The sequence below is a fragment of the Sturnira hondurensis genome, unplaced genomic scaffold (assembly GCF_014824575.4).
Source record: "Sturnira hondurensis isolate 20B ecotype Veracruz unplaced genomic scaffold, ASM1482457v3 Scaffold0003693, whole genome shotgun sequence".
Classification (NCBI taxonomy): domain Eukaryota; kingdom Metazoa; phylum Chordata; class Mammalia; order Chiroptera; family Phyllostomidae; genus Sturnira; species Sturnira hondurensis.
Window position 1 is genome coordinate 8462488 of NW_028076324.1, and position 69749 is coordinate 8532236.

Genomic DNA, 69749 nt, shown 5'->3' on the forward strand with positions numbered 1-69749 from the left:
TATTAGTCAGGGTCTCCAGAAGGGGGAAAAAACTAACAGGGGAGATGGGTAGATAATAGATTTATTTTCAGGAATTGGTTCATGTGGTCATGGGGGCTGGCAAGGCTGAAGTCTTGGCTGAAGTCAAAGCCTGCAGGGCAGGCCAGCAGGCTGGAGACCCCAAAAGAGCTGATGTTGCCCCCCGAGTCTGGATTCAGAATTCTTTCTTCTTTGCAGGGACCTCGGACTTTTTGCTTAAAGCCTTCAACGGATTAGTGGCAGCCCACCCACATTAGAGAGACTAATCTGCTCTACTCAAAGTCGACTGATGTAAATGTTAATTTCAACTAAAAACACCTTTCTGGCAACCTCTACACTGGTGTTTGACAAAAATACCTGGATAACGTAACCTAGCCAAGCGAACATATAAAATTAACTACCACAGTGCATTTGCATTCTCTTTAAGAAAGTTTTGCCTGCTGCAAATTATACTTTATATCTTCTCACAGCATTTTCACGATTTTACCTTTCACAGATTCCATTTGTATACACTTCAAAAACAGGTAAAACTAACACATGACATTGAAGGCTGCAGCAGTGTTACCCTTCAAGGTGGCAATGACTGGGTGCTGGTGACATCAGCGTGCTCCCTTTGTGGAAATGCATCAAGCTATTTCTTATAATGTGTGTACTTTCGTGCATGCATGTTACACTTTGCTAAGTTCAAGAAGCACAATAATAAAAGAGAAAATGCAGAACAGACTCCCCCTGTCTAGCAGAGCTTACAAAGACCTGGGCAGGTTTGTACTCTGCACCCTCACCTCTGAAAGGATTCGTATTTGACTCTGCATCAGGCAACTCAGGATGGTGGCCTCATGACAGCATAGAGCCTAACTTATACTCCTGAAAGAAAAACCAGCCCTAAAATCACAATGTCACTCTCTAGAACCGAGTCCTTTCTAGGCCCAAACCTAGGTAGTTTCATGATTACACGCAACATTTTACTTTCTGGTCCTGAAGCTGTGTGCTCTGCCAGAGGCTGTGGTGCTGGAGCGCCACCTGGTGGCCTCAACTTCCTATGCAGGAGGGCCACGTTCAGAGAGCGCCATTCGTTTCTTAAAAAATTGTATTTATACGAGGGAAAGGAGGGAGAGAGGGAAACATCAATGTGTGGTTGCCTCTTGCACGCCCCCTACTGAGGATCTAGCTAGCAACCCAGGTATATGCCCTGACTGGGAACTGAACTGACAATCCTTTGGTAGCAGGCTGGAACTCAATCCACTGAGCTACACGAGCCACGGCAAGAGAACTCCAGCTTGGCTTCAACTTTGAAATCATCATTTGCAAAAAGGAGGAGTGGGGCAGGGAAGCTAAGTGCGCTTTGGGTTTTCCTGCTGGAGTGAAATACTCGCTGTGAAGATAAAAGAGCACAGCAGAGCCGGTGAACAAACCACTACCGGGGCTGGTGCAAAGTGGTCTGGGGTATTTGTTTTGACACAATTATCTAGGGCCTGTGTCTTGGGGCTGCTGGCCCGGGGGCTGGGTCATCTCTGTGGGGGCCATCGTGGGCCCTGTGGGGTGCTAAGCAGCATCCCTAGCCCCTATCCACTTGAACTCAGGACCACCCTAGTTATGACATCCACAGACGTCCCCAGACATGGCCTAATCAGCAAAACTGCCCTGGAGAGCAATATTGCTCCCAGTTGAGAACCCTGCTTCTGTGAGACACACTTTGGTTTTTTCCTCCTCTGGTTTCTGGGGACTTAATCTGCGTGGGGGCTGCCGACTAGGCCACAGAAATGACATGCTCAGTGGGTACAGGTGAGAAAGGATGGAGCCTTCATTACTCTGAGGCAGCAGCCCCGGCCTTACATCTTAGTCTCAACCTCTCCCTGGAGGCATTTTCCAAGTCACGACTTGTGTTAAATCCGTATTTAATTGCCTTTTTCCCTCCTTAGTGCACCTCTGACAGAATATTCAGAAATGTCCTATTTCTAACTCATGTGGGATGGAGCAGTAATTATCATGACACACTTTTCAAGTCACACAGAAGCCCCTGGCTTCTGGGATGAGATGTCAGTTCATTCTTTTTCCTTCACCACCCAGCTAGTGGTCCCAAACGATAAAGTTTCTGGGTCTTTCCTGAATAGGTAGGCTGAGCTGGGGGTAAATTTGGAAGTGGGGGTGCAGGGCCTCTGAGTGATAGACATGGGCGAGGGAAGCAACAAAGATCATCTGGGAAGATCTAAGGCTCATGCAGATGCTTCTAGAATGTATGGCTCATTTTCAAGTTCCCACCAGTGTTTCTCAAAGTGGGGTTCTCCAAACACGTGGGTCAGAATCACCCAAGCTGCCTGTTTGAAGTGCGAGCCCGAAGGGGACTAGCTGAGCAAATTCAGAACGCACAGCCTCACCCAGCAGTTCTTGAACATTGGTGGGCATTGGCTCCATCTGGAGGGTTCGTTTAAGTACAGATGACTGGGACCTACTCCCAGTTTCCGATCCAGTAGGTCTGGGGGTGGGAGACAAAAATTGGCATTTCTATCAAGATCCCAGCTTTTTAAAAAATATTTGTATTTTTAGAGAGAAAGGAAAGAGGAGACTCAGATGCAAGAGAAAAACATTGATCAGCTGCCTTTTGCAACCGTCTTGACTGGGAACCTAAACTGCAACCCAGGCACGTCCTGACCGGGAATTGAACTGGTGACCTTTCACCTTGCAGGACGATGCTCAAGCAACTTAGCCGCAATGGTCAGGGCCAAGCCCCCAACTTCTGATATTGCTGAGCTTGCGGTATAGGTGGGTGGGTGGATACAGGGGATGGGGAATCACACATTGATACATATAGCCCTAGTGCGGAGTCTCCTCCTCAGCACTGTAGATGTTGAGGCCAAAAAATTCTGTGGGGGACTGTCCAGGAACTGCAGGGTGTCAAGCAGCATCCCTGGCCTCCACCCACTGGATGCCAGGGCCCCTCCCGTTGGCAACCATGGTTCTTCAAAGAATCATGCCCAGGGGACTTGGTGAGACAGGCACAGGCCTCACTCCCTCCCCCTCCCTGGTCCGTACCAGGCTGGGTGCTTCCTGTAGCTGCTGACCCCCAGCCCATATCTTGGAATTTTTTTTCACTTGTGGGAGGACAGACAACTGCTGAGCCCGATGATGATCTCGCTTCAGCTGTGGTCGGAGCAGGCAGCCCTCACGCAGAGGCGGGGTCCTCAGTCAGCCACTCCCCACAGAGGCCCCACACCAGGTTTGCCATTCAAGGGCTGGGGGAACTCCAGTTGAAGCTGCTTTTTCTCCTGTGAAATGGGTTACACTGGTACTTGCCATGGAAAGTTGTAAGTAGGAACTGAGCACCCACCCAAGAGTTCCACGATGATAGTGGAGCACTTTGTTACATGCCTACAAATAGTTTGGGGACAGAACCTGTTTCCTGGGCTCCTTCCTGTCTAGGACAATGTCTCTCCCCTGTTAAAAATTATAGGAAGGAGGGAGGGTATTTGGGTTATGGAATGTAGATTTTACATATCATAACTACATACCAGGAAAGCAGCGCACAATAACCTTGCTGCGAACCTGTAGTCCAGCTTGATCCCTGTGGTCACCCTTTACATGGGGGATGTGTGACTAAGGTCAAAGGCAAAGCAACACAAAACAGTCTGGAGGTTTGCTATTTCCGGAACCATCTGTGACCTCTGGCACAAGAGCTTGCAGTCATGTGGTGTCAGGCAGTGAAATTATTCAATGTGCCCAGGGAAATTTGGAAACCTCAGGCTGCGGGGGGGGGTTCTGGAAACTTGGAGGAGGGCAGGGGTGGCACCAAGAGGTTAATACAGAGACAGGCAGAGGTCACAATGTCTATTTATTCCCCACATGTTACTCTCATTACCATGGCTAGTACTCAGAGTTAGGGCCACCTTGCCAGCCATGTGATGACTGCAGGTGGCTGGCAGTGGCCCTTCTTCCTACTAGTTTCCTATAACGCACGTCACTGGTCGACCTTGCAGACCACCTGGGAGCCTCCAACATTGCTGCCAGCACAGGGGAGCTCAGCAGATCTCCCCCCAACTCCCTGCCCAAGCAGAAATCAGGGACATCCATGGTGACCTTGTGTTGTAGGCAGGCTGCCCAGCCCTGGCTTGTGGGTTTGCCCTCCTTGGAGGCGGCTCTTGCCTGGTGGTAATTGCAGGCTGAGCAGGGTGGCCCCAGAACAGGAGGTGGAGCCCTCTGGGAGTCCATGGGCCCAGATGCACAGGCAGGACAGGACTGCTCAGGCCAGGCTGGAAGGTCATGACCACGCCCCTCGTGGTCTGTTGGGTGTCAGTACTGGGGAAGGATCAAAGGGAGTGAAAAGCGCATCTATCAAAATGCTTGATTGTCCCAGAAGCTGGCCCTGGGCACCCCAAGACGGTCCCACTCCCGATGGGCAATGAAATGTCTTTAGGAATCTGCAACTAGAGTTCCTCATGCAAAAACCTGTGGTCCAAAGGCCTGGTGGACACTGGTGCCCAGACCACGGCTGGCAGTGAGCTAGTCTGAGCAGCCAAAGTTGACTCAGAAAGAGGCTTCTTGTGAAGACAGACCGAGGGAGCAGGACCCCAGAGTGGGCTTCTGACGTGGCTGGAAGTAAAGCTGACAGCTTCTTGGAGAGCGGCCTGAGGACAGTCCTCACTCCGGAATATTCTAGGATACACTTTAGTGACTGGGTTTTTGAAGGTTGGTGCTGGTCTGTGTTCGAAGCTTGCTGGCTCTGTTTTGAAAAGGGTCTGGGAGCCATGAGGGAGTACAAAAAGAAAGGGGAGGGTGAAGGGAAAGAAATAGAAGCATAAAAATGTATCACATGCAGGTCCAACTTCTTTTTCCCTCTTGGGCAATCCAATAGAAGAAAACATGTGGGGGCTCCACGCAGCTCGGAAGAACCCGACGGTGCTGGAACGGCTGGAAGGACGAGACAGGCAGGTGGTCAGACAGGTGGGCGCCCGGATCCGAGAGGACACTACCGCGGCTGCTGAAATCTCAGTCCAGTGCACCTCTGTGCGGCCCGTGGCTGCCGTGGAAGCGCAGAAAGAGCACAGCCATCACTACAGTTGATTCTGGGGCCCAGACATGAGAATGCTAGGGATGGTATTTTGGGGGCAAGGTTCCAATGAATAATGAATACAAAAATGCCCCAAACTACGCTTCCCCCCTTTAAATTTAAGGCCCCAAAAAGGTGCCTCAAATATTAATATTAGTTGCTCTGCACGGAAAGATTCAAGTTGTTTTTTCCTGCCTTTTTTGTGTATTTGTTAACATTTCTCATAAAAAATCATGGGTGAAAGCGTGAGAACAACGACAAATGAAAAGGTGACACTACAGCAGCACAGGAGCATCTCAGAAAAGAAGTCCCCAGGGAGCAGAGTCACCAGAGACAGATGGGTTAGAGGTCAGAGGCCTGGGGGCAGCTAACCAAGCCAGCAGAGGCTGCTGGGGACCCTCTGAGTGTATTTTTAAGCAACCGTGTATGTAACATCTGCTCACGGCAAAAACAAAATAAACAAAAACCCAAATCACAGCACCCAGTCAGAAAGCCTGGGCATGAAGAAGAGGCCAGTCCAGGCAACCCCGTTTCTCATACACTGGGGCCCCCTGGCCATGTGTTATGTGCACGCAGAGAGAAGCACTGTGTCGTCATTTTCTGTACGCTTGTCGTCTGTAGACACGCAGGCACCAGCCCTTCCAGGAACTGTGGGGTTTCAGCCAGTATCTCTCCATGGGAATTGGGACGGGAAGGAGCAAAATTCGGTGGAAACCCCTGGACGGGGGCCTGCACCACTCCCCACCCCAGCAGCCCAAAGGGACTCACGTAGGTGGTCATTCCTGCTGGTCATCATTGCTGGCACTGGGCGTCCGACTTCGGATCTGACTTCGAAGCTGCTCAATCAACTCTGGGTTCTGCTGTTGCATCTGCTGCGCAAACTGCTGGCCCCTGGAAGAGAGGTGTCAGGCTCAGCTGAGCTGGGACACACCCAGCCACTGCCCCGATGACCACACAGAAATATCCCTCAGGCATCTGTCACGAGTCTACCATGTGTGGCCCGAGTAAAGGCAGTGTGCCCACTCACTGGAGGACACAGCGCTGCCACTTCCATTTCCCCATGTGGAGTGCCCCTGCCGGCCCACTGCCGCCCCACTGTGCAGGTCTACTCACGCCTGGATGAGGCTGGCCAGGTCGTTCTGTGACGGGCTGGTGCCGGCAGTCCCCAAGGGGTTGTGGTTGCCGGAAATCATCCCAGACATGCTGCAAGGAGAGAGCCTATGACACACACAGGACGGCCCGGCCCTCCCGCGCCAGAGTGGCTCCACTCAGCCCTTGGCTTCTACTGGTGGGAGACGATCTCTGCCACTATCTGGCAGGTCCCCTGGGCCCACCCTCCTCCCTTCCCCCTGACGCAGCCCCTGTGAATTCCACCAGCTTTCCCAGGAACAGCTTTTTGCCCTAAAGACACCGATTCTTAATGGGGCAATTCTGGCTCCTGAGTGGCACTGAGAAATACCTGACACAAAAGGTGACACTGTATGAGTGCATATGAGTGGCATGTCCAGGACAGACAAATTCAGAGACAGGAAGTAGGTTACCTGTTGCCAGGTGCTGGGGAGGGGGAATGGCTACAAGGAGGATGGGGTTTCTTCCGGGGGTGATGGAACGTTCTGGGACTAGATGGCGGTGAGAGCTGCACCACACTGTGCGTGCACTTAATGCCACCGAGTGGGAAACTAAATGGTTAAAACGGTACGTTTGACTGCAAGACGCAGGAGAGAAGGGCTGTCACTTACAGCTGCTGAACCTGGGGATTGTTCATCAGGTTCGACGCCTGCAGGAGAGAACCGGTGTCAGAGGACAGCTGCGGCCGTGTTCTGAGAACGCTCCCTCCCAAGCACGCCGGGCTCTCCTGCCCCAGCGCAGCAAGCGCGTCGCCCCGGTGCTTGCCCTCCCTACCTCTTCCCCGCTTCTGTTTCTGTCTCCGTGCGCTGAGACTCACGTTTCACCAGTTCCACCACTTTGGTCCCGCTTGGGACCCTTTGAGGAGACTCCAGGGCACCTCTCGTTTTTTTTGCTGACATCCCAGGTTTCACCAGGTGGATATATTTGAGGACTTTTTTGGGGTCACTGAACCCATCAGGAGAGCCAGGCAGTCCCCAGTTTGGCGGTCAGTAAACGCCACTGCACAGGGCACTCCCAGGCCTGCCTGCTCCATGGGGACACCCCCTTGGAGGCCAGGCCAGGGAGTGCGGCGTAGGAACCAAAGAGCCGCCTGCCAGCTCCACTGCTCACAGGCTGCCGAACTTTTTGTAAAGGGCCAGAGGTTAAGTGTTGTTGGCTTTCCAGGACAGCCTCTGCTCCAACCAGCCAGCTCTGCCAAAAGCCGCAGGGACACATAAACAAACGCACAGGCACGGCCGTGCCAGGGAAGGACACACACCAGCAGGGGCTGGGTACATGAGGTCAGAAGGAGCGACTACGGTTAGGCCGGCGCCCCCTCACCCCGCCCACCGACTCGCTGCTGCGTAGGCTGACAACGAGAAGCGCAGCCTCTGCCGAGTTGGGAGGTGAGGTGCTCCTCGATGTAGTGAGGCTGTTTCTCTGACTGCCGGCGGCTTCTGGATTTTTCTCTTCCTGACAGTTTAAGACCCTGAAGCCTAAGGCCCCATGAGCCAACAGTGCGGCCTCAGGGTGAGCAGGACTACCCAGAAACGAACATGTGAGTGCAGGGACCAGCCCCCAAAAGTCACATCTGGGAGTCTGCTCTCAAAAGACAGAAGTGCCTCTAGACTCCGGTCTTTGGCGGCACCACACCTAATGCTCTGGTGTCCCATCCGAACCTGCAGGTGTGGCCATATCGCTGTCATTGCCCCTCTCTGAGAACACTGCTGGGGCAGACAAGAGGTAGTCTGCCCAGGTTACTCAGCCGGGAGAGGCAGGGCTCAGTTTATCCTTTGTGCCCAACCCTGAGGGTCTCACTTGGGGCCATGCCACCCCAGGGAACACATGACAACCACAGAAACATCTGTGGTTGTTATGACTGGGGTTGCTCCTGGCAAGGAATGGGTGGGGCCAGGGATGCTGGTCAACACCCCCGGCGGGCGCCCACCCCGAGAATGACGCGGGCTGCTGTGCCCACAGTGCCATGCCAGTGGCCCCGGTGTATGGCAGGCCCCTGGTGGGCGAGGACGCTGCCGGGGGTATGAGGGCAGTTACCATGCTCATGAAGCCGGGGTTGTTCAGCAGGCCTGCGATGTCGAAGCTGCCGACCCCTCCTGTCTGTGGGGATGAGGAAAGCACCGGTTAAGGGCATCAGGACATAGGACTGTGACACTGGCCCCAAGAACCGAGAGATGAGACCCTGTGTGGGTCCATCTGGAGTTCTAAGAGGTGTTCAGCTCAGATGTGCACTCAGCCTGAGTGGGTGGCAAGGGGTGCTGCGTAAGAGGCACAAGCCCAGGTGGCCATCACTTGGGAAAAGCACTGTGTTAACTAACCACTTATTTCATTTTCTGATGCTCTGACATCTGGGGCCTGGTAGACCCTGGAGGGACAATGGGCCCTCTCAGGGGTGACAAATTCCTTACAGACATTCGATAAATCACCCAGGAGTGAACCTTTCAGATGCAAGTCGGTGAACCCAGACTCTACTCCCGCCCCCTCCTCTACAGGGCTCTCACACTTGGGCCACTATTCCCCGTCCGGTCACCTCGGAGCCCCCAGGAATTACTCAAACCCGCCAGTCCTAAGCCTACTTCCCCTGCGTCACCCCTTCCTTCCCGTGAAACCACAGTAAAACCTCTGGTCCACGCTTCCCCCTCCCTGTGCCTAGTGACCGACCCTGGTCGTTCTCTGCGTGGCCCTGGGGTGAGCTGTCTTCCGGGGACCTGGGAGAAGGAAACTGCCTTCCTTCCCAATGGGCACTTCTGCACGTGTGCCTCATACCCAAGTAAACAAAGACCAGGCCCCCAACAGCACAGACCTTCTCCGCACACAGGTCAAGCCCAGCCTCAGACGGTAAGCTGGGAGAGCATCTGCCCAGCCTGCCTGTCTGCCTCCCTGTCACACCCTTTGTTCCCAGGGGGACTTACCGGACTGGGGGTCTCCTTCAGCTTCAGTTCCGCTATCTTGAGGTTGGACTTATATGTTTCGTTGTCGGGGTCCAGCTCCAGGGCCTTCTTATAGTAGGCCACGGCCTCTGTGTGCTTGTTCAAACTGGACAGCGCCAGGCTGCGCGGAGAGGTGCTAGGAATGAGAGGGACCCAGGGGCTTCCGGCCCCTCCCTCGGCCCCCCACACCACAAAGTGTCTACGTGTTGATGTCGTCACGCCCTGTCCAATCTGGGCTCTGGTGGGGCAGACGAGAGCAGGGGCTAAGAGGATGGACGTATGACAACAATTCAAACGCACAGGTGGTTGTGTCCTACCGCTGGCACCCAACGCCAAGGGTTTTCAAGGCCCAAGGATGGAGGGGCAGGGGTGGTCAGATGAAGGTGGGATTTGGTCCCTGTCCCTGCTCCTGGCAGAGAACCCCTGAAATTTCCTGAGCCATAGGTGTGTCATTTCTTGTTCTTAAGGAACTCCCTTTAATCACACCTGAAGAGGGCAACTGCATCCATGTGCCAGAAGGGTGGTGCACCCCTAACCCCACAGGGACAAAGGCTCTGGCACCCAAAATGCAGGACCACGCTGGACCGAGCCCTGTGCACCTCTTTATCTGGCTGCCCCATCTGCACTCTCTCTGAGAGACTCGTCAACATAGGTAAAGCGTTTTCCTCAATTCTGTGAGCCATTCTAGAGAATTATCAATCCAGAGGGGAGAGTGGGAAACCCCCATTATAGCTGGCTGGTGAGAAACACAGGTGACAAGTGTTTGGTGCCTAAAGTGGGAATGGCCTTGTGGGGTGGAGCCCTGAACCCATAGAATCTGACCCCAGGTTTGTGGTGTCAGGACTGAACTGAGCGGCCCGACCAGTAGCTGGCATTGGGAGAGCTGGCTGCTGGGATGGAAAACCCTGCACATGTGGTGGGCGGGGGGGGGGGGGGGGGGCTAGGCCCAGGCAGAGACGGCCGGGTCCTCCTGCCCAGGCACTCACCCCATCCTCCCATATGCTTTGCTGTAGGACGGGTCTATGCAGATGGCCCGCTCACAGTCCTGCACGGCGCCTGCGTAATTCCCCAGTTTGCTGTAGGCTGCGGCTCTGGGGAAGCAAAGCAGGGTGGTCAAAGTTGTGTGCTCACTGGTCACCTAAAATGAGGCATTTGCGGGGGTACCCATCTGCCTGCTGGGCCCATGTTGGGGGCCTGTGGGAGGGCACTTCCCCGTGTACCAGGGGAAACTGAGGCCAAGAGCAGTAGAGGGGATACGGCTCAATGCTCACAGCAGATGGGCAGTGGCAGGCCGGGCTCCGCACCCAAAGCCACAGGGCACCGTCACGCAGGCTCTTCCTGTTGGGGGGCAGGGCACATGCCCATTTTATGTTGCCAAGTCAGTCTGCACCCCCTCTTCAACTTTTCTGTCTATCCAGAATTATATCCCCAATGAGTTTTTTAAAGAAATCGAAACAAAAGCTCTTCTACCCCAAAGGGGATGTGGACAACCTTCGGCACACGTGCTTCTGGTGGTTTCCACAGCTTCCACACTAGTTGTGCGATACTGCCTCCTGCCCTCCGCTCAGTCCCTCTCACAACACGACATTCTGTACAGTGAGGCTATGAAACGGCTAGCTGGGCTTTTCCTTTAAGAGCACAGGCTACGCTGCGAACCACACGATTGCAGTTCAATTCCCAGTCAGGGTACATGCCTGGGTTGCAGGCCAGTTCCCAGCAGGGGACACATGAGAAGCAACTGTACATTGATATTTCTCTCCCTCTCTCCTTCCCTTCCCCTCTAAAGATAAAGAAATAAAATCTTAAAAAAAAAAGAGCACAGGCTACAGGAGGGGCAAATAAAGAGATGGAAAGACCATCCTCTGGGTGGCGAGCACACAGAAGTCACGTTATGAAGTTGTACATCTTGAATTTGTATAGTGTTATTAACCAATGTTACCATGATAAACGTAATTTTTTAGAAAAAAGAAAAAGCTCAGGCCAGACGCACTTCCTGTTATCAATGCTGCCGTGAACCTGCGCAGGACATGTTATCCGAATTCTGGGTTATTTCCTTGGTTCCGCATCTGAGTAGAGACTGGTGCCTCCTAATTACCACTATCATCGACTCTGACAGCCACCGGTCACCCGACATTACGTGTGTTTGGGACTGTAGGGGCGCTCAGTAACCTACGGCCCCGCAGTCCGTCCCTTCCACCAGGGTGGGAGACTGGCTGGTGCGGCCCCCAAGCAGGCCTGGCGGTACCTGTTACAGAAATAGACGGCGTTTGCAGGGTTGAGCTCGATGGCTTTCCCATATAAGTGCACGGCGGCCTCAAAGTTCTCGACTTTCATCTGCTCATTTCCTAGAAAAAGGAAAGAAAAACTAAATGCAAACTGGCTGTCCATAAGAGACTTGGGGGTCCCAAGCAACATCCTCGGCCATCCCCAGCTCCAAACTAAAGGTCTGACGATGAAACACTCAGGCGCAGGCTGGAGGATGCGGTTTGCATCGAGGGTCTCGAAGGGGCTGGCCTGACTCAGCACTTGGTGCTGGTTGCTGTCACTGCTTTGGCTGTGGTGCTTGGGGACGTAAGTCTCGAGTACTGTCACTTTTACATCTTCTTTCAGAAATAGTCCAGTTTTAATAAGATGTAATTCACATACCACAAAACTCGCCCTTTAGAAGTGTACAATTGAGTGTTTTTTTTTAGTACATTCAGAGCTGTGCAGCTGTAACCGCCATCTCATTCTAGAACATCCCACACCCCAAAAAGCAAGACCGTCCTCATCAGTAGTCAACTGCCTCTCCCAGCCCAATAACCACGAACTCAGTCCTGTGTCTGTGGATGTGCCTGCTCTGGACACAACACATACATGGAATCACACACTGTGTGCGTGTCCTTTTGTGCCTGGCTCCTTTCACTGAGCACCATGTGTTCCAGTCCCTCCATGCTGCAGTGAGTGTCAGCATTTCAGTGCTTTTTGTGCTGAGTGATACTCCAGGGCATGGCCAGGCCACCTCGTTTGTATCCGTTCACCAGCAGATGGACATCTGTGTGGTTTACACTCCTGGCTACTAGGAATTGTGCTCTTCTGAGCATTTGTACACAAGTATCCTTATAGACGTGTGTTTGCATGTGTCCTGAGGACACACCCAGGAGTGGAACTGTAGGGCCATGTGATCACTACGCCATTTGGGAATCTGTCAGATCATTTTCTACAGCAGCTGCACCACTTACATTTCCACCTATTGTACACGAGGCCCTGATTTCTCCACATCATCACATCTGTGTTCTTAAAAGCCATCCCCACTTGGGCCTGTCTCCAAAAACTGGTTTACCACCCACTGCCCAACAGCATCTCTCCCTTGGCTTCAGAGCCAGGGACCAGCCTGCCTCACCCTCTTGCAGCCCCGGGAGGCCAGGTGGGTGAGGTGCTTAATGGGGATGGAGACCCCTTCTCTCACCTTCGGTTTTGAGGCGCTCTGCCTCCGCCAAGTCCTCCTCTGAAGGCGGGGTTTGCTCAGGGCTCCTCAGGTTCTGCGGCATCTCCTGGGCCCAGAGAGAAGGCGGCAGTCCTATTTCCCTCTACCCTTCCCAAACCCAGAACCTTGAGCCTCCCCCACCATCAGGGACCTGAGACAGAGAGGAGCTCAGGCCCAGTGCCCACAGTGCAGGCGCCCCGCTCCCTCACCCAGGAGGGGCGTGCTCTGGAGCCGTTGGCTATCCACGCTGTTCTCACTGTTCTGGGTGGGGACGGGGCAGCCCTGAGGCTCACCTTGCCTGCGGCGGCTTCAAATATTTCTGGAAGAGACTGAGGAAGTGCAAGGTCGCTGTCTTCTACCGTCACCCCGAAAGCAGTCTCCAGGCACTGGATTGCAACTGCAAGGGACAAAACGGTATTACCTTCTGACTGGACCCGAGTTTACAACCGAGGGGGCTCAGGGGCAGGGCTCGTGCTTAGCTTTCTTCAGGTGGGTTGGCAGAGACCTCGAGGCACACTGCGCAGTTAGTGCCCCTCGAGTCCTGGTCTGGATTTGGCCTGTAGTCGAGGGCCTTGGAAAATGCAGAATGGACGGTCATGCCTTTGAGCCCTGACAGCAAGGAGGTGTGGAGGAAGATGCTGTCCTTGCCCAGTGGGGCTCAGCTGGGTGATATCAGGGCTCTCTGTGGGGTCACAATGTGGGCCAGGTGGCTGCGAGCCTGCAGAGCTGAGCCTAGAGTGCCAGGTGGGGAGCCAGATGCCAGGGACATTCTGCTAGACCTCCCAGAACCTGGGCTTGAACCTGAAGCTTGAGATCAGACCACCCCCCACTCAAATCTTCATGACTGGGCTCCTTCCTGGGACTGCACAACTGCCTACAGGACAGACAGGCAGAGCCCTGCGGCCACCTGCGGGGGGCTGCCCCACCGACCCTCAGTTCCAGGATGCACACGCCTCCCTTTCCTTCCACAGAAGGCCTGGTCTAAAGCCGTGGCGGGGGGAGGCGGTGGGACCCTGTGGTGGGGGAAGGGCTCCGGACAGCCCAGTCCTGTACCTGCCTGGGGCTCAGCGGCAGCCTTGCCTGTGAAACAAGGACAGGACCAGTGTCCATGGCTGGGCAAGTGTGCTGGCCTGTCATATCCACTCTGTGGTGGTTCTAGGCACTGATGAAAGAAGGGAAGGTGGGGAAGAAGACAAACGGGGGGTGGGGGATGGTGGTGGGGGCCCACAAAGCTGGAGACAGGGGACTCTATCCCCAGGGCCAAAGGTCCATGCATACCTTCCAAGCTCTCCTGGGCATCAGATGAGAGCCCCCCATGCCGCAGCTGATCGTGCAGGAAGCGGATGATGGCGTAGGCCAGGCGCTTCTTGTTATCCATCTTGAGACGGGAAGAGATGGTGCCCAGGGATTTTCAGGACCTGCAGACCCTAGGCAAAAGCACGAGGACGGGGCGGCTCGCACAGGCGCTCTTCCACCCACAGGTCCTGCTCCAGGAAGGACTCCACAGGTGTGCCCCCACCCAGGCACACTGGCCACTTTTGTCTGTGAGGCAAAAAGTTAACAACCCCATTTCACAGATAAGACACCAAGGCAACCAGGCTCAGAGCCCCTGCTCTCGGGCAAGCAGGTGGGTAGAGCATCCCTCGAAGTCCCTCCCCCTTGTACTTGTAAGAGGGAAACATGGCTCTGGCAGTCCTCACCCTTTCACTGGCGGAATGGGGGGGCACCTGGGGCTCCTCAGGGACTCTGAGGGATGCCTTATATGAGCTGGAGCCCTGCTGGTCTATGAACCCCAAATTTCTAAGTCCTGACGCCCCTAAGAGATATAAGAGTAACACAGGCATCACAGGGTGGACAAAGCAGACTATGGTCTGCACTGCCAGGCCAGGGAACATTGGGTTGTGTCCAGAGTCATTAAGATTGTCATGACTGGGAGTGCTCCCAGTATCGAGTGGGTGGGGCCAGGGATGCTGCTCAACACCCCCTCCCAGTTCCCAAGATGGCCCCCCACAGATAGTGACCAGACCCTGCCGTCCCTGGTACTGAGGCGAAAATAAGAAATGTACAAGGAGCCTGCTACCCAAGTGGCTGTGATGCAGCTGGCACTTTGCATAGCACATCTCACTCCTGTCGTACACTGAGGTGCACCTTGCTCCCATGTAGAGGGGGCACAGGAGCGGGATAGGGACCTACATGCTGCCCAAGGCCCCTCGTATCCACATGGCTAGGAGCCACACTGTGAAGTGTCTTGGTCCCCTTGAAACATCTCCAGTGGGGTGAAGAGTCTGTGTCCCCTAGAAATCAAGGTGGTCTCCTGACTGTGTCATCATTAACCTATCACTGGACAGGGATCAGAAGAGCAAGTCACTAACCCCCAGGCTTTACAAGCTGCCTGACAGCATGCCTAAAATGTTCGGTGCAAGGGCAGTCAAGGCGTGTGATATTGACCTTGCTCTGGGCTGTCTCTGGTCCATGGAAAAATACATCCACCAATAAGTGTGTGTTAAGAAAAAGGAGAGGAGCCAGACACAGAAGGCCACACCGTGACTGATTTCATTTCAGTGACATGCCCACCAGAGGCAAATCCAGAGAAAGGAAGTGAGTTTGTGGTGGTCAGGGATGGGGGACTGACTGCAAATGGGGACTCAGTTTCTTTCGGGGGTGATGGAATGCTCTGGAATTCAGAGTGACGGTGGCGCAGCTCTGTGAATGTACTAAATTCTACTGGTTTTATGGTATGTGAATTATATCCCAATTTCTAAAAAGGGGAAAAACTTAAAATAGCTGTGTTTTGGAGAGTTGAACAGAAAGTTACAGCCACCCCTGGACAACATGAGGGGGACGGTGACGAGTCTTCCTCGTGTTTCTGCACACAACGAGCCTTTACCAAGCAAGTGCCTTTGGCCCAAGAGCATCCCTGGAACCAGGTCTGGGATCAAAACAGTCCAGAGCGCGGGGGACAAATGAGCAGTCCCAGACCCACAGTATCTTGGGAGTGATACACAGGGACCCATGGAAATCAACCACAACATGCTTGTCTCGAAGACAGTGAAGCCCCAAAAGGTGACTCATCCCAGCTGAAGGGTCCTGAGAACTAGCCGTCTGCCAGGCTCCAAACCCAAGGAGACAGACACACTGAGAGCATCAAAAATGTTTGTTTTGCACATATTTTGACCTAACAACATGATTCACAGTAGCCAAAAGGTGGTTATAACTCCAATGCCCATGGACACATGAGTGGGTCAACACAATGTGGTCCTTCTACACCGTGGAATATTACACAGCCTAAAAAAGGACACTCTGACACCTGCCACAGTGTGGGTGAACCTTGAGGACACTCTGCTGAGTAAAATCAGCCAGTCACAGAAGGACAAACACTATGTGATTCTACTCGTAGGAGTTCCTTAGGGGAGTCAAATTCAGAGACAAAGCAGATGGTGGGTGATGACGGGAGGGGGGAGTTACTGGAATTCCATTTGGGGAGATGAGAAGGTTCTGGAGACGGCTGGTGGTGGTGGTTGCACAACAGTGTGAACATGCTTATAGCCACTGAGCTGTTACTCAAAAAAATACTTAAAATGGTAAATTTTATGTTTTACTGTAATTTAAAATGTTTTCAAAGGTCCTCCCCTTAGGATACAAACCCCTGAGATCCCAGCACCTGGACCCTTCTGCACAGCCTGTTTCAAAACACAGGTCGGGTTTCACACCGGGGCAGCTGCCTGGCTGGCTGAGAATGGCTTCTGCATTCCTGTGTAGGTTAAGTGCCTACGTAGCATGCTTGATTTGCCTCGTGGCTCCCAAAGCTGACAGCATTTACCACTGGGGCCTTCCGGTTTGCTGACACTCTCCCACCCCAATCACTGTCAAGGTGAACTGGATGGAGCTGTGCCAGGGCCTTACAGAGCCGGTCACAAGTTCAGATGGAAGGTGAGGCAAGATCACACGACTGAGCAGCTGGACTCTGCCTGAGTGTCCTGGGCACCACTTCTAGCACAGCTTCCCTGCCGGTCCTCAGGAGCCAGCAACAGGACATGTGAGTGAGATCCACAGTGGGTGTGTGGGGGGATCTGCTCCCCTCCCGGGAAACTGGTGGGTCCTGATGGATGTTTGCTTAAGAGTAGGAAAAAAAAAAAAAAAAGAAATCTGATCTTTACCCTGTTTCACGCCCTCCTGAACTGAGCTGAGGCCAGATGAGGTGACTACCGAGGGGGTCACTGAGGGTTTAGGAAACGAAAAGACAAAACCAGTCATTTCTGTCATACCTTCAGTTCTCCCAATGCTCCTGGCCCTCTGCTCGTGTTGCCCCCAGCCCTCCTGCCTCCCCTTAATATAAGGCACTCTCTCTGCCTGCCTCTAGGCTTCTCCTGGTCTATTGATGTGATATCCCAAATGTCAGCCACCCCCCACCCCCTACAGTGTGACACACCAAGTGTCCACAGCCAGGGCCCCCTGGAGCCTGCCCTGGGTGAGTGTATGGACGATGGACCAGGGATATCCCGCTTCCCCGGAGGACAAGATCTGGAGTCACAATGCCTGAGGTCCAGCCATTTCTCCCCGAGGGCCACTGTCTGTCGCCTTTCCTGTCCCTGTGTCACATCTGATAGAGTCCCAGTTGATGTTCTTACTGCCCTCTTCTATAAACTGGGGTAAGGGAGGTGTCTTCACAGGTTGTTGTGGGAATTCAGCAACCCGATGCTCGGTTTCTCCCCTTAGGCACCACTGACTCTGGAGCCTTTTCTGTGTGAGGAACTCTCCTGACCAATGCAGGGTGTTTAACAGCATCCCTGGCATCTAACTGTTCCCTGGGAGCTGGAGGTAGGGGCAGGATCACCCCAGGTGAGAACCCCCTGGGTCAGGGGGTTCCACTGACCCCAGGAAACTGTGTTCCACAACCATCTGACTACTGAGGTCCTAGAAGGCTACAAACATTTAAATAAAAACAGCGAGTGGGGGAAGAGAGGAGGAGATTCACAGATGCTGGGTCACCCTGGTTTATACTGTCTGCCCATCGGGGATTTATACTGGTGCCCAGTGTGAGCAGTGATTAAAGACATTATTTCTCCAAATAATTAACAGAGTCCCTCTCTCTCAGCACCGCTGACATGGGGGCTGGGTTATTCTCTGTGGGGGTTCCCCTGGGCACTGGCAGGGGGCAACATCCCCGATCCCCACTCACTAGATTCCTGAAGAACCAACCTCCCAAGTGGTAACAATCGCAGATGTCCCTAGACATGGCCAAACCACCACCAGCTGAAAACCACTGACAGACGTTAAGTGGGAAAAATAAAGGCTCTACGACAGTACAAGTCAGATTTTCTGGCCACACGATTTTGCTGCAAACTTTAAGAAATCTTCTGTGTGCTGGGTATTTGGGTTTTGGAAGTACAGAAAAAGGCCTGTGGGCCAAGAGCAGAGGACTGGGCACAGGATTTGACCCAGATGGTCCCTAAAAACTGCTGCCTCTCCTCTCAGCTCCTCAAGTGGGGGGGGACCAGGAACACCTGACTTTAACATGTGACTTTAAGATGAACAAAGTTTCTGCTCCTCGGAGAGCACCCAGCCTGACACAGAGACAGCACTTTTGCCGATGGCTCCTAGGCACTGTGTGTCTCTAGAACAATCACAACTTGTAGGTCTTTGGCTGCTGGACAACATTCTCAAAGGCCTACTCTCTCCTAACAGTGAGGCCTGTATGCGCTCTCAGAAAGCACCACCAGGGTACAGGGTATAGGAATGAGCCTGGTGAGGGTGGGCAGGCACTGCCCCAGGGTACGGGAGGGGGCGTCCCAGAGGCAGTTCCTCTTTGGCACCTTCAGAATCCCTTCCAGATCTCAGTCCACTTTGTCATCTTATCATAAAACCCCCAAAACTTCCATTTCTTTTATTTCTCTGCCTAGGACTGATTGATCAAATGGAAAATTATGGCACACCTTACTAAAAGGAGTGACCTATCCCCCACACCCCAGGAAGAAGCACACCCACTTTTTGAAAGACAGCCCACCATTTCTGTGGGTGCTCCACCCACCCAACCTAGGACACCTCAGGTATCCAAGGTGACCCCAAAGCTAAAACTGGGGTTCATTCCCCAAAGCACAGCCCTGTTTTCTTCTAAAATGCCACCAAGTTGTCCCCCACAATTACAAATCCTCGAAAGGTCCCTGAAACGAAGTGTGCACACACAGCCCCTCAGCATTGACGTGTCACCTGCTGTGCTCCACTCACACCCACTACTCACTTTTCCTCTGATCCATTGGGAAAACACTCTCCTTTCAACACCAAGCTGCATGGTCACCTCCTCAGGCAGAGCTCTGCACCCTCTTTGTCCAGCAAAGACCAAGTGCTATTCCCACCTCTGGTGGGAATAAGTCTTCTAGTACCTGCTACAAGGCTCCTTCCTGGCCTGACTTCAGCCAGCAGACAGTGAGCCATCAGTCAGATCAGATCATCTTCCTCTGAACCCCAGCACTTGGTGACATTTGATCCATAAGGATTCAGGAATATGTGAAGTCACTGTCAAATTCAGAGCCACATGCCCAGATTTCTTGGGGAGGCCATTCTCTGAGACTTTGGGTCTCAATTTCCTCATTAGTAGATCTTTGGTCTTGCCTACCTACCCAAAATCTATTTTATTTTTTCAACCCTCACTGAGCACTTCCCACCTCGGCTGGAATTGGGTCTTGGGCCAAAAGAAAACATAGGATCAGGTAAGACTATAGCTCTTGACCTGGGGCAGAGCTTTGCCCTATTTACAGTTGCTCACCCTTCTAGGAAGATGAAATTATAAACCTCAGGTGAAATCCTTGGAATGCCAAGGACTTTGCAGGCACTGAGCTAAGTGCTGTATGTGTAACGGCCTATTTCAGAAATCAGGAAACATTTTCTGAAAAAGGCCAGAGCAAATTTCTTTAGCTTCACCAGCCATAGGGTCTCTGCAGTGACAACTCAAGGCAAAAGAAGCCACAGATGATGTGCACGCCATTGGGTGTGGCTGTATTTCCATAAAAGTCCATTCACAAAAACAGGTCTCAACTCGATTTGGCTCTCTGATTCAATCTGCGGAGACCCTGTATTGTTTTACCTACTCCCCATTCTACTGAAGAAAAACTGAAGCTTAGAAAGATAAAGGCACCACTCAAGACCATACAGCTAAGACACAACTCAGTTTTGAACCCAGGCCGTCTGCCCTGAGAATCTAAACTACAAAGCACCCTCTCCGCTCCCTACAAAACCGGGTGTGCACACAAAACCTTGCACATGATTTCTTAGGGTTCACTTTCCTCACCACCGCAGAGACCCTGCCCGTGAAGAATCGCTTGTTTAGAACAAGGTTTAACTACGAACATTTGGGGTGGATCATTCGCTGGGGAACCATCATGGGCGCTGTGGGGGGTTGAGCAGCATCCCTGAACCCCCAACCACTTGATGCCAGGAGCACCCCAGTTGTGACAACCAAAAATGTCCCCATCACCCAGTGCTACGGGGTGGGGACAAAATCACTGCCCTAGGGAAAGGAAACTAGACTAAACAAACAAGTAGACAAAAGAAACAGGATCATCACGCAGGGACACAGGCTGGTCACCATGTTCTGACACCTAATGACAAAACTAGTTATTCTCTAGTGAGTGCTTAACAAGTACCAGGAACCTGATCGAAGAATGTTCCCACACAGACTCCAGGAGGCATATAATTCTACAGTCTCCACTAAAGAAAAGAAGTGCTGCTCAGAGGGGGAAAGCAACTTGTCCAAGCTTACACAGCCAGAGAGGGGCGGTGCAGCTGGTTCTCAAGCCCGGATTTCTCCCGCCTCTAGCCAACATGCATTAGACCCTAAGTGTGAAGTAAGACTAATTGCTGGCCCCTTTGAGATGGGCCCTGTGGTTTTAACTCTCTCCAATTCCCCGCCCCCAAGGCAGGAGCTGGTACAATGCACGTTTTACAGAGGAGAAGACCGAGGCTGATAAGTCAAAAGGCTGGCCAAGGTCACCCACCTAGAGAACAGCGGCGCTGACGCAGGAGCCCCGACCTGAGCCCCACGAACAAGGGTCCCTCGATTTAAAAGGACCGTGCGCCAGACAGCAGCGGACACTCAGCAAGCGATCACTACGTGCGGGATAATTTTTACTTCTCCTTTTCTACCCACGGATGTGCGAACCACCATTTCCCAGTCCTGAGGTCCGGGGGCCGGCGAGAGCCAGTCAGACGACCTCCGGTAGACGCCCGGCCTCAGTTTCCCCTCCGCACCGCCCACTCACAGCACCCGGCGAACCGCGATGCGACCCCAGCCCCAGACGGACCTCCTTTACGGGCCCCGGAGCTCCGGAAACACCGAGCCGAGGAACCAAGGCCATTTCAGCTCAACGACAAGCCCCCAACTCACCTCTCAGGTGCCCCAACACCGACCCACCGACGGCTGCGCCTGCGCACCGCGGCGCCGCCAGGCCCCGCCTCCCAGTCGGAACGCCTGCGCGAAAGGAATGGGCCCCCCGTGTAGACCCTCATTCTGCGCAGGCGTGTCAATTGTGTAGGCCGGGGCGGGGGAAGTGACGCAATTTAGAGGCGGGAAGGAGCTGGTCGTTAGGGATGTAGGCCGGGGCGGGGGAAGTGACGCAATTTAGAGGCGGGAAGGAGCTGGTCGTTAGGGAAACTGACCTTTGCGACCGAAGGCAGGCCGGAAATTAGGGCTGACTTGTCCTCTAAATCTAGAGCGAAAATAGAACGGTGCATGGTGGGACAGTGACGGACTCCTGCGGGTAGGCGGAGACTGTCACGTGTGGCGAGCTGTCCACGTGGAGCAGCTGCGTTTGGGTCATTGGCATTATGTGAATACCAGCAACAGTTATTCACTATCTTTGTTCATTTATTCTCCCACTCACTCACCCACAAATGCATTCTTTCATTCATTCAATACATAAGACGTAAAGGAATACATAAATTGTTCTCGGCAGGTGCCTAGTAGTCAACAAGTGTTTATTGCAAGCTAACTATTAAGATCAGCGAAGTGTTATCATTTCCTTATATTGGGGTAGACGAATTATAAAATGCTAAACTATCATACAGTGCACATAACTCATGTGCTAACCAATCCTAAACTATCAAAGTGTGCATAAATACTGCATTTCACTGAATGGCAAGCGCTATGAAGAAAAAATGAGGTGTTATGGTTGTGATTGGGGAGGTAGGTTGTCTGGGGTGGTTAGGGAGAGTCTCTTTTTAAATGTGAATTTGGAAGGTAAGGAACAACACTCCAGGTACAGAGAAGTGTGAAAACTAAGACTAAAATAGAATTAAGCTCGGTGTGCTTAATAGAGTGAGTACGAGAAATTCCCTAGGATGACTCAAAACTCCCAACCACTAGTGTTCAAGTTGCCAAAAGTGCTATCTCGGTTCATTTTTATCTTATTTAAAACGCATGCACGTTTAACGCTTTGGAGTATTTTTCTCTTACAGAAATAAAAGGGTTTTTTTCGAGTTAAATTCTAGTACATTTTTCTTTCTGAGTGCCTTAGTTCAATATTTTGTTATTTTAACCGCCAACGGTAGATATATAGGTCAGGTTACTGCACTAAACCAAATACCTATTGCAATTTGAAATTCTGGATCCGTCGTTCATTGAAGCGTTCTCAATGATACTTGTTTTTTTTTTTTTTTCCTGTAAGGTAGAAAAGAGGCAGTTACCAATTAATACAGGGACTAGAAGCCCAGGCGAAGTACTGAGCAGAGAACATCTAGAGTCTTATATTTACAGGCTTAGAAGCGCCAGAGCGCACTGCGATGACTGTCTCTCGCTCGTTTCCAGCTGACAGCCAGTGACCACCAGGGAGGGCTGCGGAGCGCGTGCGCGGAGTGTGGTTGGCAGGGAACCGTGCCGCTGGGGCGCGCGTGCGCCCTACTTTCTGGCGTAAGCACCCTCCCAGCGTTCAGCGGGCGCGCGGGCGGCGGGCACCTTACTCTCTTACGCGGTGTACAGCGAACGGACCCAGGCGACTGGCCGAAGAGGCTGAGGCGGCCCGACGCGGACCAGGTGGAGAGAGAGACCGCAGGTGCACACCCTCCCGTCATGAAGACGCCTGCAGGTACTGGCAACCCCTCGGTGCGGTCCCGCTAGAGAGATCCGGGCGCCCCCTGCACCCTCGTGCCTTCGGGGGTCGCGACTTGGGCCTAAGAGCGGGACGAAGTGACCCTCGAGTGACCGGGTGTGTGGTATTCCTGGGGTGATATAGGCGAGCGCAGAACCTCGTCCAATCGGTGGCAGAATGAATGAACGAACCAATTTTTCCAGTGCTTCACTCATTCAGCCAATACCATGTCGCTTCTACTAAGGGCGGGTCGGAGCCTGGGGTGGATTTTGGGAGAAACACTGAGTTGTAGACGGAGTTCCAGAGCCGGAGACAGATATTCAGCAAGCGTAGAAAAAGCGAGGACTTTAGAGAACGGTCATTGCTGGGGCTGGTGGCGCTTTTATCAGAGACGGCAGTCCTGGAGGGCTTCTGGGAGGCGGTGGCATTTCAGCCTGGGCTAGATGGGGAGAAGCCGATGTCCTGGTAAGAATTCGGGGAGGAGCGGCCCAGTTGGCAGTAACCGTGAGGGCAAAAGCTGGGAGGCAAGAACACGGGTAAGGCGTCTAAAGAGTAATAACATCGTTTTGGCCAGATCACAGGTTTAAAGTGCAAATGGGCGTTATAGAAGGGTTTTCATTAGGGAAGCGATATAACCTTGTTAAGTGTATCTTAGAAAATCGCCCAGGTTGTTGTGTGGTGCCTCCTGGAATTTTCCCTTGGCTGAGTGTCCTTCCCAGTTCTTCAGCCCTTTGTGATGGTGATGATGATAATTTTATTAATGATAATGATTACAACTAAGGTTATGAAAGACTCAGGAAGGCAGAGAGTGTTGTCTGCCTTGTTTGCCGCAGGATTGATTGTTAGCTTGGGGACCTGGCACATAGGTGATAATCAGTAAATATTTATGGAATGAATGCATCTGCTCCGATTTTTCAAATCCTAGCTTCTCCAGGAGATTTTTCTGACACTTCCAGCTCAAGTGGATCTCCCACCTTTCCTGAGTTCTTGGAACCCTTCTTGACCACCGATTTTAATACAGTCCTACAGTCCCTTTTCCACAATTCTGAAATCAAAATCAGATTTTCCTTAAGTTTGCAGCAGTCTTTTGGCCATAAAGTCTGACCTGGGCTGATTTAAAAGCTTTTCATTTTCCCTCTTAGTGTATACCAGTGGTCCTCGACTGGGATGGTTGTGCCAGGGGATACTCCTGGAATAGAGTAGGTGAGGGGCCAGGGATGCTGATTAGAATCCTACAGTGCCCAGGATGCCCCTCCTCTCCATGACCTGCTGCCAGTGTTGACAGTGCTGTTCAAAAACCCTACTCCAGATACCAAACACAGGTCTGAGCCAGCAGCACCCCGCAGAGATTCCTAGCATTCACAAGAAGAAGAGTGTGGGACCACTTTGGCCCTGCTTAATTCCTGGCTGGCCAGAAGGCGGAAATGAGGCATAGCTAGGTGTTTCCTGGAGCAACCCCTTCTTGTTCATTACACATTCCATACCTACTCTGTTCTCTAACTCAACAAGAATTTGAAACAGGTATAGCCATTCTAGACATACAGGTCATATAGGAATGCTGTGGCGGGGCATCTCTGAGAGAGAAATGTGGAAAGAAGACTGGCCGGGACGGGGCTCAGGGCAGAGGACAACCTGCAGGAAGGCCAAGGAGACTGAAGAAGGCCAGCAGTTGGCAGAACCAGCTGATCAAACCTGCCGTAGAGGATCCAGGAGAATCCGGACAATGTAGATCAGGGTCAGCATTGACCCATCCTCTGTAAGGACGCACATGGTTTAGGCTTGGCTGCCAGACACCACTTCTCATATGAAGTCACTTTTAGCTCATGGGCTCTACAAAAACATGCAGGTGTAGATACTGATGAAAGTTTTGAACTTGAAACTGGGGTATAGGGTAGAGGCCTGGGAAGGGGACAGGAAGACCTGACAACCAGATGAGCAGATTAACAACGGTGCTGTGGGTACAGCAGTTCCCAGAATGGGAGGAGAATCGGACTGCGGGCGTGAACCCCACTTTCAACATTGGTTGGCTGTGGGATCATTGTGGCGGGAGACTCGAATTCTCCAGATCTCAGGATTCCCATCCACAAAACAGGCAAGTGGGATGCAAAGTACAGCACTGTGTGAGAATTCAGAGAGGGAAGAGCGCAAAGCATTGTACACTCTGAATCTCCCCCAGAGGGTGTCGAGTGACTGCTATTAGTATAGACCACAGTCTCTTATCCAAAAGATCTCAGGGCTAGTGATGTTTAAATAATCAGAATTTCCCCCCCATTGTAGAAAGATATTACAGTACAAATGGCACATGTTCATGCAGGGAGGTTGGGAGTTGTATCCTATAATCAAGTTATTTTTTATTGAAATGAATGTGTACACCAAATGTCCCCCTCCCCACTATTGACTGTTGGGGCCAAGTCACTCTCTGTGGAGTGCTATTCTGGGCACCCTGGGGTGTTGAGCAGCATTCCTGGTCCCCACCTACTAGATGCAGTGGCGTTACACCTCAGTCCTGATGACCACAAATGTCCCCAGACATCATTCTTTGTCACCTGGGGAGCAGAATTGCCTTCAGAGGACTGAGCAGCCTGTGCATCCCCACAAAGCCCTTGAACCTTGCTCATCTGCAGAGGCATACAGTGCCTCCCCTCTCCCTCTGCACCCCTCCCCCATCATTTACTCTGACCCTCATTCTGGACAGCAAGCAGACACTTGGTGTGGGTTTTGTCCTCTTTGCAGCCTGTGCAGGAGATGCCCTGGACACAGCAGCCCCCTGCTCCGTGGTGAACTACCTGAGATGGGACCTGAGCGCCCAACAAATAGTGGAGCTCACGGCGGAGCTCATGGAGCAGACCAAGCACGTGTATGACCAGGTGGGCTCCCAGAAGTTTGAGGACGTGTCCTATGAGAATACGCTCAAGGCGCTGGCTGACGTGGAGGTGTCCTACACAGGTAAGTCCAAGTCAGGATCTGGGCATGGAGTTCCTGAGCCCTGACCCCGAGGTGGCACCATGCATCCCCTGGGGTTGTGGTGGGTAAAGGCATCCAGCAGGTGTGGCCCGTTCCCTTGTGTGCCGTGCTCCACTTGGCCACTGGAGTGATAGGTCGTCACCTGGTTTCCGAGAGCCAGCTCAGGTGCCTGCTGTGAAACTGGAGCCCTTCTCACCCCTTTTTTAGTCCCAGGGGATATTTGTTTTCTCTCTGAGAACTGAACTTGGTCCCCTTGCTTTTCTGCCTCTGAGGCCTGCCCTGCACTTTGGGTAACCTGATGCCATTCCCTAGCTGGCTTCTTTTCTCCTCCTTGGGGTCTGTCTGCTTCCTTTGGGAGGAGTGAGTGTTCAGTTTAATAGATAACAACATCCACTTCCTGGAGCCCCCTCTGTATAGGGTGGCAGTGTGACGACAAGAGATCAGGGAGGTCTCAAAGTGGAGTGTCCTGAGCCAAGAAACTCCCTGACCCCATATCTCTAGCAGAAGTCGTTTCTTGGGAGCCATTGAGAATCCCTGCTGCGGGATTCTCACTTGTTCCTGAGGCCTCACCATGTGAGCTCTGCTGGCGTTGAAGGGTGGGCCTGAGCTGAAGGCCTGTAGGTTGGGCTCTGCGTCCTGTTTCTGTCTCCTGTTTCTTACTTTGGGCAGATAGGCCTCAGTTTACCCCTCTTCTTTCTCATAGGAGGCACTCGAAGGTCCTGGGATGCTAATTCCCACTTATCTGGCACCATTCCACCCCGCTCAGTAGCCTGGGTGATTTTAAGGAAAACTACAGTTGACTTTGTGGTGCTCCTCTGGGCCAGCCCTTCAGGGCCTTTTCACTGCTCTTGGGGTGCAGGCCAGAGTCCTGGATGTGGTCTTCAGTGCCCTGCACTGTCAGCCCTGCTCACCCTCCTAGGCTGTCTGCCTGGCCACATGGCCTTGCACTCCTCCTCTCTCGGCCTGGAGTTCATACCCTCTGCTTTGCGGCATGTCAGACTGCTCTGTGATCACAGGAGCCCCTTCCCTGGGCCCCTCTTCCTGCGCTAACTGCCCAGATTAATCCCTTACTTTGCACTGTTTTCATGTCATATTCGGTGCATGTCAGTCTGCAAATTCCAAACCTAGAGGCTGGTTCTGTCCTTCTCACTGCTCTCTTTTGGGCAGCTAGCATCTGACCCACCCAGAACCTCATTGTTTAACACCAGTCAACTGAGCAGGTCAGTCCTTGTGCCTCCTTCAGAGGCAGTACTCCGTGATGCAGCGAGCTGCACCCAGACCCGGGACGTTTCAAAGGCCCAGAGCCATGGAAATGACCAAGCTGTGGTTTGAATTTAGGCTCCCCAATGCAAAGTGCATGCTTTTTAAAACTGTTCTTTTGAGATATAATTTGCATACCATGTAATTCACCCAGTGGTTTTTAGTATATTTGCAGTGTTGTCCAACTTTCACCATTATCTAATTTTAGAATATTTTTGGCACCCCCCAAAAGAAGTCCTTTCCCCTTTCCTAGCAACTATAAATCCACTCTCTGTCTCTGGATGTGCCTGTTCTGGACATTTCACATAAATGGAGTCACACACACTGTGGCCTTTGGTGTCTGGTGTCCCTCACTGAGCATCATGTATTCAAGGCCCACCCATGTTGTAGCGTGTGTCGGTGCTTTGCTCCTTTTCGTGGATCAGTAACATTCCCCTGTGTGGATGGGCCTTGTTTGTGTATCCACCCATCTGTCAGTGGGCACTTGGGTTATTTCCACTATGCAGTTAGGACAGTCCTGCTGCTGGGAGCAGGTGTGCACAGCTTTCTGTGGGGCATGTGTTTTCATTCTTGTGGGTAGACACCCAGGCATGGAATTGCTGGGTCACGTGAGTCTCTGTTGATACTGTGCTCTTATAGCCACCCACTCATTCTTCCTCCATGTAACAAACTATGAGTGTGGCATGTAAATTACAAAATTGTTTGTGAATTTAAAATAGAGCCAGCAGCAGCCATCGAGTCCCTCCAGCCTCTCCTGGTCTTGTCATACTTCTCTGTTACAGTCTTCTTTGCCTTGGAGTGTCGTGAGCTGACTCTGGTTCTGTTTGGACTGTGACATCCCTGAGGGCATGAGTGATAGCACTCATATTTTTTCCTTGTGCCCACCCAGGGGCCTGGTGTGGAGAGTGCTTACTGAGCAAATCAAGAAACAGGGATGAGTTCTGTGCTCGGGGCCTGAGGTCAGTTTCCATCTGAGGCCCATTTTCATAGTTGTCCCCTTATCTCCCTGTTTCAGTTCAGCGGAATATCCTTGACTTCCCCCAGCACGTTTCTCCATCCAAGGACATTCGGACAGCCAGCACAGAGGCGGACAAGAAGCTGTCTGAGTTTGATGTGGAGATGAGTATGAGGCAGGACGTGTACCAGAGGATCGTCTGGCTGCAGGTGAGGGCACTACGAGGACCTGGAACTGGGCACATGGGCGGTAACAGCTGAGGGTGGGGCTGTCTCTCCAGGGGAGTTGGTGGGCTGACACCTTTTCCGACTGGACTGTTTTGCACCCAGACTTTGAAGGCAGAAAGCTGAAAATAGTTCTGGGGGTGGATGATGGGGATGGCGCATAGCAGTGTGAATGGACTTAACGCCACTGAGCTATGTACTCGAAAGTGGTTAAGGTGGTAAATTTTATGTTTATTTTACCACAATTTTTAAAAATCATTTTAAAAAATGACAAAAATAGCCTTGGCCAAGCAGCTGAGTTTGTTGGAGTGTCGTCCCATAGATCAAAATGTTGCAGGTTCAATTCCCCATCCTGGCGTATACCCAGCCAGGTTGCAGGTTTCATTCCCAGCTGGGTGTGTACGAGAAGGCGACTGATTGATATTTCTCTCTCACATTGATGCTTCAGTCTCTCCCTAAAAAATAAAAAAAGTCTTCTGGTGAGGATAAAAAAAGAAAAAAATGACAAAGACAAATGGAGAGGAACGAGAAAAACCAGTATGAAAAGCCTAGGACTCCTTACGCGTCCCCTGCATCCACCACGGCATTGCACTTGCCCGACCTTGTTAGATGCTACTCAGAAATAATGTCCTGTCTGCCTTGTGAGGTGAGCAGGGCCGAGTGACATGCTAGGTGACATAGCACAGAGTGGGTTCATCTCCAGTTGGTGCTCTTCTCAGCAGGAGGGGAGCCTTTGCTGCTGAAGATGGAGGGCTTGCAGGCGACTGTAAACACTCCTCCTGCTGCTTGGTCACTCCCTCCAATGTGCCAGCGTGTCGGCCTCAGGGGCAGGAAGATGCTCCGGTGCGCTTTGGTGCAAGCGCGGGCGTAGGCCTGGGGAAGCACAAGCCATGCTGTTTTTAGCATTGAAATTCTTGTTGAGACAATTGCAGGTTCACGTACAGTTTTGAGAAATGATTTAAAGAGGTCTCCTCTACACCTTGTCTGATTTCCCCCCAGGTAATGTTTTGCGGAACCAAAGTCAACCTCACAAGCAGGGCACTGCCCACATACCTTATTCCGGTGGAAGTGCTCATTTGCTCCAAACCCTCTGGGCAGCCTGTGCTGCGCCAGTAAGTGAGCATCTGGGTATGTGTTCTGTGTGGATCTAGGGCTTCATTCTCTGGGGTGAATGCCCAGGAGGGCAGCTGCTGAGTTGTAGGGTCATTAGATGTTTGTCTTTTCAAGAAACCACCACTTTGCAGAGTGGCTACACTGTCACCTTCCCTCAGCAGTGTCCAAGTGAGCGGGCCTCTCCGCTGCCTCCCAGCCTTTGGCACTGTCGTGGTTCTTCACTGTAAACAGAACTTTGATTTTCTTATTCCAGGAAAAAGTTCAGAAGGACTCTCTGAGGCCAGAGGCAGTGCGGTACCTGGAGCGACTGATCAAGCTAGGCCGGAGGAACGGGCTCCACCTGCCGGAGGAGACTCAGGAAGTGAGTGAGGGGCCTTGGGGATGGGGTAGCAGGCTTGTGCCTTCCTGTGCCTACCTGAGGACCCAGCCTTTGCCCTGAATTCATTTTTCTGCTGCCTGAACTCTGGTGGGAGTTTTGTCTGGAGCAGTTCTCTCTTTGAACCTGCTCTGCTCTCCAGGGGCATGTGGGGCTTCCCCAGGCCCATGGAGCTCCCTCATTGAAGGAGGGCATGCAGGCCTCTTTGGGCACCTTCCTGTGTTCAGTTGTCCCCATGACTTTGGTGCGATAGTATTAAGGAAAAACTCAACTCTCCTGTGTCTCTGCCCCTCTTAGTGCTGCACTACGTCACGGCTTCCCTTCTGAAACCAGACATCTGGGGATCCCACATGAAGGAACTTTTTTCTTTTTTTGAAGATTTTACTTATTTTTATTTTTAGAAAGAGGGAAGGGAGGGATAAAGAGAAGGAGAGAAACATCAGTGTGCAAAAGAAGCATTGACCAGTTGCCTCTTGCATGCCCCCAACTGATCCTTGGCCCTCACTGGGAATCGAACTGGCGACCTTTCAGTTTACAGGCTGGTGCTCAATCCACTGAGCCACACCAGCCAGAGCATGTGAAGGAGCTTTCTGACACTGGCCGGGTGTCCTGCACTTTAACTCCATTGTTCTGACACCATCTACCTAGAAAGGGCATCAGGTTCCCCACGTTCAGGGCTCAGCCCCACAGGATTGCCCCTACTTCAGACTCCAGTCTCAAGTCCAAGTTTGTTACTTATAAAGTTTGTTATAAATTGGAGTTTCCATGACCCCTTCCTAAGATTTGATTAATTTGTTAAAGCTACTTGCAGAAATCCAAGAAACATGTTACTAGATCACTGGTTTAGTGTGTTGAGTTGGCCAAAATGTTTGTTTGATTTTTTCCATATGATGGCTGTAGCAGTGCTTAGCTGGCTTTAACTTCATTTGAAACAATTTTATTAGATTGTATTGTGACAGCTGTCATAGCAGCGTGCATTAAAAAAAAACTGGTGAATTTTTGTGAAGCCATTTTAATATTGAAAAGGGGAGAAAATGAGCAACATTTTCAGTGTATTATTCTTTATTTTTTAAATATTTTTAAAGATTTTGCTTATTTATTTGTTTATTTGTTTATATAGAAAGGGTAAAGGAGAGAAACATCAATGTGTGGCTGCCTCTCGTGCCCCTCACTGGGGACGTGGCCTGCAACCCAGGCATGTGCCCTGACTGGGAATCGAACCAGCCTTGGTTCGCAGGCTCATGCTCAATCCGCTGGACCACCCCAGCCAGGGCTATTCTTTATTTCAAGAAAGGTAAAAACACAACTGAAACACAAAGATTTGTGCAGTGTCTGGAGAAGGTTTGTGACTGGTCAAACATGTCAGAAGTGGTTCATGAAGTTTCTTGGTACTATTGACATTTTGGCAAAATAATTATTTGCTTTGGGGCTGCCTTATGTATTGGAAGATGTTTAGCAGCACCCCTTGGCCTCTACCCACTAAAAGCCAATGGTGGGAGATAGCCGACATACTCAAAATGTCCAAATCAATAAAGTTATTGGTGAAATAAAAAATGTGTCTTATTTTATGGAAAAAACTAAATGGACTTTTTGGCCAACCCAATACAAGGCCTCAACTCAGGAACAGCAGCTGGAACAGATGCGTGGGCCAAGGTGCAGGCAGGGGCCGTGCAGCTCCCGTGCCCTCCCGAAGTGCTGTCCTGTCTCCACGTCGGCCTGTGTTTACCAGCCCTGGAAGCTTTCTGAGCCCGGCTCTTTTGTGAGGTTTCATTACAGAAGCTCAACTGATTAAATCACTGGCTCCTAGGATCTGATTTCCACCTCCAACCTTCAGCCCCTCTCCCCTCCCAAAAGGTGGAGAATGGGGTGGAACTAAAAGTTTGGCCCTGTGCTTCTGGGGCCCACTTTCTGAACGTGGGCTCACTGACGTAAGCTCAGGCGTGGTTGCAAGGGGCTCCTGTCACTTTTGTCCCCCAGGAGGTTTTTCTTAGCAAATTCCAAGGGTTTTAGGAACGGGGTCAAGTTGAAATACACATTTCTCATTGTGTTAAAATATCATAGGAGACAGGTGTCCCCTGTCTTCCAGCTGGGAGTGTGACACCTGCTTCTGTCCCGTGGTTGATAAGTGTGGTGTCTGCTTTCCCGCTCGTTCCCTCCTCTTCGCCTGCGCCAGGCAGCCCGGGGGTTTCCACCTGACACCCTGGGCCCAGGTACTTCTTCACGCCCTTGTCACTCCCTTTCCCAGATGAGTCGATTTTTAACTGTTTCTAAGAACCAGATGGACCCTGAACATTGAACTGTTAGATGTTCAGAAGCCTAGGCTGCAGACCCTGGGGGCAGTTCCTCAGTAGGAGGGTCCAGAAGGCTCTAGGCCAGGGACCCGGACCAACGAGGATACCTCTTGAGTCCCCAGATCACGAGGTTGCTCAGCGCAGCAGACAGGTATTTGCCCCCTTCTCTCAAGGCTCTTCTCTCCTTCAGAAAATCAAAGGCATCAAGAAGAAGCTGAGTCTCCTGTGCATTGACTTCAATAAGAACCTGAACGAGGACACGACCTTCCTGCCCTTCACAAGAGAGGAGCTGGGTGCGTGGGGGGGCTGGGTGGGGAAGGTAGCCACATGGACAGCTACTCTCAGGGGCATGGTCTTGGGGAGACCCTCCAGGGTCACAGCCTCTGCCCTCAGAGGTCGAGGCATTTGTCTTGGTTTTTCCACTTGGAGCACTTGGTGTTTTGGACCTTAAGGTTCTGGGTCCCTCCTTAGAGAGGGCCATGTTCTGTCTGTTGAGATTCTGACCCCAGTGGGAGCTGTCCTGAGGCAGCAGCAGGAGCCCAGGTGAGGCATTGGGAGCAGCACGTAAGCAGTCTTGGCCTTGCCGCTGAGTCAGCCAGGTTATCCCCTCTGAGATCATACCCCATGCCTCTTCGTTGTTTTTATTTCTAAAAATCTTACGAAGTGTTCAAGGGGATGGACTGAATCAGCAGTTCCTAAGCCTGGCTGTACATAGGAATTTTGGAGGGTTTGGGCTTAGGCATCCTTTCTAGTTTTTACTCTTTTCCCTGCTTTCCCTGGACAGTTTGCTGTGTAAAGTTTCACACCTATGGGGAAGTTGTGAGAACAGTGCCTTGGAAAGCCCTTGCACACTTCGCCCAGCCTCACCCCCTGCTAGTGTTCTGCTTCCCCGCCTCCTCTGTCTATATTTATATGCACACTGTTTCTGAACCTCTGAGAGTTCCTCGTCAGCTTGTGACACTTCAGCAGGAACAGGGATGTTCTCCTGCATCAAAGGTGCAGACCTCACACTCAGGAAACAGAATGTCGGGCAGTGTCCTCGAGAGTGCAGGCAGGTTTCCCACGTCGGCCCTCCCCACCACGTTCTCTCTCCCAACCAGGATCTCCTTGGTTTTTATGTCTCATCAGGCTCCTTTCCTGTCGAACAGTTCCTCAGCCTTTTGCATATTTTTTCCCCTCTTGTCCAACACTGCCAGTTTTGAAAACTTTAGGCCAGTGGCTGTGCTACAACCGCCTGTGAGAGGGTCCGAGCAGGGTGTGTATCCTAACCAGTGGTGGGTAGTGCAGTATGGAGTCATGTTACGTGAGATCTGGCTGTGAGTCCTTTTGCCTTGGAGGTAGCAGGACGCAGGGCCCTCACTGAAGGTGGCTGCACCACAGAGACCCATGAACATGCGTCTTCTCGAACAAGTGCTTACAGACTGACCACAGCTGTGCCTGCTGCCCCTCATTCTCATTCAGCCCCCACTGTGTCCGGGCAGTAAGTCCCACCCCGTGGCTCCTGCTGGTTAAAGATGGCCACCATGTTTCCTGACCAAAGGGGAATGCCAGGGCTCTGGAATTCAGCTGAGGGACCTGCTCGCCCTCGCTGTCCATGGGACTGCTTTGCTATTTGTTTGTCCAGCCTGAGGGCGTGGTTTATTGGACTAGCCTGTGTGGGCAGCTTCATTCCCCAGCACATGGGGAAGGTGATTGTGTGCCCCTCCTGACCTCAGACACCATGTCTTGCTGGGATGGGGGCGGTGGCAGCGGCTGGGACATGTATGGCCAGCCCTGCAGGGTCTGGCCCTATCTGCAGGTCTAGCTGAGCAAGATTGTAGCATTTGTTTATTTTTTTCCTGGTTGTAAAAGGAACACTTGGTGTTATTTTACAAAAATACAATGTATCTCTATGTACCCTTTTTTCCCTCCCTGAATCTTAATTACTTGATTAGGTGACCGTCTGCCAGGCATTGCCATTGAAACACCAGTTTTCCCTTTCTGATCAGCAATTTCTCAAGTGCAGCTGGGATGCCGCTGCTCATCACGTTACTGCCCACCGGCTGTAGCACCCATGGGTGACTTTGTACATGTTAGTTGGTCTTCTCATAAGCCAGAGCTTTCCCTTCCCCCATTTATTTACTTTATTTAAGATTTTATTTATTTATTTTTAGAGAGAGGGGAAGGGAGGGAGAAAGAGGGAGAGAAACATGGATGTGAGGAACGCTGACTGGTTGCCTTTCCTGTGTGCCACAACTGGAGACCAAACCTGAAACCCAGGCACGTGCCCTGGCCTGGAACCGAACCAACAGCCTTTTTCACTTTGCAGGACAATGCCCAACCAAGTGAGCTACACTGGTCGGGGGCCCTCCATTTATGTGTTAAGTTATCTGTATCAGTGTGGACTATTGGTCCTGTTTTACTCCCTGGATTATAGTGTACTGTCATCATTTACAGTGATGCTCAGATTGTCCAGTTTGACCTCAAGGGGACAATTCGAGCCTGCCATGTCTGTGTTTGCCTTTGAGCACCTTTCTTTTGACACAGGATCTTCTAGGCCCGTTCCATCCCTTCCCCTCGCAGCAGAAGCCCTGAATTCAGGCGCTCAGTCTGAGGGCAATGTACCTAGATCTCTAGCATGTACCTAGATCAATGTACCTAGATCTTTTCCCCCTTATGGTAGAAGATGGGTCAGGAGCAGGGGACCAGGTGGGGGACCATTGGAGCAGTACAGTTGTCTGGGACCAGGGTGCAGTCCAGTGGGCCAAGGCTGCCAGGTAGGTTCTGTTCATGGTGGTGCCATTTATTGAGAAAGAACACAGGAAGAGAATGTAGCCCCAGGAAGCCCATCCTGTCCAAGAGTCCGGCTGACTGTAGCTTTTCTTTCCCAAGGGGGTCCTGATGCAAATGGTAGCAGATTTCCAAGGCGGGCAGGTTCTGGACATCTTGCCTTTGGGGCTCAGGGCAGAAGCCAGAAACACAGTGTGGAGGGAAGTCCGGGCCTGCTGCTCCTGCTCCTAGCCCACCCCTCCCATCTTGTATGTGCCTGGTCTTTAAAAGCCCCCCTAATTTGGTTCATAGGAGGGCTTCCTGAAGACTTTTTGAACTCTCTGGAAAAGACTGAGGATGGGAAATTCAAAGTCACCCTCAAGTACCCTCACTATTTTCCTCTCCTGAAGAAATGCCATGTGCCTGAGACCAGGAGGAAGGTGGAGGAGGCCTTCAATTGTCGGTGCAAGGAGGTGAGAAGGCGATGCCGGGTCTGGCTTCAGGGATTCGCCTGTGGGGTCTGTCTGCGGAACAGCCTCGTCTGGAACTTGGAAGTGCCATGCCTGTCCCGTCTGCTCAGTGCTGGTGTGAGTTGCCTCAGTGGCTGTGCCTGTAAAGGGTCACCCAGTGTCTACCGGGCTAGGTCCGGTGACCAGGGATATGCTCAGTGAGCTTGGTGGCTTGATTGCCTCACTGCTTCTGTCATGCATCTGCTCCTACATAAATCCCGGTACCCTCTCTCCTTCTGCTGTCTCCCATGCCCCCGCCTTAGCCTCACATCGTTCTATTGTTGCCCGGACCTGAGCTCGGGTTTGCCCTCTGCTGTTGAGCAGCTTATGTGGGGCCCGGGCCTCTCGCCGTGGCCTCAGTACTCAGATGTCCGTTCCCAAAAGGGTGCTTGTGTTTGTGTCTGCACCTCAGTGTGGCCTCTGAGCAACTCCTGTTTAGCCTCAAACAGATAGTGGTGTTGGAATGGGTCCCCTTCATCCTCGCTGCAACACCACTGGTGCTCACATGGCTGGTGGAGAGGAGCCACAGGCTAGAGGTCACAGGATAACAGGAAATGCATGTGGTAAAGCCCTGTGTTCTCCACTTCTTGGGACTGAAGACCACTTTGGTGTGAAGATAACGAGGATTTACACTGTGGAAATCTGAGATGTAGCCCTGGCGGAGGCAGCGCTCTCAGTGGGGGCCACCTGTGGCCTGCAGACGCAGGCCTGCCTTATCCCAGAGCCAGGAGTGAGGGGTCTGGTGGGGGTGGTCTGCTTTCTGTGGGCTGGTAGGTACTTGAGAGTGTCAAGAGCTCAAGCTGCAGGCTCTTCAGCTGCTCAGGACTGGGTGGGGCTTGACCCCCCCTATCTTCACTCCCATCCTGTCCCCCGGACTTGACCCAAGAGGCAGAACAGAGGGACAGGCAGAGTTCCAGGTCCCATGGGACATAGCATGCTAACTAGCACTGCCGGCTACCTTGAGTTCCAGCTTTGAGTTCCCTCACGTGACTGGAAGCTGTCCACTCAACTTTCCAGTTGTGATTTGTTTTCCTGTGGCCTGATCGTGCCAGGGGAAGTTATGTTCTGTCTCTCCTTGCAAATGAGACAGAAGGTTTCATTTTGTGTTGGCCCCATGAGCATGGTTGGTTGGCTCAGTGGCTCAGAGGTTCTGGTAGAGACTTGGTGCCTTGAGCCCCGGGCAGGGCCCTGCCTGGTAGGGGCACCTGGTGCACAGCGCCTTCCAGAGGCCATCTTGGAGAGTCCCAGCCCACACATTGCTCTTCACTCAGTTTCAGAACTCTTTCTGGTTCACATGCTTTATTTTTGCCAAAAGGACTGGGGGGCTTATAGCTTATATGCCAGGACAGAACCAAGTATGCAAAGATCCGGCCAAGGTCAGGAGGGGGAAAACAGACATTCCAGAGCTGTGCCGGGCGGGGGCCTGAGCAGCCCTGCGGTTGCCGAGACCCACCAGAGGAGCCAGGTGCTGACCTAGGAGCCCCACGTGGGGGAAGTGGCATCCACGGGCCTGCTCACTTGTTGGTTTCAGGAAAACTGTGGCATCCTCAGGGAGCTGGTGACCCTGCGGGCCCAGAAGTCCAGCCTGCTGGGCTTCAGCACGCATGCCGACTACGTCCTGGAGATGAACATGGCCAAGACCAGCCAGGCAGTGGCCACTTTCCTAGGTAACCAGCCTTCCCCACCTCCCACATGCTGTTCTTGACTATGACATGTTGGTGCTTCTGGGAGCCCCTTCTGTCCTCCCTGAGGTGGGCGTCCCAGTGCCTCCCCTGGCCCCTGAATTTGACCAGAGGGACCCTAATCTAACTGCTGAGCACTGGGTCCCGGGCAAGGCCTGCAGCTGGCCTAACCCTGCCTGTCTGGGATTGAGGCTCTAGACAAGCAGCTCATGGGTGACTGCCGTTTCCTCCTTGTGAGAACAAGTCCGATGACCCCTCCTGGAGCTGCTCTGAGGCGATGGGACACTGCCTCACTCAGACTTTGTCGCAGGCCGTCCTTTCCATGCACCAGGGCCCAGGCAGCAGAGAAAGCCAAGGCCAGGGTGTTGGGGTTTGCCACAATGGGAGTGAGCATGGGCGGCTTTGGGGCTGCCCTCCCGTGACTGGAAGCTGTCCACTCAACTTTCCAGTTGTAATTTGTTTTCCTGTGGCATGATTGTGCCAGGGGATGTTACATTCTGCCTCTCCTTGCAAATGAGACAGAAGGTTTCATTTTGTGAAAGCCACTGCAGGGAGGTAGCCTTGCCTTTCCCCTCTGTGCCCTCAGATGAACTGGCCCAGAAGCTGAAGCCCCTTGGAGAGCAGGAGCGGGCGGTGATCCTAGAGCTGAAGAAGGCCGAGTGTGAGAAGCGGGGCCTGGACTTCGATGGGCGGATCAATGCCTGGGACATGCGCTACTACATGAACCAGGTGGAGGAGACGTGCTACAGCGTGGACCAGAACCTGCTCAAGGAGTACTTCCCCATGCAGGTGGTCACCAGGGGGCTGCTGGGCATCTATGAGGAGCTGCTCGGGCTGACCTTCGACCTGGAGGAGCATGCCGCTGTGTGGCACGAAGATGTGAAGCTGTACTCAGTGAGGGACACGTCCTCGGGGACGGTCATCGGGAAGTTCTACCTGGACCTTTACCCAAGGTGCATGTGGGCTGGGGTTGTGGGGGGGGGCCAGGAGTGTTCATACCATTTGGGGACGTGGGTGCTCACTCCTCTGCTAAGAGCCCTTTAGGGTGTCTAATTGCCTCAGTTGGCAGATGGGTTGATTGAGGAACACAGGGTCAGGGAGTGGCCTGGGGTCACTGCCTCTCTGGGCCAGTCAGCAAGAGGAGCAGACCCCTAGCCAGGCCTGACCCTGCCCCTTTGCCCCCAGGGAAGGCAAGTATGGGCATGCAGCCTGCTTTGGCTTGCAGCCAGGCTGCCTGCGGCCGGATGGGAGCCGCCAGATTGCCATCGCGGCCATGGTGGCCAACTTCACCAAGCCCACCCCGGACGCCCCCTCTCTGCTACAGCATGATGAAGTGGAGACCTACTTCCATGAGTTTGGGCACGTGATGCACCAGCTCTGCTCCCAGGTGGGCACAGGGTTGAGGGGCTGGCTGGGGGGAGGGCAGGGGTGCACTCTCGCACCTATTGGTTAGCAGGTCTGGAGACAGGTTTCTCCATGTTGGATTCTTCAGGTGACATGACTGTGGCTATGGTAACACCCCTTTGTATCAGTTTCCATCACAAACTCCCACAGGGGCGGCTTAAACAACAGAAATGTGTGCTCTCCTGGTGCTAGAGGCTACAAGTCCGAGGTCAAGGTGTGGGCAGGGTTGGTTTTTCTGAAACCTCTCTCCTTGGTGTGTAGATGCCATCTGAAAGACAGCAGTTGTACTGGACTACAGGCCGCCCTAGTCACCTCATTTAACCACCTCTCAAAGATCCCGTCCCCAAAGATAGTCACATTCTGAGGTCCTGGGGATCAGGACTCCGATATATGAATTTTGGGAGACACCATAGAGTCCTTAAGAGCTGTTAGAGGTGTTAGATTAGTGAAGATACATACATAACATGCTTAGAGTGCCGCTCATGCCGGCCCCGTTGTGTGTGGGCTCACAATAAGAAACGCTGCTTGATCCCGTGAAAGCCAGTGGTGGCCGCCAGAGCACCGGCTGTGGGGCGCAGACACCGAGCCCGGCACCAGATTCAGCGAACACTTGCCGAGCCCGGTGAAGAGCTTGAGGGGTGCTGTGCTTTCTGGGTGGAGATGCAGAGGCTTGGGAGGTTGAGGCAGCTCCCTCAGACAAGCCCTCAGTGGCAGCGACAGGACTCCCCAGCCCGGTGGCCGAGCCACAGGACCCCCGCTATAATGGGCGTTTGTTCTCTGGCTCCTCTCGCACTTGGTCAGCCATTTTTCCTGACAGCAAAAGTGCGCCTAGGGGCTGAATGGGAGTGTGTGGGAACTGGGTACTTAGTGGGTTTAGTCAGTTCACCAAGCTGTGAAGCCGTCGTCACCGTCCAGTTCTGGAACATTTCATCATTCCCAGAAGATCCTTTCTGCCCCTTAGCGGTCACTCCCTTCTCTATCCACCCCCTCCCCAGTCCCCGATGGCTGCTAATCCACTCTCGGTCTCTGGATGTGCTTGTTCTGGACATTTCCTGTACATGGAACCACACGCTCTGTGGCCTTTGTGTCTGGCATCTCTCACAGAGCATCACGTGCCCAAGGTCCATCCACGCTGTAGCGAGTGTCAGAGCTTCGCTCTTTTCATGGCTGAGTGGTATTCCATGTGTGCATGGACCACTTAAAAGTATGTTTTGATGAGAAGTTCTTTGACTTTGGTGAAGTTTAGTCTATTCTTTTCTTTCATAGTTTGCAGTTTTTTTGTGTGTCCTGTTGAAGACAGGACCGTTTTCTGACCTAAGGCACTAATTTTTTGCTAAATTTTGGAAACATTTTATAGTTTTAGCTCTTCATTTTAATCTGTCATCGATGTAAATTAAGTATTGTCTGTGGTGTCAGTTAAGGGTCTCCTGCTCGCTGCCAACAGCAACTCAGGGCGAAGCTGTGTCTGTGCGGCCCCCGGGCTCTGGGCGCCCCCGGCCACCCCCGACCATGCAGCCAGTGCGGTCCCCTCTGTGTGCAGTACACTCATGGATTCTTTCCCGTGTCTGGGACATTGTTCTAACAGTGACCGTCCCCGTCCCACATCATTTTCTTCAGGTCTTTTCGGATATACATGAGTCTCAGTATTTATAGCAGGTCTGTTTTTTGAAGTTTCCACAAACACCAAGGTAGCAGACACTGAACCGCTGCCCCCAGGGAAATGCAGGGCTGGGTCCCTGCAAGCCTGGTCATGGTGTTTTCACGACCTCGTGTTCTGTGTGTTTCTGTGTAAAGATACCTTTTGTGATGTACATTGTTGCTTTACATCCAACAGTGCGGTGATTCATGCCTAAATGAGCTTCTCTGATACACGGGCTATCTCCCTAAGGTGCATCACAACCTTCTTTCACTCAAGGTCACTAGTCAGCTCCTCAGCACCACATTTGGTGGCCATTTGAACATTGAAATCACCCATAAAACCAGAAGTGTACAGAAAACAGGGCACTCAGTAGACCGAAAGGACATGTCACAGTCAGCTGAAGCCAGAGAGCAGGGTGTTGAAAGACCATGAAAGCTCGGGGCTGGTCAATTTGGGGGCTGCAAATTTTAGTGAGTCATAGTTCTCAAATGTGGCACCTGTGGCTAGGAAGGACCAACCACGTACCCTCCCCTTCCGGATTCCCTGCCTCACTTTGGGCCAGGATGGGACTTGCCTGAAGTCACTCAGCAGCTTGAGTGACTGATTTGCTGCCAGACCTAAGTTCTGGCTGCTCTGGAAAAAGTGCTATTTTTCAGGAAAAATTTCAGATCACAAAGTGAACCAAATACAGAGTACCTTCCAACACCTGTCATCAGATTCCACTGTTTCTGGGCCTTGGCCTTTTGGGCTACAGACTTTTTACGAGCATTGGCTTTGTGGGTGGGAGAGGGAACCTGGGTGACCAGCAGGGACATGTGAGCTCTCCACCTCTCCTTGTGTCCTGGGCTGAGACACGCTGGCCAGCAGCTTCCCGGGGAAAACTCAGTTGTCACCATCCTTGGCCAAGCGTCCTCTGTGGGGAGGAGGGCCCATGCCCAGGATGTTATCTGCCCACCCACATGGGCTTGGGGTACTGTGTACCTGTGCACCCAGATGAGGCTGGACGGACAGGAGCTGGCAGAGCAGGGTCCCACATTCCTGGGCTCTCTGCCCCATCCCCACAGGCGGAGTTCGCCATGTTCAGCGGGACGCACGTGGAGCGCGACTTCGTGGAGGCGCCCTCGCAGATGCTGGAGAACTGGGTGTGGGAGAAGGAGCCGCTGCTCAGGATGTCGCAGCACTACAGGACGGGCAGCGCCATCCCCCAGGAGCTGCTCGAGAAGCTCATCAAGTCCCGGCAGGCCAACACAGGTGTGCCCCACTGCGTCCCCGCTCTGTGAGGCCTCAGCCAGCTCTGGGACCACCCTGGGTCTCCATCCTCCGGACCCTGGGGTCAGGAGAAAGAGAGGAGTCCTTGGTGCCCGTGCTGCAGCCTTCGAGGCCCAGGCGTGCCCTTGGGGATTTCTGGACAGCCCTGGCTGGAGAGTGCTGGGGAGAGCACAGTGCCAGCCTCTCATCTGCTTCCTCCCAACCAGGTCTCTTCAACCTGCGCCAGATCGTCCTGGCCAAGGTGGACCAGGCCCTGCACACGCAGAAGGCTGCAGACCCGGCTGAGGAGTACGCCCGCCTCTGCCAGCAGGTCCTCGGGGTCCCCGCCACGCCAGGTAACTGCTCGTGAGCCGGCCTGCCTTAGAGGTTAGGGGTCTCTGTCCTCTGGGTCAACAGAAACCTGGTGCCATGTGAAGGGAGTTGGTGCCACCAGTCCCTAGGTTCGGCTGACCTGAGAGAAGCAGGCAGCCCCTGGCCTCACTTCTGCTTTGCCTTCCTAGGTCCCTGGCTCCAGCTGTGGAGCCTGATGGGCAGCCGATACAGGCAGCTCCATCCTTCCTCACTGGCTGTGTGTGGCTTCCATCCCCACAGCGCCTTCATGCGGTCCCTCTGGGAGCCCTCCCGCACATTGCCTTGTGAGAAGCCTGGGAGGTGTAGAAAAGACGAGGGATCTCATACCTGGAGATGGCAGTAGATAAATGTTGATGTGTGTTCTCCAAGAGCATGTGCATACTTGCACGTATGCACATATCGACATAAACAATTGATAAACATGCAGGAAGGTAGTTGAGATTTAACGCAGGTGGTATTGCTCTGGTTTACTGTTTCGTGAGCACTTTATTTATTTATTTTTAAGATGTGGTTTATTTTTAGAGACACGGGAAGGGAGGGCAAAAGAGAGGGAGAGAAACATCAGTGTGTGGTTGCCTCTCATGTGTACCTCCCTACTTGGGACCTGACCCACAACCCAGGCATGTGCCCTGACTGGGAATCGAACTGGTGACCCTTTGGTTCACATGCTGGCACTCAATCCACTGAGCTAGACCAGCCAGGGCTCATGAACATTTTAAAGTGTTTTAATCCACACATGCCCTCTGTTGTGTGGATGAGCCATGACTCCTGACATTGAGCCCTGGTGCTGTGGCAGCTGGCGTTGTTAAAAATGCTCCAGGTGAGCCCTCCCTGCTTCAGCAACTCTCAGCATAGATCAGTTGAGTTCCTCTGGCCGAATCACTGGGCCTCTGTTTCCTGGAATTGTTGTACCAGTTTCCCTCCCTCTCAATGGGGAGGGTTCTCTGATGTGGCTGCTTTGAAGCCCCCTCTCATGAAGGGGGACCAGGGACCAGGCCGTCCTCCACACAGCCTCATGCTCCTCCCAGGAACCAACATGCCTGCCACTTTCGGCCACCTGGCGGGAGGCTACGATGCGCAGTATTACGGCTACCTGTGGAGTGAGGTGTACTCCATGGACATGTTCCACACGCGCTTCAAGCAGGAGGGCGTCCTCAATGGCAAGGTGAGGAGAGGACTTTGAGTGATGACCCTACTGCTGAGGACTGAGGACATTGGGCCTTGGCCTTGGTCCTGTGGGCCGGTGCAGCCAGCCCTGGCAGGGCAGGGCACTGGGGCAGAGTTGGACCCTTCCTCAGCCCTTCAGGGATCCACCTGAGACCCTGTGGTGCTGGGGGGCTCAGCCAGTTTTCCAGCCCTTTGTGTAGTCATAGCAGAGGCTCAGACACCCCTGTCCTGAAGGACAGAGTGCCTACACACACAAGCTTGCGCACGTGCAGTCTTTCTTGCACACACGTGCATTTGCACGTGCACTTGTTCTGAGACCCCCATCCAAGGTGTCAGCGGCACACTCTCCCTCGTGATGCTGACACAGGCCCCACAGGCCCCCTGGGAGCTGGTGCAGGATGTTCGAGGACTCTCTCCGAGTGCTGCCCTTCTGCCCCACTGTAGGTTGGCTTGGACTACAGAAGCTGCATCCTGAGACCAGGTGGCTCCCAGGACGCCAGCATCATGCTGAAGCTCTTCCTGGGTCGGGACCCCAAGCAGGATGCCTTCCTCCTGAGCAAAGGCCTGCAGGTGGAGGGCAGTCAGCTGCCGGCCTGCTGATGTGCCCAGGGGTCCTGCCAGCCCTGGGTGGGGGCTCCAGCTCCTGCTGCCCTGGTGCCTTAGCTCCCAGTCTGGAAACAGGATGGGAGATGCTGGTCTCCAGCTCAGCATCCCAGGGAGGGTGGGGCAGGGTTAGGAGAGAGGCCATTCTCCCTGGTCATTTCTCATAGCCAGTGTCCATGACCTGCACTTGGTGGTCAGCATGGGCTGAAGAGAGCTCGTCCTCAAGATATCTGGAAAGTGCTTGCATCTGGTCAAGGCTTTCTCTTTGTTGCACTAATACAGCCCCTGTCCTGGAATTTGTCCTAGATAAGGGGATGGCTCTTTGAAATTCAGCCATTAAAAAAAGAAAAAAGACACGCTGGCCTGTTCTGATGCCTGTCCCTTCTGCCACAGAATCGTGGTGCATCGGTGTCACATTTGTGATCGAGTGCTGGTGCTCCCATTAAGTCCGGAACTTGGTGATTGGCACTCAGGCAGGGGACACAGGCCGTTGGAGGCTGCCCTCTCTGCACTGGACTGTTCTGGTACATTCTGGATTGTGAGCCCTGTGGGAGACTGCTGAGCTGTTGTGGGAACTGCAGCTGGTGTGCCAGGGTTGCTCACCACGTGGTGTCCCCTGCCAGCCACTCACTAACTGGATTCTGGAAAAATCCCTTGTCCCCATGCAGCCCTAGCAGACTTGGGGCTAAGGCTGTGCGCCTGCCCACAGCAGCCGCTGCCCACAGTCCTTGGGGGTCCCCAGGGGAGCTGGTGGGTTTGGGAGGTGATGAATTTTCTTGTAGGGCCTGCCTCCCCCCTACTTCACCTCTTTGCCCTGGGCCCCTGGTCCAGCCCAAGTGCCTGGCTGAAGGCCCCCCTCCCAAGTAAGTCCCCAAGGGTTCACACTGAGCCCCAGGCCCCCCTCCCCTGGCCTCCATCCCCTGCTTCTCTGCAGGCACTGAAGGACTCTGAGGTACGGCCACAGAGTCTGCCTCATGACCCCTTGCTCCATGCAGACTCATTTTCTGAGCCCCCAAAGGCCAGCAAGGTCATGAGCACAGGGCCCTGCTGGTGTCTGGTTCCCCCTGGCAACCAGTGCAGCTGAGGTCTCACCGAGAATGCACGTGTCCCAGACACTCTGTGGCCTGTAAATGGCTGGTCACTGAGACTGCATCGATGGCACCAATTGCAGGGACGTGACCCGTGCCCAGAGCAGGAAGTGCAGCTGTGGCCCATTGCTGAGGGGGACCCTTGGGGGTTCTGACGGCTCAGGGGACAGCCCGGAGTTAGGATCCCTGCCAGTCCAGGCTATCATTCCCCTCCCATCCCCTGCTGCTCCCCCATGAAGGAAAAAGGAAACTTGAAAAATAAAATGACTGAGCTTTTGTGTTTTGAGATATTTGTAACATTTTTGTACATACTTGCTGGTTGGGTTTTGATGAAACCTGAGTTCGGAGGGGTGGGGGGCACATTTGCCACCCCAGAGAATCTCCTCCACCCCCCAGAGTAGTGATCTTCACACACCCCCGACTCCTGGCACCACAAGAATGTTTGAAACATGCAATGCCTGACTATTTAGTTGGGCAGCCTCTTTTCCTTTAGATTGTCAAATAAAAAATAACAACAGCCAACACAATAGTCGTCTGGTCTGAATGAGTCAAAATGATACCTAGTTTTTGTCAGATCAGCAAAAAATACATTTTTTGGTGGCCGCAGAGTTGTAGTCACCGGTTTGTGTGCCGTGAGAGGGGAGGTCGGAAGCCACTGCTCCCTCGGGCTGGGTGCTAAGTCTGCTGGCCTCTCGCCTCCCCGCCATCCGTGCCAGTCCGGCCTGCCCTCTGGCCTTCACGCCCACTGTCCGCTTCCGTCCTTCAGCAAGGGTCTGTCTCCCCAGCCCTGCGACGTTCAGGATGCTGATGCCTTCAAGCAACTCCACTCTTCTCACCCCTGAAAGGGCCGGGCGGTGCCAGTGGGACACTGGGACTTTTCTAACAGGTGTGCCAACACCTGTCTGGAGCACACTGTCTCACCTTCACCCTCCCTGCAGGGTTGTCGCAGGTGGGCCAGCTCAGTATCAGGGCCAGCGTCCACTTCTTCCAAGTGTCCTCATCCAAGCGTGCTCACTGAAGCCAGCAGCCTGGCAAGGGATGGCCATGCAGGGCCTCCTCGGTGAGGACAGCTGTCTGTCCCTGGCACAAGCAACATTGTCACGTGAAACCTGAGTTCAACCCAGATGTCAAGTGGTGTAGGGAGTGGATCTAGCTCGGCCTGGGCAGCACAGGTCTGGTCTCAGAGTGGGTTTTTAGGTGAATGAGGCCCTGGGTGGGCTTCCAACATGGGCTGGGGCCAGGTGGGAGCCCACATGGCATCTTGGGGTGCCGAGCTCACCTTGGCTACACAGGGTCCCCAGGCATACTCTCATCCTCACACCCCAACCTTCCTGTGGGCGTTCTGTCTAGCCCTCGCCCTCTGCAGCCCACAAGGCCCGGGATCCGCTGGTTCACACGGAGATCGCTTGCCTGGAGTCAGGGAATCTCCCTGGCGGGCCATCTCCTGGCTGCAGACTTCAGTTGGTTTGCAGGAGGACAAATAGTGCAGTTGGGGCTGGGGCTGTGAGGCCCATGACTTTTGTTGGAACTGTTGGGGAAGAGAAATCCTTTTTTCCACTGGACTTTAAATTGTGTAAAGACAGGCTGTGGGACAAACACAACCACTCAGAGAATGAGGCCGGCCAGCCCAGAAGAAACTAGAGCTGTGAGGGGCCTCCCTGCGATGCTGTCTGCACCTGCCTGATCGAGGCCTTTGAACATCACAGTCAGGAGCCAAATGAATTCCGTTTTCTGCTTAAGACAGCCTAAGTGATGACCCAGAGTTCTGTCCTTGACCTGTCCCTGCCCTCAGGTGGTAGCTGAAGCTGACCTTGTCAGGGCAGACTGCCTTTTGGGGTGGCTGTCTCTCGGGTTGGTGACAGTGAAGAGGGGCCGTGCAGAAATACTTGGGAGGCTTGTGTCGGTTCTGTTCTGGGAGGGGCTTAGTGGTTGGCCCTCACCTCCCCTCAGCCAGGGGAGATGGAGGAGCAGGCCTCACCCAGGGCTGCGGCAGTCGGCATCGGAGATGGGCTTGGGAACCAGGGCTCCCAACCTCTTGTCCAGGCTGAGCCTGATGGTCTCAGAACAACAATCAGGTCTGGAAAGAGGTACATATATCTTTTTTTTAATTACTTTATTGTTGTTCAATTACAGTTGTCTGCATTTTCCCCACCACTGCCCCCCACATATATCTTTTTAAAATTTCTATTTATTGATTTTTAGAAAGAGAGAAGAAGGAAGAGAGAGAGAAACATCCATTTGTTGTTCCGCTTATCGATGCATTCATTGGTTGATTCTGGCATGGGCCCTGACCAAGGATTGAACCTGCAGCCTTGGTGTTTTGGGAAGATGTTCTAGTCAACTGGGCCACCTGGCCAGGGCCATGTGTATGTTTTCAAATAGCTGAATTGAGGTGAATTTTCTCTACAATAGACAACATACTTGAAAGATACAATGTGGTAAGATTTGTATGTACTCATGAAACCTTCAGCACTCTGGAGGTGGTGTGCTCGGCACTCTCGGCTCCCTGTGCCTGTCTGCAGTCCTTCCCTCCCCCCAACACCCCTTCACACGGCTCCCCGTGGACTTGTTTGAAGTCTTTACTTTTGCGGAAATGAAATCATGCAGGATGACCTCTTACTAATTGGTTTGGTCAGGTTCCGTATACTGAGGGTACTTATTCTGAGATGTGCCCATGTGCACCCCTTTTCCACTGTGACTTGTGCTCCACCGCATGAACATGTGCTCGTCTGCTCATTCATCTGGTTTGCTTTGGGGGCAGTGCCAGTTTGGGCCTATGATGAATAACACTTATTCCAGGGGGACCCCATTTCTTCTCCAATGGGAAACGAGCAGAGAGCTCGGGCTACGGCAGGTCCTGCACTGCGTGTACAGGCGCACGCAGCAGTAGGTTTGCAGTTGTGACACAGATGAGGAGCACACAGACACACTGTGTTAACCCCGTGGTTGCTCGCCCCTGTAGATCAAAAGTCAGATGCACAGGGAGGGAGAGCACGTCATGGTTGGGCTCAGTGATGTGAATGGATAATTTGTTACATATTTCCATAGTTTATCAATAAATCATTTATCTTATGAAATGAATATATAGTATCATATTTAGTTATATCAGAATATATCATTAATCTAGAATATATTAATATAACACTTACGGTAGTTTTGTTATTTTAATAGAGTGTTATTGACATAAATCAATACATTAATGTTACTAATAAATATCATTAAGTAAATATCATGAAAACAATTTACCAAGTGTAATGGATTATATATTATTATAATTTTAAAATAAATAATATTAATCATTATTTTAATGGCAAATCTTTATGTCTCAGGCATCGTGCTAAATACGTTGCGTGTTCTCCTGTATTTAAGCCCAGGAGGTGCGTGAGCTCAGGGACAGTGTGTGTGCGTAGCTGCAGGCGCAGACACCGCCCGCCAGGAGGGTGGCTATTGCCAGTAAATAGGTGTGACCCAGATGGTCCGGCCAGCGTCTGTGATGCTGTTGGAGTTGGGCCCTGGAGAGTTGTCCTAGGTCTGCGCTGCCCCTTAGTCAGAGTCCTGCTCAGCGTGCCTGTACCCACTCGCCGTCAGGTCGGCCTGGCCCCTGAGGCCGCAGCGGTCCATGGGAGACGGTCAGCATCTCCCTGGGAGCCAGTGCAGGTGCTGGGGCTCCTTGTGTTCAGGATCCACAATGGAGCCTGAGACAGCAGGTCCTTCTCATCTGTCTCAGGGTCCTCACAGACCCCTCAGACAGTCACAGGAGGTCACCTGCCTCTCTACGTCACACATCCGAACTCACAGGAGCCCATTTGCAGCTCAGATCTGTGTCTTCAAAACTCCGAATGTGTGTCTCCATTCAGAGACAATCTGTTTCTTCATATTATTGCCTGAGATTTCGATAGGTTTGAATCATAGTACAAATCACAAGTGACACTCAGTTTGTTTTAACATTTAAAGAGTTTACATCTTAACCTGCCCACAGGGCGGCAGAGAGCACAGAAACTGTCCCACTGAAACCTTGTTTTTGAGCTTTCCCGAGTGGTCTGATCTCACTGTTGGGAAATAAAACATTTTATATCGTTGTAACCTGTATTGTAATATAACAGTATAAACATTAAAAAATAAACATTTTATTTAATAAATGTAAAACTATTCATAGTAATTTTATTATACATCATATATATATATATATATATATATATATATATATATATAGCCGCAAACTGCAAAACCATTATAATTTGTTTCCTTTCCATTTACTTGCAGATTTACTCACAGCCATGCAGTGAGTGAGTTTAGGGCTGACACCAGAGTTCCTGGGAAGAAGCCAGGCCAGCAGGGGAAGGCACAGCTGCAGCGGGCCTGAGAAGAGGCTGCCTTTTTTTTTCTTTATTAAATGTGCTGCTACCCAGGGAACTAACTTACCTCTCTTCCTCCTGTGGGAAATGAGCGACAGAAGCGTTGAATATTTTTGCTCTTCTTCAAAGCTCACCTTGGGATTGCTTGAGCCCTTTCTCTCCTTCCACCTGGAGGAGAGAGAGAAAAAGGCATTACCAGAACTGTGCTTAAAAAAATCCTCCCACTTCAGCCAGAGTGGCCAAAAATAACCAGGGCATCTAACATGCCCACCTTCCCGGAGGCAGATCTCTCATTTTCAAATTACTTGGGTAATTTTTACCTTCAGAAACAGACTGCGCTCAGCTGCCAGTTCACACCACTGTTGCCACAGCAGCCAGCCAGGTGCCAAATGCGGGTCATACCCCATCTCTCCGTTTTCTGCACAACGCTTTCGTCATAGTTCAGTGAGTTAGGGGTGAGGTAGCAAATCCCTCTTCTTGCTCCCTCCCAATTCTAAATCATGGCGGCAGAGAGAACCCATCTCTATCAACCTCAAGTTTGGAATGAGGGTCCCTTTGGTCACACGGGATGGCTCCGTATGGTTTCTAGGTGTTCTGACCTTATCAGTAGCAAATTCCTCACCAACATGGACTGGCAGAATCACGGATCTACAGATTTTTAGAATAAGCAGGGTAAGATTCTCAAGGGGGAAATGTCATACTTACAGATTTAGCATCACCAGTTCAATAAGAAATGGTTAAGCCCTGGCTTGTGTAGCTCAGGGGGTTGAGTGTCAGCCTAGGAACCAAAGGTTCACTGGTTCAATTCCCAGTCAGGGCACATGGCAGGGTTGTAGGCCAGGTTCCCAGTGGGGAGTGCATGAGAGGCCACCACACACTGATGTTTCTCTCCCTCTCTTTCTCCCTCTCTTCCTCTTTCTCTAAAAATGGATAAATAACATCTTTTTAAAATTGGAAGAAAAGAAGTGGTGCCCTGGCTGGTGTAGCTCAGTGGATTGAGTGCAGGCCTGCGAACCAGACGATCGCAGTTCGATTCCCAGTCAGGGCACATGCCTGGGTTGCAGGCCAGTTCCCAGCGGGGGACACAGGACAGGCAACCATACATTGATATTTCTCTCCCTCTCTCCTTCCCTTCCCCTCTAAAAATAAATGAATAAAATCTTTTTAAAATATATTTTATTGATTATACCATTACAGTTATTCTATTCCCCCCTTCATTCCCTTCCACCCGCACACGCCCTCCCCCACCATTCTCCCCCTCTTAGTTTATAACCACGTGTCTCAAGTTCTTTAGATTCTATATTTCCCCAATATTCTCACCCTCCCTCCTATCTATTTTCTACCTACCATCTATGCTATTTTCTGTGCCTTCTCCCATTTCTCCTCCTCCCACCCCCCTGTTGCTAACCCTCCATGTATTCTTCATTTCTATGGTTCCACTCCTGATCTAGCTGTCCTCTTGGTTTGCTTTTGTTTTAGGTGTGGTTGTTAATAACTGTGTTTGCTGTCCTTTCACTGTTAATAGTTTTCATCTTCTTTTTCTTATATAAGTCCCTTAAACATTTCATATAATAAGGGCTTGGTGATGATGAACTCCTTGAACTTGACCTTATCTGAGAAGCACTTTATCTGTCCTTCCATTCTAAATGAAAGTTTTGCTGGATAAAGCAATCTTGGCTGTAGGTCTTTGGATTTCATGACTTGGAATACTTCTTTCCAGCCCCTTCTTGCCTGTAAGGTCTCTTTTGAGAAATCCGCTGACAGTCTGATGGGTACTCCTTTGTAGGTGACTGTCCCCTTATCCCTTGCTGCTTCTAGGATTCTCTCCTTCATTTTAGTCTTGGCTAATGTAATTATGATGTGCCTTGGTGTGTTCCTTCTTGGGTCCAACTTCTTTGGGCCTCTCTGAGCTTCCTGGAGTTCCTGGAAGTCTATTTCCTTTGCCAGACTGGGGAAGTTCTCCTTTATTATTTGTTCAAATAAGTTTTCCACTCGTGGCTGTTTCTTTCCCCCTTCTGGTACTCCTATAATTCAGATGTTGGAACGTTTAAAGATGTCCTGGAGGTTCCTAAGCCTCTCCTCATTGTTTTGAATTCTCATTTCTTCATTCCTTTCTGGTCGGATGTTTTGTTCTCCCTTCTGGTCCATTCCATTGATTTGAGTCCCAGTTTCCTTTCCATTGCTATTGGTTTCCTGGATACCTCCCTTCATTTCAATTAGTTTAGCCTTCATATGTTCCTCTAATTTGTGACTATAATCTACCAGTTCTGTGAGCACCCTGATAAATAGTGTCTTGAATTGTGCTTCTGAGAGGCTGGCAATTTGTTGGTCGTTTAGAGTTATTGGCTCTGGGACTTTGAGTTCTTCTTGCGCTATCTTTTGGGCTGTTCGTGCCTGTTCCGTAGCAGGATCGGAGCCCTAAGGTGTTCACTAGAGCAGGGCAACTCAGTCGCTGGGTTGTGACGTTTATGTGGGGGCGGGGTCAAAGAGGAACAATGGCGTCCCGTCTGCCGCCTGCCTCTGCGGCCCCCACCTGCGCCGCAGCCACCACCGTCACGGGGGCCCACGTGTTTCGTTCCACTGCACGCGAGTGTGCCACCGCTGTCAGCCCTCCCCCACTGGGTTTGCCGCCTGGGGCCTGCGTGGTCCGTCTCACTGTGCGCAAATGTGCGACCGAGGTCAGTCTGCCCCACACCCCGACTGGTTCCGGGCTGCCTGCTCGCCTAGGTCTGGGGATCTGTCCTGCCCGAGCCTGCTCCGCTTCTGGCTCCGCCCCTCTTACCGTCCCCATTGAACGGTTCATCCTTGTCGGACTTCCATATAATTTAATTTTCTGGTCTTTGGGTGTGTCTTTGTTCTCCAAACCTTTGTTGTATTCAAACTTGGCTGTGGAGAAGGCACAGTGTTTCCACCTATGCCTCCATCTTGGCGGAAGTCTGAGGATCGGGCATTTTCTATCCCATGATTTCTGAGCTTAGTCCAGTCCCCTTGGAATGCGTGAAACAGGCAACACAGATCTCGGAAGCAGTGTCGCTGTTAGCAGTCCCCGGGCGGCATCTCTAAGCCAGGGTGAGCACCTGCTCCCCGAGGCCGTTAAGAGGATCCAGGGAGAAGGCGACCTGCCCTTCCACCTGAATAAAATCTTTAAAAAAATAAAATAAAATAAAAAGAAGTGGTTAAAATATTTCCACCAGACCTGCATGCTAGTCATCCTTATCCTTGCTGTGTTAACAGGGGCCCCAGGATCTGTATGTCCCTGTGATTGTCAGGCAAAGACAAGGACCCACAGATGTTGGGAGATGGAGTCTGACTCCTGGACTTCACACTCTGCTCTGATCTATTAGGAGTCAGTGACTGTCCAGGATACGGCCATGGACTTCCCCCAGGAGGAATGGGAGCTGCTGGGCGGTGCTCAGAGGAAGCTCTACAGAGAGGTGATGCCGGAGACCTGCAGGAACCTGGCCTCGGTGGGTAGGGACAGCACTATGCATTCCCATGCTCTGCAGGTCACACTGACTTAGCGTCTACTGTGTGTCAAGAGCTATGTTAGGACGTGGGGACGCATTGCCGAGTAAGACAGTCATGGTTCTGCCCATGGGGTTCAGGGTCTGCTGGGTTCTCCAACACGATAGCCTCACTTCTTCAGGTCAGAAAGTCCTCATTTAACATCATCCATGGGCTCTTGGAACTGCAGTAGGATGTATAACGAAACCAGTTTTATGTAGTCTGATTGATGCAGTCAAAAGCTGAGTTCCTACACAGCTCATCAGTGTTATGAAGACCTGCTGTATACTATAGCCAGGGTTGCTGTTGAAACGCCTGTCTCAGCTTAGGCCTTGATTACGTCCCTGATCCCTCTCGGATACAGAGTCAAGGTGCTTGCACTTTTTCTGCCCAGGTGAAAAGCCGTAAGTTAAAAAATGTTTTTTTTGTGTGTGGTAAGTACATGTAATATAAAATTTGCTTTCTTAGTCACTTTTAGAGTATAACCCAGTGGCAGTAATTGCATTCACATTAGTGTATTATATATATAAACGTCAGTGCTCTCTTTTCTACCTTTTCATCACCTCAAACATACACCCCATACTCGTTAAACACTAATTCCCTGCCCCAATCCCTGACAACCCACCACTCACCGTCCTACTTCCTGTCCCTATGAATCTGACCTTTCCAGCGACCCCCTGTGAGTGAAATCACACAGCATTTGCCCTTCTGTGTCTGGCTTATTCACTGAGTGTAATGTCCTCAGGTTCATCCATGTTGTAACATCTTGGGGACTGTAGGTCAGAGGTGTCTCCACAGAGGCCCTAACTGTCTGAGGAGGAGGCCCTTGGTGGCACTTTCTCTGGTACCTTCAGTTGGTCCTCCAGCAACGTTCTTCCACTCACTACCTTCTACCCCTCCTGGGTGCAGAGAGAAGAAAGAACATCACATTTGCTTCGTGAAGCCCTTCTACCTGTGTTTCTAATTACTTCTCTTTCCTCTACCCTTTCTTGATAATTTGTCTGTCATTCTGATTCTCCACATCCCTACCCCACTTTTATTTGTAGAGCAGTTTCTTCTACATTTACGTTTTTCTCCACTTCTCACCATTGTCAAGCTTTCCACACTGCATGCTGTCCTCAGCACACCAGCTTACTGGCCCATCTCTTGTTTTCCTGTCCTTCCCCTGTGTTGAAAGCTGATATTTGGACACGAATCCCCATGTGCCTTGTATGTGTTGGAAGTACTTCTGTTCCACCATTCTTAAGTTCAAAGTTTGGTTTTTCCCCCCCTAAATTTATTTCAGATAAGGCGATTAGACTAAAAATCTCCGAGTCAATGTACAAGGAGATTGTCTGGGGGAAAGACCCACCCAGTGGTATGAATATTATAAAGCTCTCCAGAGAAGAATGGGGTTGTGGTCAAGTGGAATACAACTAATTAAAGGCACTTGCTTGACAGGAAGTGCCTCCCAAGGCTGCTGCCTGGCATGAATTTGAGAAAAACTGTAATCTGAGCACAGACCTTGTTTTATCACAGAGAGGTTCTGCAAGAAAACATTTCCATGACTGTGACCTAGATATTGTTTGGTAGCTGATCTGTTCTTAAACCATCATCAGATGGGATATACACACTCCAGACCCTGCAAAAGTAATGAATGTGGGGAAAGATGTCAGCCAAAAGCATCCCCTTACTCAATACAGAAGAACTTAAAAGTCCACAGACGCAGAAAGTGGAAAATCACTTAATCATGAGGTGGCTGTTACAATACACAACAAAATTAATGTGGTGAAGAAGCCCTATGAATGTTTCCACTGTGGGAAAGTATGTAACTGGAGGCATTCCCTGAGTGAACATCAGAGAATTCATACAGGAGAAAGACCATACGAATGTCAGGAATGCGAAAGGACCTTTTTGCACAGCTCAACCCTCACTCAGCACTTGAGAACTCATACTGGAAAGAAGCCCTAAGTGTGCAGTGAGTGTGGGAAAGTCCTCAACAGGATTTCATCTCTTACCCAACATCAGAGGATTCACACAGGGGAGAAGCCCTATAAATGCAAAGACTATGGAAAATTCTTCTGCCAGACTTCTTACCTGATCTTGCATAAGCAACTGCATACGGGCAAGAAGCCCTATGAATGTAATGAATGTAGGAAGGCCTTCGGTCATCATTCATCACTTAACCAGCACGAGCAACCTCACACCAGTAAGAACCCCTATGAATGTAATCAGTGTGGAAAGGCCTTCAGCCGGAGGTCCTCCCTGGTTAGGCACAAGAGAACTCACGCTGGAGAGAAACTGGATAGCTGTAACAAACATGGGAAGGTGTTCAGCCTGTGCTCGTCCCTTATCACACTACTCAAAAAACGACATCACACCAGGAAACTCACACTACTCAAAAAACCTGTGAAATCATCGACTGTGGGAAAATGTTCTTTGCATGTTAGAACTTGCTTGCTGCCCTGTAAAACGTTTTTTAGACACTCTACCACATAAGTATGACTACACATTGCCCTTCTGATGTTGTACTTGAAAAGGAGCAGGCTTATGTCACGTTCTCAAATGAAAGCCCTGAGATCTAGGTTCCAGAGGGGCCTTTTAATGGGGGAAATTGCCCCTGAACTATGTCCAATGAGTTCTACTCTCTTGGAAAAGATCAATAAATGGGAACACTAACACAGAATGGGACTTTGCTTAAGAATGGTCACATTATTTGAGTTGTTGAATCAAAAGGTATTTTGTTTCAACTTTTTGCTTGTTTTCAATATTTTTGTTTCACTAATCTTTCAATATTTTATTTAATTATCCCAACACTGTTGGTCACTTAGTGAGGTCCTGACTTGTCCTGCACACTCTTGTGGTAATGCAGAGTGTATGTTAAAACAGGAAGTGCTTTGGGTGCAATGTGAAAAATAGGGTGCAAAATTGTATATGTCGTTCTATCTGGTAAAATTGACATGTGTACATACAGGTGCAAAGGCTTGACAGAGATATGTAGAAATGAACAGTTCACTGGTCAGAGTTATGTGATTATGTTTGATTTTTTTCCTTTTGCTATTTCATTTGCTATTGATGGAATCATTTTGGCAATAATTAAAAGCCAAGCAACACCAAGGGATATTCAGTTTCACCGATCAGTTAGGGAGGCTCGTGGGTACCAAGATGGTGGGGACACGGTATAGAAGTACCTGGGACAGGGAGAGGAGGGGGTCTGCTCTGCCTCTACATTGTCTGCTTCAATTTCTTTTGGCATTTTATTTTATTAAAATACACTAAACAACATTAAATTAAACATACATTGTGATTAACATTAAGCAGGTTTTGAAGGATAAGAAAGTCAAATACGGAGTATGTATGTATAAGATAATAGCATATTTATAACATTTGAATATAGGGACAGTAATGTTATGTATGGATTCTGGATCCACATGTATGGGGTCGCAGTATAAACATCACATTTGTGAATATGGTTTTCTCTGGGAGCAGATGGAGACGGATGGATAGGATCCTGGAGCTGGTGCACAGGGCATTTCAACTCTGTAATGTTTGTTCCTTCAAGAAATCTGACAGAGTACAGTAAACTGGTAGGATTTCATACAGCTTAGCAGTAGATGCATGAATAATCAAAATGCTATTCCCTGCATATTTCGTATGACTGAAAAGTTTTGTAATAGTTTAGGTGTCTCCCTCCCTTCTCACTCTGTTGAGGTTATTGTTGACATATGCCTTTGTGAGGAATGCAAACATCAACTTATGGTTTGGTATAAAATTTCAGAATATCATCTATTCAAAAAGTGCCATATTAAAAAAAGAAAAAAGAAAAAAACACAAGAAGTGCTGTATTTCTGACAACGAAACACAAAGGTGTTTGTTGTTCTAGGAAAAGAGATCACTCCGAGGTGTGTGGTATTAGGAGCAGTCCTGTCGAAAGAGGATATGGGACAGTCACAGTTGTTGCATGAAAAGATGAGATTGGGAATAGGAGTTACTTGTGCCACTCATTAAGGTATTGTTTCTCTGCTTCAGACCCACTGTATGAGCTTCCTGTTATCACCGTTAGGAAATTACTGCACTTTCAGTGACTTAAAACCACCAATTTATTCATATAACAGTTCTGGAGGTTAGAGCCTAAAATCAAGATTTAGATCGGGCTATGTTTATTTCGGAGGCTCCAAGGGAGAATCCAGCCTTTTCTAGCTTCTAGAGGCGCCGCATCCCAGGCCCCTCCCTCCATCATCACAGCCAGCAGTGCAGCCTCTTCCATCTCTGACCCTGACCCTCCTGCCTCCCTGTTATGAGGCCCTTTGTGATGATACTATGTCCCCCAGGGAATTCAAGGTCATTCTCCAGGTTAAGAACCCTGAGAGGTTCTTAACCCAATCCCATCTGCCAAATCCCTTTAACTATGGGAGGTGACAGTCAGATTCCAGTGATTAGGATGTACACACCTGTAGGGGGCTGTTATTCTGTTGGCCACACTTAACCTTTCATACTTTGCTTTGTGACATGAAGTAGAAATGCTGCAAAACACGTTTCTGCGCTGTCAGCGCCTTCCCATTAGGTCCTGCAAAAGGAAAACATTGGAAGGAGTGTGGAGGGACTCTGCCCTGGCCCTCCTGCTCCTTGCATGTTTGAGACCAGCTTCATTTTCTGTTGCAGGACTACCATTCCAGTGAGGTTCAAATATCTTTCATCACACTTCTTTCCCCATGATTGCCATAGTTGTTATTCTCTTCTCTTGTGGGAATGAATTCAAAGACCAGCCTCATTTTTTCACCTTAATAAATGATGTGACATGCTCTTTAAGGGTGAGGCTCCTACATAGATCTCTGAACACATGATGGTAAGCAGAGTGGAGCACTAGACCTCCACTGTAGGGAACTGTTTCTCATGGGGTGGAAATATAGCTCAACCTCCATGTGGAAAACCAGTGGGGAGCCAGTGGCATGCTGGACCACACCCACAGAGAGGTTTTCCTGTGGGGGATCAGGCCTGCATTGTATCTAGGCTGCTATGAGACTTGCTTTTACTAAAACTCCCTCACCCTGAATTGAGGTAGAAAGTGCTTACTGTAACTTCCTAAAGTCTGTGCTAAACCTCCCCAGTATGGAGTGTGACCGGTTCAACCACTTTTGCCCCTGGTCTGCAACATTCTTCTCTTTAAAGTAATCAGTAACATTCTTTCCTTTGTTATCTGTAAAAGGTAATCTCCTGCAGTGAACCTGTGCGTAGTAAATGAGGACCACCCTTCATGTACCTAGAAAAGCAATAAAAGCTTGTCCAGGCAGAGGCCAGGGGCCTCCGGCCCTCTCACCCTCTCTCTCTGTCTCTCAGAGAGTGGCCGTACCATTTCTTTTTCTCTGAAATCCAACACACCCTATGACTTTCCAGAAAAGCACTCGGTGTTGTCTGTCCTTACCTGAGCTGATTGCTTGCACTCCGACCAAGTTGGTGTGTTGACCACAACTTCGGCTCGTAGCCCTGGCTCCTTTTCCTGGGCACCAGATGAGGCAGATCCTGGCCTGCAGGATCCATGTATGTTGTGGCTGCTCGTGAACAAATACACACGGACAACAAAAGTCCTGTGCAGAAAAAGGGATGACATGGCCACTCTCTGAGAGAGAGAATGAGAGAGAGCCCCGGCCCCTGCCTGGACAAGCTTTTATTGCTTCTCTGAGTCTATTACACGGAGGGTAGTCCTCATCTACTATGCACAGGTTCGATCCCCAGTGAGGGAACATGCAGGAACCAACCTGTGAGTGCATGGATGGGTGGAATAACAAATCAGTCTCTCTCTCTCACATCAATACATAAAAAAATTTTAAATATAAAATTTTGTTTGTAAATAAAATGACAAGTGATATCAGAGTTTGGATGACCACTTAGTCTCAAAGGAGAGAATGTTTTTTGTGGTTCGCAGGCCCGCACTCAATCCACTGAGCTACACCAGCCAGGGCAGGAGAGAATGTTTTTTAACAGGAGCAGGCATATTACATGCATTAGCCTCCATCTATTAAGTATATTAAGAGTTTTCAGGTCTATCCCAAATACATATATATATATATANATATATATATATATATATATATATATATATATATGGGGATAAAAACATATTACATAAAATATATAAAAACATATATATATGTTTTTGTTGTTATTTTATATTAGTTAAAATAGAAATTTTATTGCTTTAGGGATATCAGAGCCTTTTTAAAAAGTAAAACTTAAAAAAATTGGTAAAATACACCCAATGTGGTTTACCATCTTAACTGTTTTTTCTTTTTTAAAATATATTTTATTGATTATGCTATTACAGTTGTCCCATTTCCCCTTCTTCATTCCCCTCCACCCTGCACACCCCCTCCCACCCACATTCCCCCTCTTTAGTTCATGTCCATGTGTCATAAATTCTTTAGCTTCTACATTTTCCATACTATTCTTGCCCTCCACCTGTTTTCTTTTCTTTCTTTCTTTCTTTCCTTCTTAAAGATTTTATCTATCCATCTTTTTTTGTTGTTGTTCCCCCTTCCCATATCTATCCATCTTTAGAGTGGAAAGGAAGGAGAGAAGGAGAGAAATATCAATGTATGGTTGCCTCTCGTGAGTCCCCTGCTGGGAACTGGCCCGAGACCCAGGCATGTGCCCTGACTGGGAATCGAACTGCGATCATCTGGTTCGCAGGCCTGCACTCAATCCACTGAGCTACACCAGCCAGGGTGTTTATTTTCTTTTTAAATGTTTTATTTATTTATTTTTAGAGAGAGGGGAAGGGAAAGAGAAAGAGTGAGAGAGAAACATCAATGTGTGGTTGCCTCTCATGTGTCCCCTACTGGGGACCTGGCCTGGGTTGCAGGCATGTGCCCTGACTGGGAATCAAAATGGTAGCCCTTTGGTTCACAGGCCCATGCTCAATCCACTGAGCTACAGCAGCCAGGGACCCTTGTCGATTTTTTACCTACTGTCTATGCTACTTATTCTCTGTACCTTTTCCCTCTCTCTCCCCCTCCCACTCCCCTGTTGCTAACCCTCCATGTGATCTTCATTTCTGTGGTTCTGTTCCTATTCTAGTTGTTTGCTTAGTTTGCTTTTGTTTTAGGTGTGGTTGTTAATAACTGTGAGTTTGCTGTCTTTTACTGTTCATATTTTTTATCTTCTTTTTCTTAGATAAGTCCCTTTAACGTTTCATATAATAAGGGCTTGGTGATGAGGAACTCCTTGAACTTGACCTTATCTGAGAATCACTTTATCTGCCCTTCCCATTCTAAATGAAAGCTTTGCTGTATAGAGCAATCTCGGATGTAGGTCCTTGCCTTTCATGACTTGGAATACTTCTTCCCAGCCCCTTCTTGCCTGGAAGGTCTCTTTTGAGAAATCAGCTGACAGTCTGATGGGAACTCCTTTGTAAGTGACTGTCCCCTTATCTCTTGCTGCTTCTAGAATTCTCTCTTTCATTTTAACCTTTGATAATGTAATTATGATGTGCTTTGGCATGTTCTTCTTTGGGTCCACCTTCTTTGGGACTCTGAGCTTCCTGGACTTCCTGGAAGTCTATTTCCTTTGCCAGATTGGGGAAGTTCTCCTTTATTATTTATTCAAATAAGTTCTCCACTTGTGGCTGTTTCTTTTCCCCTTCTGGTACCCCTATAATTCAGATGTTGGAACGTTTAAAGATGTTCTGGAGGTCCCTAAGCCTCTCCTCATTTTTTTGAATTCTTGTAACTTCACTTTTTCCTGTTTGGGCATTTCTTTCTTCCTTCTGGTCTACCCCCTTGATTTGAGTCCCAGTTTCCTTTCCAGCACTATTGGTTTCCTGTGCATTTCCCTTCACTTCAATTAGTTTAGCCTTCATATGTTCCTCTAATTTGTGAGTAAAATCAACCAGTTCTGTGAGCATCCTGATTACCAGTGTCTTGAATTGTGCATCTGAGAGGTTCGCTATTTCCTGGTCACTTAAGAGTTATCGGCTCTGGGGCTTTGAGTTCTTCTTGAGCCATATTTTGGACTGTTAATGCCTGTTCTGTATGAGGAGCGGAGCCCTAGGTGTTCACCAGGGTGGGGCAACTCAGTTGCTGGGTTGTGACGCTGTATGTGGGGGTGGGGTCAAAGCAAAGCAATGGCGGTCCCCCCTGCTGCTTCCCGCTGCCAGGGCCCACGTGGTCTACCTCACTGCTGAGAATGTGTGACTGCAGTCAGCCTGCCGCCCTGCGCCCTCACTGGGTCCGCCTGATGCTACACCAGCTGCCTGGGTGCCTGGGGTCGGGAATCCTTCCTGCCCGACCCTGCTACGCTGCTGGCTCCACCCCTCTTACTGGTTCGTTGTTGTCAGACTTCCGTATAGTTCAATTTTCTGTTCTTTGGCTGTGTCTTTGTTTACTAAATCTTTGTTGTATTCAAACTTGGTTGTGGGAGAAGGCACTGTGTTTCCATCTACGCCTCCATCTTGGCGGAAGTCCCCAGTTTTCTTTCCATCACTATTGGTTCCCTGTGCATTTTCCTTCATTTCACTTAGTGTAACCTTCATTTTTCATCTAATTTGCAACCAAAATCAACCAATTCTGTGAGCATCCTGATCACCAGTGCTTTGAACTGTGTATCTGATAGGTTGGCTGTCTCATGGATGCTTAGATGTATTGGCTCTGGGGCTTTGATCTGTTCTTCTGTTTGAGCCATTTTTTTTGGGGGGGGTCTGCTCTCGCTTGTTACATAGTGAGGGGCAAAACCTTAGGTGTTCACTGGGGCAGGGCAACCCAGTCGATGGGCTGTGACGCTGTATGTGGGGTCAGGGTCTGAGAGGGAACAATGACGCTTACTCCACTCTCTCTCAGATTTCAGTCCCTTCTGCCACTTCCCACAAGCAAATTGGGCCCTTCTGGTGCTCGTTCCCGGGGGGGTGGGCTTGTGTACATTCTAGGACCCTGTGGGTCTCTCCAATGAACTCTCCTGTGAGGCTGGGTGTCTCTCCCAGCACCTCAACCCCAACAAGTGTTTTCAATCAGTGCTTTTAGCCTGTATTTCCCAGCATAGGGCCCTGGGTTGTGTGGTATGTCTCAATGCCCGTTTGTGCCTGGTTTATCGGTCTAGATAAATGGTTGTAGGACTACCATACAGTTAAATTTACTGTCAGTTCTGGTTGTTTTTTGTTCCTAAATTTTTGTTCTTAATTCTGGTTGTGTGAGGAGGCACATTGTGTCTACCTATGGCTCCGTCTTGGCCGGAAGTCCCATCTGAACCGTTTTAAAGCATACAATTTAGTGGTATTAGGTACATTCATTCTGTGGTGCACTATCAGAGCCTTTTTATTTTCAGGATTCTCTGGGGATACACTGAAAACCTGATCTGACATAGATTTCCATGCAGTACATGCACACTGAGAATTCTTACATCTCACCTATTGCTGTGCTAAGAGGAGCCCTGTGTGCAGGGTGGGGCTTCAGGGTCCCACTACCCACTTTGGGGCATGGGGCCCTCTAAGTGTTGACCTCAAGCCCATTGTGAGGGAATGGGGTAGAGGGCGGGGCCTCCCATTGTCAAAAGTCACACATCAAAACCAAGCGGGACCCTATGGTAAACTCAAAGACGTCACAGTTGAGTGTTTTTAAAAGGAGGGCACAGATCAACAGCGCTTCGCCCTGGGCTGACCCGGATCACAAAGCCCTACTGTTCTGTCCAGTGTGCGGACAGAGGGCGCTCCGCGAGGAAACTGAGTCAGAACTTCCTGGTCCAGGGTTCGGACCCACACTCGGCTGCCCAACTGTGGGTAGATGCCAGTACGCCAGACAGGGAGCGGGCTCTCCTCCGAGCCAATGTCCTGAGCAGCGGTCAGCCAAGCGTCCCCACTGCCTGTCACTCAAGATTCAGGGGGCGGGTTAGAGCACTGTCCACTCAGGGAATCAGGGCTGAGTGCCGGGAACAGTCAAGGAGACAGAGGCGGGTCTCTGGAAATGGTCCAATCAGGAGCCCTAGACGGCGGCGTGTTCAAAACGCTGTCCAATCAAGATGCCGGACTCCCAACAGTATCCAATCAGAGATCCCGCGGAAAGGCGTGGACGTTGCTATTGGCTGATCGCGGCGTTGCTACGCACCTGCCCGGCGCAGGCCCAGGTGCCTCGAACCCGTAGCTCTCTAGTTCTTGCACTGTCCGGAGAACCCCTTGAGAGCCCGGAGATGGTGAGTGCGTTGGACCGGGTCTGGTTTGAGCCAGCCAGAATTCGCTGGAAACGGGGCTCCCCGCGTCCCCCCAGGATTTCAACCCTAGTTTTTCTCCTTTGGCCCCGGGTGGAGCCTGGCGTGCGGTCTGGTCCGTGAGCGCGGTCCGGGGTCTCAGGACCGCGGCGTGGGGCGACTGAGATGCGCGCAGCTACATCCACCCGGGAGGGGGGCGAGTATCAGTCCTGATCAGCTCCTCACAGCTGCTAGTCTGCGGGGTGGGCGGGGAGTCTGGGGAGATCTAGCTGGGGGCGCCATTGGGACGGATCTCCTGATATGTCTCGGTCTCTAACCGACCGGGACCTCAGTTATTTCTTGGAGGGACACGGTTGTCAGCTGACCGGATCCTGGTGTTGAGGAGAAAAGAGGGAAATGATTCGGGCTCCTGAAGGCAGAGGAACTAACGCAGAAGACTGGGAAAGGCCACCCAGTGAGATAGAGCAGTCACTTGCAAAGCCACCTGCACAAGAGACTCACAGCGGAACACCAGCCTGTGTCCTTTGTGCAGGAAGCGGGTCAGAGTGCTGCGGGGGCGGGGTCTCCGACGTGGCGGGAAGTCTGCCCTGGACCCCGGAGTCCGGAGTCAGCTCTGTCTGTGTTCCAGTTCAGCCCTGCCCCTCCCTGGGTGTGTCGCCTTGAAAAAGATGTTTTCACTTGTTGGAGCCTCAGTTTTCAGCTAAAGTTAAAATACTTTAAATTAATAGAGCAGGAAAGTTAAAATATTTTCTAAGAGGTGAGTTTCAGGGGGGAAAAAAGAAAGTGTCTTTCATGCCATTTGTTAAACCTTCTTTCCAGATTCCCCCTCGGTGTGTAGCTTATTTCTCAGGTCTGTGCCTTTGGGCGGTAAGCAATGGAATTCCCGAGTTTAGCCTTGAAATTCCTGCTGTGGAAAGGAATGTCAGAGTGACAGGGATAAACCCCCTGACACGGCAGCAGAAAAATGAATACATTTCTACAAAGTGTAGTAGGTGAATCAGTGAATTATAGAGATTCACCAAAATATCAGTTCTTTTCCTTGGCGGGGTGGGGGCAGAATTTGTGACTGTGGGTAAACTGCTGTTTGCTATTATCTGTAATACCCTTTACTTTAATCTACAGTAAATTGATACTATCTATGGAAGAGATGGTAGTAAAGTGACTTCGTTATTCAGATAACTTTTCGTTACTGTCTCACATATTTGTCATTCCTGTCACTGCTCTGCCGTGGCTGCCCAGTTGTGAATTAACAAAGTCCCACTTCAAGATGTTCCTTTCCGTGGATTTAGTTGTCCAGGCCTCTCTCTGCTAATTCCATCAGGATTTAATGGCTTTAAAATCCTTGCTTTGTGATAGGTGGGCCCCTGCCTTGTTCTTCAGAACATTTGGCGCTTTTTGGATATTTGTTTTTTTCTGTTAGGTTTGTAAAATTAGTATTTTTCAAGTCCTAAGGAAAAAAATCTTGTTTGGAGATGTAATGCAACTTTATGAAAACTTTAGGTCTCTTTTGGAAAAGCCGATACCTTGGTACCGCTGAGTCCTCCTTTTTAAGGACACGTGCCTTCTCTCCATGCATTTCCTTTTACTTTATTACTTTTACTGTTTTGCAGTTCTTCCATTTGTTTTTTTTTAAATGGCCTTCTTTAGACTTTAGTACTAATTAAAAATTTTTTTTACCATAGTATATGCATTGTCATTTTAAAGTGAATTTCCCAACTTTCTGTTAATTGAAACGGTAATGAACTCTATTTTTGAATTGAATTTTTACCCTGTATTCTTCTTAAAAATCTTATTATGTGATTTTTTGGTTCTGTTTATGTCCTACATGTACAATTGACAGAGGTAGGCATAAAGACAAGGCTTTTTTCTTTTTTAGTTCTTGTACGTTTGTTTTCTGCTGGGTCTAGATTGGCTCTAGTATAATGTTGAGCAGAAGAGAGGTCCTGAGCGTATTTGCTTTGTCTCTAATTGTTTTGGAGAAAATAACATCATACCATTTAAATGTTATTTGTTATTTTTTGATCATTGTGTTATCAGTTTTCCTTTATTAGGTCACACACGTTACCATCTGTTCTCCAATGTAAAATGTATGACTTGAATATTATAAAATAGTTTCTAGCAACTCCTAAGATGATGACAGGCAAGACATATAAATTGATTTTAGAGTTTCCTCTTGTATAATGTAGCATCAGTGTAGGAAATGCATATGACATATGTGCAGTTGCCAGAAATATTAAAAAATTAATTATCTGTGAAATGAAATTCAGCCCTAAATGTAGAACACGCTTTCACACCAGATACCCCACTGGAACTGAACCCCGGTGATAGGCCCCCTCACTCTGATGTATGTAACCAATATGTTGAATCATATATGGATCACATATATATCTATTTAATATACATATATATTTTAAGCAACTTAGGTATCAATTTGTAGTCTTATTTCAAAGGGTTATTTTATTGTTCTTTACCTTGCAGGCAATCATTCACATTTATCTATGTCAATATTGACATGTACGCAAATACACACATAATGATACATAGCTCCCTCCTGACCCCCACATGGTGCCACATTTTCCTTACTACTTATATTTGATTTGCTCGTGTGTTGTTTTCCTCCAAAAGAATTTGATCCACAAGGTGCAGAATTTTTTTGTTTGGTGCTCTAGGCCTAGTGCCTTCAGGTACAAGGACCCATGTCGCTGTAACCTAAGTCGGTTGTACTAAATGAAAGAGCCAGAGGTAAGAGCTTCAAACAGAACAGTCTTTCACAAGATACAGGGCTTTGCCAGGAAAGGAGCAATAAGGATGTAAGCACGGAACAGGATGGAACAGGATGCTTCCGTTGGCGCTTCCCCATAGTGCCAAGCGAAACCGAGCTTATCACTATATCATGCTGGGAAACAGCAGTTACAGTAACAAAACAGCTGTGAATAAGGTGTGTCAAGGATACGCAAGTGGTAGACATTTGCGTGGTGTTATTCGTGGACCATTCTGCTGTTCCCCTTCTGTGAACCAGTTTTAATAACATCTGCTTCACAGAGCTGATGTATGTGTATAAAGCTCTTTGCAAAGATTTTTGCATGCATTGGGTGCTCAGTGGTACGTTTAAAAAAAATGAATGTTGTGGAATATTAAAGTATTTGATGGTTTCAAGCTGGGTGTGTTTGGGAGTTCCTGTCTTAGTCAGCTGGGGCTGCTATAGCAAAAATACCACAGACTGGGGGGCCTTATAACCAGTAAACGCTTATTTGTCACAGTTCTGGAACCTAGGAAATCCAAGATCAAGGTACAGATAAATTTGGTATCTGTCAAAGGCCAGCTTCCTGGTTCATAGATGGCTGTCTTTTCACTGAGCACCCCCCCCGCCCCCCCCCCGTGGTGAAAGGGTCCAGGGAGCTCTCTGGAGCCTCTGTTATATGGGCACTAATTCCATTCATGAGGTCTAAGAGGACTCCTAGGATTCAGCATTCGGTCATGCTCATGGCCATGATTTATTAAATAAAGCAGGGTCAGCCCAGGAGATAGGTGCCTGAGGCCAAGTACTAAGGAGAACAGGTACAGTGACATCACAAAGCAGCCCAGTGTGACAACACATTTGAAATGCCTGTCAGGCAGGGCAACTAATGAGAGACTTGGTTACAGAGTTTTTATTTCGACTTGTCATGCTGAAGTCTCCTTCCTGGCCTAATGCAAATGGTACATCCATCCAGGAGCAGGTCTTTGGCAGAAGCCCTGTTTACATAAAAAGGAAGAGGGAGCCACTTGTATCAGGGTACTGGAAACTCCTGACATCCGAGCTCCCATATGCCTGACCAGGGCCAACCTCGCAAGCAGGACGTTCTGAGGATAAGGACTTTTAAGGACTCCTCCACTAACACTTCTTGGACAAGGCATCTTTACAGCAAAATTATTAGTGGGACCCTGTGAAGTAGGATGAGACCTAACTGACATATTGATTTTGGGTATGCCCTCAGGGGTCCTTCCTGGGTTGGACTACTTCAAGTCAATCCTGATTGCTATAAAGGTCCTAGAAAGCCAATAAGGTGCAGGGGAGGGGGGCGGTCTTCTTCAAATACCTGTATTTTGTTTGTTTGTTTGTTTGTTTTCACCTGGCCCTAGGTATTAAGTCCCCACACAGCACAACTCTGGCCAGTAAGTTGAAGTGGACCTGAGTGCCTTATCCACAGATAAGATGGTGCCCTGTGAGGACACATACCTGAGAAGTACAGTCCTGGAGGGCACCCTCATCTCCATGTGACTCGGACCCTGGCTCCTGGGGTCTTAGGCGTTACAGATGAGATACGAGAAATTCACACGGACTACCGAGTCCTGTGGAGGAAAAGGAATGGCATGGCTTCTTTCTCAAGAGGAGAGCACCCTAACCCTTGCTTTGACAGGCTTTTATTGGGTTCAATTCTCACAGGAATAAAGTTCAATCGTTGTCAGGCAGAAATGATTAAACGATAGATAACATTCCAGGAACATTCTGAGGGCTTATTCTGTGTCAGGGTCAGATAGTTAAAGGGCCATAAAACTTTGGGGAAACAAACCCATTTCAGGCTTGGACCCTTATCATTTAGATTGAGGGTATTAGCAAAGCAGGCTTGACAGGATTTTATGCATTCTTTCTTAGGCCTGATTGCCTTGGGGAACCCACCCTTTCCAGTACAGGGCTGCACCCACCTCCAGCATTGTTTCAGGCTAAGTCAGGCAGGGGAAGTAAGGCAGCCAAGAGATTAGGAGACTTCTTGCAGACAGAATGAGGACTCCAACTATGTCAAAGCTGAGGGGGAGGGTCAAGCACCACCTTTTTCTATAGCCCCTAAGTCCTTCCCTGGGGACCCCCCCAGGATCATGCCTGTCTGTCTTAGGTCGTCCCTCCCTTGAGGAATCTTACCCGTCATTGGCTAACCAATCAAGCATTGGGGGCCAGGCAGGGTGAAGTAAAAGGAGCAGAGGCGGTGCCCCTGCCAAGGAGATAAGCTTTGTCTCCTTAGTGGCTTATGGACTGAAGGTTGCTCACTCAGCCTTAGCCATGGGGGGGTTACAGCTCTGGAAACCAGGCAGGGCAGTTCCCAACACCCTGGAAACACAGAGTTTGTGATAGTTGGGCACCCCAAGCAGGATGCATTGGTCAGGCAGCCAGGTCCTTAGGTCATGGCACCAGTTTGCTCACCTCGCCAGTCGTATGTGTGGAGGTGATCTGTCAGCATGGATGCTCCCAGCTGTGAAGGGACCAGCTTGATTTTAGATGGTCCCATTGGAGAACAGGGCTTTGGTCACGGACAACTGCAAGTGACCCCACCAGACCCGCTGGCATCTGTGAGGTTTTCATAGCTTGGGGCCTCACAGAGCGCTGCTTTGAATATTCTACATTCCCAGAGTCAAAGTCCTGTTCATGGAGCTTATCCCAGCTTTCAGGCCAGCACAGTGTGTACTGAGGCTGCAACAGCCCATCGTGGACACTTGGGTTTTAGCTCATGGTCAAATCCAGGAGGTCAGAATGCAGGCTATGTGAATTCAGAATGCCATCAAACACTGGGGTCTTCTCGGTAGCAAAGCTGAGATGTGCAGAGGCAGGCACCTGGGTTCCAAGCGCAAGTAGCAGATGAGACTGACCTAAGCCCTTGTTGTTTTGTTTGTCTTAGAATCCAAACTGATTCACTGTTGGACAGTCGTCAGGCTCTGCAGGTTATCAGAAATAGGTCTTCTTAAGAACTCTAGCAAACTGGAAACTTTTACTTATAATTCCAAAAATCGACTTCCCATGAAGACATGGCCTGTTTTTATTTTTTATTTTTTCACTTTGTTTCCTTCTTTTTTAACCTAGGTAAAAATCATAGTAAAAGGCATCAGTTGTGGAGACCTAACCTTCTTTCTAATACCGAGAGGCTAAATTCCACCCCAGGCGCCAGTGGCAGGAAGCGAGGCCGTGGTGTCGCACTGGCACCTTCTTCTTTGCACCGACTGGGACGGCCCTGCTAGCGCCCATAGGCTTGTGAGGCTACACCACTTGCCTCCATTTTTGTCATACATGCACATGCAGGAATGGCAAATCAAAATCACTTTAAGTAAAAATCTCCTCCCCCTCACTCTCATTGCAATTCAGCCATACCCTGTGTTAGTTTCCTAGGGCTCCATAACAAGTGGCCACAGTGGGGACTTGAAATTTTGTTCCCTCACAGTTCTGGAGGCTGGAGGTTGGAAATCAAGGTGCTGACCCGATCATGCTCCCTCAGGGCCCTCTAGGCGTCTGGGAGCCCTTCTTGTCCGTGACTGTGTCTGGCAGCCTCGGGCATTCGTTGCTGTGGCAGCACAGTCTCTGTCCATCGTCTTCACGTGGCCGTTTTCCCTGGGCTTCTGGGAAGCCCACGTGAGGGCATTTTCCTCTTCTGATAAGGACACTAGTTGGGCTTGGGCCCATTGTAGTGACCCCATCGTGACTTGATTACACCTGCAAAGATCCTATTTCAAAGTAAAACCATACTCACAGGTGTGAGGGGTTATTTAAACATATCTTGTGTGGGGACAGCTCGATGCATAACAAGGCCCTAGTTATAAATTCAGCGTTTACAGGGATAAAATTACAGCTGCTGGGGAAGGTCCTGGCCAGAATGCCAGGGTGGGTCAGGAGGCTACTGCAGCCCCAGCTGGCTGAGCACTGCACTCCCTTTCCCCTTGGTTTAGCTAAAGTTTTGCTCCAGCCCTGGGGACTGATTTAACTTTTTATCTCCCAATGAATGCAAATTTTTAGCACTTTTTGCTCATCCAAAGCTCAACTTTGAGAAATTTGGGGTTCACTGTTGTTTTTGCTAGAAGAGAGAACAAAACTCAAAGGCCCTACTAGGACTGCCTTTGTTTTGTTGTTGTTTTTTCCTCCTGTCATGTAGCTGGCAGGGCCAGAAGCAGCCCATCTATGCAGTGAGCCAGCCCTCCTGCAGTCAGATCTGTCAACTTGACCACCAGACAGCAGCTCAGCCGCCCCTTCAAACCACAGACAGCTCCTAGCCATCCAGGCACCAGAGTCCCATCCCCTCCCTCTTCATCCTTCCTCCTCCCAGTGTTTTTGCCATGTTTTGATGGGTCACGGTGTTCCAGCAAACCTACTTCTAATGTAACCTACTTCAAAGGCCGCTCCCAGGCCCTGCTATCAGGACTCTCACGACTGAGCATATAGTTGCCTTCGTAACTGATTTGTTACAACAAAAGGACACAGGCAAATCAGCAAGGGGAAAAGGCACATGGGGAGAAAGCTGCAGGAGAAAGCTGCAGGGGCGTGCTGTTGAGTCCTTTCCTAGTGGAGTCAGACAGTGCATGCAGCAAGGAGTTGTAACATGTGAAATGTTGTCTCCCAGGGAGGCTTGTTAGAGACCCAGTGCCCAGGGATTTTACTGACAGCTGACACTATGAGCATCACA

At 50.5% G+C, this 69749-nt stretch overlaps 3 protein-coding genes across 6 annotated transcripts in view; 2 read left to right on the forward strand and 1 right to left on the reverse strand.

The window, feature by feature from the left end:
* Nucleotides 1–3827: 3827 nt before the first annotated feature.
* SGTA (small glutamine rich tetratricopeptide repeat co-chaperone alpha) lies at nt 3828–21070 on the reverse strand. Of its 4 annotated transcripts, none has more exons than XM_037042466.1 (12): nt 20961–21069; nt 13859–14007; nt 12874–12977; nt 12563–12647; nt 11360–11459; nt 10101–10205; nt 9097–9235; nt 8222–8284; nt 6799–6836; nt 6173–6262; nt 5828–5950; nt 3828–4920 (listed from the first exon to the last, which is right to left on the reverse strand). In XM_037042466.1, exons 2-11 carry the CDS (start codon nt 13956–13958, stop codon nt 5836–5838), a joined length of 939 nt encoding a protein of 312 aa, XP_036898361.1. In that variant the 5' UTR covers nt 13959–14007; nt 20961–21069; the 3' UTR covers nt 3828–4920; nt 5828–5835. The 4 variants fall into 4 exon arrangements, with proteins under 4 accessions (XP_036898361.1, XP_036898360.1, XP_036898362.1 ...); XM_037042465.1 differs by having other exon boundaries at nt 3828–5029; XM_037042467.1 differs by lacking the exon at nt 20961–21069 and adding an exon at nt 20572–20704 and having other exon boundaries at nt 3828–5029.
* A 1405-nt stretch (nt 21071–22475) lies between these two features.
* THOP1 (thimet oligopeptidase 1) lies at nt 22476–43558 on the forward strand. Its single transcript, XM_037042470.1, has 13 exons — nt 22476–22656; nt 25393–25605; nt 27899–28047; nt 29429–29536; nt 32033–32135; nt 34903–35063; nt 36631–36766; nt 37368–37734; nt 37967–38168; nt 40889–41075; nt 41300–41428; nt 42473–42609; nt 43056–43558. The coding sequence occupies exons 1-13, from the start codon at nt 22641–22643 to the stop codon at nt 43209–43211; spliced, it is 2064 nt and encodes a 687-aa protein (XP_036898365.1). The 5' UTR covers nt 22476–22640; the 3' UTR covers nt 43212–43558.
* Nucleotides 43559–62194: 18636 nt separating this feature from the next.
* LOC118984465 (zinc finger protein 555) overlaps nt 62195–69749 on the forward strand; it is a 14427-nt gene continuing 6872 nt past the window's right edge. Inside the window, exon 1 of the mRNA XM_037042472.1 lies at nt 62195–62313. Coding sequence (XP_036898367.1) covers nt 62311–62313 — 3 coding nt within the window. The 5' untranslated portion in view covers nt 62195–62310. The remainder of the gene's footprint in view (nt 62314–69749) is intronic.

Bases quoted from the DNA above. Each gene is read 5' to 3' on its own strand.
- SGTA (XM_037042466.1), bottom strand. From the start codon at position 13,958: ATGGATAACAAGAAGCGCCTGGCCTACGCCATCATCCGCTTCCTGCAC. The intron at 11,460-12,562 runs GTGAGAGAAGGG...TCCTTTTTCTAG, and splicing joins AGAGCGCCTCAAAACCGAAG to GAAATGAGCAGATGAAAGTC. The intron at 10,206-11,359 runs GTACCGCCAGGC...TTGCTTCCCCAG, and splicing joins GCCGTCTATTTCTGTAACAG to AGCCGCAGCCTACAGCAAAC.
- THOP1 (XM_037042470.1), top strand. The intron at 25,606-27,898 runs GTAAGTCCAAGT...TCCCTGTTTCAG, and splicing joins CGTGGAGGTGTCCTACACAG to TTCAGCGGAATATCCTTGAC. The intron at 32,136-34,902 runs GTGCGTGGGGGG...TTTGGTTCATAG, and splicing joins CTTCACAAGAGAGGAGCTGG to GAGGGCTTCCTGAAGACTTT.